Here is a 72,089-nt window from a genome sequence, read left to right on the forward strand (position 1 = left end):
CGGCCCAAGTAAGAAGTGAAGGTCTCGCTCCAAATTGACGCAAAGGGGGAGATTGTTGGGTTGAAGTTCTGTTTTGTATTGCGTCTTTTGGGCTCGTAGATTAGCCTTGTATTCTCCGGTTTGGGCCTGTCCAACCGAGAGCCTTTTATGTATTGTATATAAGTTATCGCTTGCATGCATATTAGGTTAAGATTCAAGATTTCAGTTTTAGCATTCCAGAGTTTACGATATTGCTTTCTTGTAATCTTCTAATCCTTTACAGTTGATGTTCTTAATCGAGCTCTTCTAAGGATTTTATTTAATCATTCGACACATTTGATTCAAGCTGTTTGTTCTTATTGTTTCGTTCTGCCTTGTTATTAATATTGCGTTCTTGAAGTTTCATATTCATATACTTGTTCAAGATCTAATCGATCTTTATAGATTAAAAGTTGATTTAATCTCATCACGGACCAAACATGGGGCCCCGCTCGATCAACAAATTGGTTGATAGCCTCATTAGCATAAGTTATGTCAACTTGCTTTAATAGATAAATTCCTTACAAATTCATGAAAATATAAGAAAAAAAGTTTAATTAAGAGAATATCAATAAGATCTCTCTCTCTTTCTCTCTCTCTATCTATCTATCTATCTCTCTTGTTCGCTCGTGGATGTAGCTCGATTTTTAAGATCGAGTGAACCAAGTATAATACTATGTTCTTGTTTTATTACATTATTACTCTATGTGTTTTTGCAAAATTATCTATTTCTTTTCGAAATGCCTAAAACTAACAACCATCCTCTTAGATAACTTGTGTCTGAGAATGACCATATAAGAAAGGAGGAATCATACGGAAAATGAAGCCTCATATTACCCTTTAGATATCAAAGATTCCAACGGGAGACTGTTATGGAAACATCGAGATATGCAACTTAAATTAGTGATCATAGTGACTGAACATATTGTTAGATGTATTCTATATGCATCTTTTAGCAGTTTTTGTTAGTGTTTTCTTATAAAAAGCTATCTATCTCCCCTGTTTTACTATGCATTGCGTATTTCTCATTATTTCCATAGAATGTCCGTACTACTCACTTATGTTATGTTTTTCAAGGAAAATTAGCATGGATTGAGAATATGACACCTTGAGGATGCGTTTAATGGAGCATTGGAGCCTAATTGGAGCTAGAAACTTATGAATGATGTTGATTAATGCTTGGAAGCTACTTTAATCAAGGAAAAACGAAAGTTATGCTCGAAATACGAAAATATTGATCGTGCAAAGCACGATCGTGTGAAAGCCTCACAGATGTGTTTCCTCGTTTTGAAGTCTCAAAAAGAAAACAAGAAAATTTTGATCATGCTTCCTCCAGAAACTCGATCATTTTGATGCTACGTAGTCCTGAAATCTTCGAAAAACATTTGGGTGCCTTCCATGAGCCTAGCACGATCGATTTCCAAAAATTCAATCGTGTTTTCCTTAGAAACAAGATAGTGTTTTTGTCAAGAGTGTCAGGAATGGAAGCACACTTCATTAAACCGGCTTTGGACGCGATTTGAAGAAAACATGATTGTGCCCATAAAAAACACAATCATGGATTGGGATGACAACTCTCTGGATGTATAAATAGAACCTTATAACACTTATGTCCCCCTAACTTTGACCAGAGGGTGCAGAGAAGCAATTTTCTGAAGATTCCAAGTGCAACACAAAGATCTGTAGAACATGATTCGATCTTATCATCAATTTAGTAAGATTAATCATTTAGGACTTAATTTTATCTTTTGTAATTTGTTTTTATCCATGTCAGGCTAAAAACCCTAGATTTTAGTTTTGCAAAAGATTTAATTTTTCATGCAAGTAATCATTAGGCATGATTTTTTTGTTGTGGTTATCGTTTAGTTTGATCAGTTTTATGCTTAACTGAATGATAGGTGCATTTTATGCACCTATTTTTCATGTTTATTTCGATCATTTCATAGCATTCAAATTCATAATTCTTACATTTAGTTAATTACTTGGGCAATTGCATATTTCATTAAGAATGTCTGGTACTTCACCATTTTTGATTTATTTTGCAGGCATCATGGAGCTTGGATCTTGGAAGAATGGAACTTGGAGCATGGAGCATGAAGAGAAGATAAACCGATCATTCCATGGAGGAAAGCATGAAGACATAAATTAAGTCATTGTTGCATTGTCATCATAGCAAAGGACTACGTTTGAAACGCGATTTTTGTCACACCAATATGGATCGTGTTTGTCCTTTATCATCTCATATTTGAGCAACATGACTCGTGGTGAAGCTAGACTGAAGATGGAGCCAACAATGAAGACTTATTTGATTTTTTGCAAAAAGCATGGACCATGCCAAAAACACATGGTCAAGACAAATGGCCATGCCAAAAACGTATGGGCAAAAGGCATGGCCATGCTAAAAACGCATTGCCTTATGGCAAGCACGTGAACTTTATTAAAACAAGGGGACTTCGCCATTTCATGGGGGAACGATTTATGGAGCAACTCTGGGCGATTCTAGGAGACTTCTTGGAGCTTTTGAGAAGACATAATCATTGCAAACACTTTTGATTTCATTTTTGTAAGCATTAAACATTCCAATTCCATCTTTATTCTTGTTTGATTTGTTCTTATCCATGTGTGGCTATGAAACCCTAGTTTCTAGTTCTTGTTCAAAACATGTTGATTGTTTGACTCGAATCATATGATTTGATGTTTGATTTGTGATTCTATTCTAGTGATTATGTTCTTGTTTAAACTAGAATCCTTAAATTTGATTTGTGTTTGATTGGCCACTATCTTTTATAAATTCGCACTTTTCAATCGAAAGTATAAAAATACATGAGTTATACAAGTGTTTGTGGACTCATATAGAAATATATTTTGTTCAAATCCAAATCTACAAAAGTTGACAAATACATATAAGTATGTCAGACTTATATCAAATTTTACTGTTCTCATGACAAAAATGCATTTTTATATTGGATTTCGAATACCAAGTTATATAAAAACAAGACGTGTCACTCTTTCTGAAAACATAAAACAACCAGCTTTGCTCTTGAAATTTCGTGAAAGAAATTTTAAATTTATATGTAAAACTAATAGATCTTGAGTTTATAAAACTTGTAAGGTCTTGTCATAGTACTTATTAAGTGTTATCTTACTTAATTCGGGAACCGACACTTAATCAGTGGGGTAAACTCTGTAAAACATCATTTTCGTTTTATAGTATAAATGACCATTCACGTAAATAGACGTATTTGATAGAAGATTCACGAAAGTTGTAGTAATCTCAAAACTATAACGCCCGCAGATTCGGGCTAGTCCATTTAGAGACAACGAGCGTCAAAAAGGACTTTTTGATGGAAGATTATTTAGAAGGAATAATCTTAACCAAGTTATAGTATATGTCATAAGGGTTCCATACATATAAAGAACGCCGAAATCCGAGTTATAATGAAGAAGGTATGACCCGTCGAAGTTTTACGGCAAAACCGGTACAGCACCGCGTAATGTAAAAAGTGAATTTTTGATAAATTACTTTTTAGACTTAGCGATCGAAATGAAAGTCATAGTATAAATTAAACCGAGAACGTGCATAAAAAGAAACGTCCAAATCTGACTTCGTATGAGAAAGTTATGATCCATTAATTTTTAGCATAACAGTGCACAACCCAGAATTCGGATTTTAAATCCATTAATTTTTAGCCAACACAACCTAAATGAGAATTGAAGATAAGAGCCTTTTTTAATTATATATTTTTATTTAAAAATAAAAAATTATAATAACGATAAGAGCCTTTTTTTTGCTCATCCTAGGCTTTTAAAGATATTTAATTTCTTAAAACCGGCTTTACGCTTGACCCTGAAATTTATATATATGTCCAAACATGTTTTGCACCCTTAAATTTGAAATTTCAGGGTAAAAACAATTTCTATTTTAAGTTTAAGTTGTTATGTTTTTTACTAGTTTGTAGTTAGAGAACAAAAGAAATGTCCATACATGTGAATGTATCACATTTATCTTCCTATCATTCACGACTGTGAACATAGTTCTCTGAAAGTAAATTATTTTATTATGGAAAAAACAAATAATGCCATGTTTATTGCAAAATGGTAATATAACTCGGTTTTGAAACTGTGTCGCAGAATCCTATATGAATGTCAAAGAGCTGTAAATTTAGTTCAGACGAGGGTTTTATTGAACATGTAAAGTATTAACTTAAAAATGTTGGGAGGGGATTGCCTAAACCAACAAGGTACATAACTTTATTTAATTATTTATCCTTCCTTTTGTGCCAGACTCTTAAATTTTTATTATAAATTTTTATTTAAAAATAAAAACGTATAATAACGATAAGAACCATTTTTTTTGCTCGTCCTAGGCTTTTAAAGATGTTTAATTCCTTAGAACCGGCTCTACGTTTGACCTTGAAATTTATATATATGTCCACACATGTTTTGCACTCTTAAATTTGAAATTTCAAGGTAAAAACAATTTTTATTTTAAGTTTAAGTTGTTATGTTTTTTACTAGTTTGTAGTTAGAGGACAAAAGAAATGCCCATACACGTGAATGTGTCACATTTATCTTCTTAGTAAATTATTTTATTATGGAAAAAGCAAATACTCTCGTCATAATGATAAGAGCCAATTTTTTTATTATAAGGCCTAACGAGAGGGGGGTTATTATATATTTTTATTTAAAAATAAAAACTTATAATAACGATAAGAGCTTTTTTTTGCTCATCCTAGGCTTTTAAAGATATTTAATTCTTTAGAACCAGCCTTATGCTTGACCCTGAAATTTATATATATGTCCACACTTGTTTTGCACCCTTAAATTTGAAATTTCAGGGTAAAAACAATTTCTATTTTAAGTTTAAGTTGTTATGTTTTTTACTAGTTTGTAGTTAGAGGACAAAAGAAATGTCGATACATGTGAATGTATCACATTTATCTTCCTATCATTCACGATTGTGAGCATAGTTCTCTGAAAGTAAATTATTTTATTGCGGAAAAAACAAATAATGTCATGTTTATTGCAAAATGGTAATATGTCGCAGAATTCTGTGTGAATGTTAAAGAGTTGGGTTATGCAACCGGGTCCGTTTAGGAACATAAAGCCCGGTTTGATGTTAAGCAGTTTGGTCTCTTAAGGTTTGTGAAATTTAACTAGCAGGTACAATTATTAAAATGATTAAATATGTAACTAATCCCTGGTTCTGATTAAGCAACTGGATCCATTTTTAAAAAATAATAATAAATTATCATTGATCAAGGTTTTCTGTTTACAAAATTACAATCCGGATAACAATGTACTTACAATTGTTACTCATAGTGGCAACATATATACTTATAACTGTTACCCATAGTAGTTATCACCAATATGTAGCCTAAAACTTATAAAATATGCTTTATTATTATACCTAATAACAATATACTTACATCTATTTTACAATAACAGTTTACCTACACTTTTTTACACATAATAACAACCGACCTACATATCTTTCCACATAATAGCTATGTACTTATATTTTTTATACACAATAACAACGTACATACAACTCCTTATCAATAGTAGAAATGCTCGTATATTTGTTTACCAATAATACCAATGTACTCGTAGTGGTATTTGTACATTTAGTCATCCAAAACCACACACAAACTTGATAAGAGAATTGTATACTTGCTATTCTTTAATGGGAAAGCTTAAATAAACCCCATGTATGTATGGGTGTGTATGGTTGGTTGACCCCCACATATGTCCCATCATGAGTTTATTTAGCAACATCATTCTTTAAGATATCCTATGTTGATACATATACCATTATAGAAATATACTTTGAATTTTTTTTTATCAGTTCGTTATACTAATTAAACAAAAAATCTGTTGATAAACCCTAGCATATTTGACTATTTTGACATGTAAATTTATATGGTTATAGTTCTCATATAATAAATTTTATGGTATAAAAAGATACGTTAATGGACACGAATGTTATAAAATCCTAAAGTAGATTGCTATTTTGGATAAAAGCGGGACAAAAATGAGAAATGCTAATAGTGTTAAATGTGCTTATATGTCAAAGTAGTTTAGTAACTGTGTGGGTACATGTCAATATATATGTTAGATTGATAGTGATGTAAAAAGACGTGAAGGGGAACAAAGAGGGAATGAATTCCAAAGTAGAATTTTATTGTGTTGCAAAATGGGACAAAAGTAGATTCACCAAGGTATTGGTATTTATCATGTTTTATAGGTTGTAAAATATGAGAATTTTGTTTATACATTCTACAACATGTATTTAGATAGGAATGGTACAAAGAACACAAATATTTGACAAAAAAAAAAATTCAAATTACGTCGCTATTAAGTGAAATTGCAAGACAAAATGTGAAATGAGTGTAAGACACTCCGTAACAAGATATAGAACTTGAGTACTAGTTTGAAACATCATACTAAGGTTGTGGGTAGTAGAAAAAAGCTTAGACTACTCAAAGATTGATAAGCCCCAAACTTTATTGATTCATAGCTTAAGGGCAAAATGGGTGACATTTTTCTGGTTGTGCTGGATAGAAAATGGTCCCAAGGGTATTTCAGTCTTTTATCTGTTTATTTTCCTGTTAGTGGGAACAACATCTGATTATGTTGGCTGATTATTCCCTTTTGTGTTGTCTCTAGTAGTAGTATATGTAGTCCTTTTTATTTTAGGGAGTCAGTAGCTAAGAATTAATATGTAAAATGAACTTTGTTCTTCTTGGAGAGTCCATTCCTCTCGAATGAATGGGAAAACCCTAATCTATCTTATCAGTTCGTAGTTTGATTATCAATGGAATTTGTATCTTGTTCAAGAATGTAGTTTGATTAGACTACTCAAGGATAAGAGCCATGAATAGCATGTTATTATATATAAGTTTAAATGTAAATTAGTGATTGGTTTACAAGGTACCCCTTGGAAACTAGTATGAAAACCAGGTATTGGTATACCAACGCTCATTCCAATCTCAAATCACATCAATCCTTCCCAACTTGGAGTTTCAAAAAAAAAAGGTATTTGTATAGTATGATGACTTGTAATGTCATTTACCCTTTCTAAGCCTAGGTATAAATAGTTTTATCTTTCCTCCATTTTAGGTTTAATGCATCTCTTATCGTTTACTCTTTAATATATATATAATCAAAGCTTCTGTTACTACATCACAATTAATTAATCAAATCAGTCCTAACATCTCTCTATTTTTGTGGGTGAATACAGATTTACTTTGTTGGAGGTGTTTTGGTGTCTGAAGCATCAGGACTCTGAGTAAAAATCGGGTTTAGTGTTTTTTATATATATATTTACACACTACGCAGCAAGGACAAGAACCTTGATTGTCCCTTGACTATTTGCTGTCAACATAGTTGGACTATCAGTTTTCCAACACACAGCACTAATGAAATATGATCCAGGGTCATCTCCCCCACCTTCATTTGTCTCAGAACTAAACCTATGCCATGCTGCAGGCCTCGAAATATCCTACAATTTATAATAAAAAAATATATATAATAAATTAAATCTCATGATGGAAAAGTACAAGTAAATCAAGCTTACCTTGTGGTACACAAAAACTTCATTAGTCTCACTGCCACAAGCTATGTAATCATTACTCACAGTTAGGCCAACAAAATTCTTCTCGTTCGTGTGTCCTCTAAACGTTCTTAACTGTGGAAACAAGTTAATAATTAAAATAATAAAAAAAGTATAAAAGTGAGATTGTTGTGTTTATATATATAACTACAAGTACAAGTACATACTGGGATGTTTTGTTTGACGTCCCATAAACGTAAAGTGTTGTCTGTAGAGGCAGAAGCGAGCTCGGTGTTGGAGACGAATTTTACGTATGAAACGGCTTTTCGGTGGCCACTGAATACGTGTAACGGTTGACTTATGTTTCTCAAGTCGTAATAGTGGATGTGGTGATCTGCTGAACCTACCTACAAGCCAAGGTATATCATGTTATCATATATATAATGAAAGTTTGATGATGGTGGTGAATAAAAGAGAGGAATGAATGTAAAGTGTAAACATACTGCGATATGAAAACTAGATCCGGGATTGTACTTGACTGAACAGATATTTGCTTTCATGTCAATGTTAAGGGCAGATGCTTCTTGTTTTGTACACCAAATCTTTACCTGTTGAAGAAAGGCCAATATAAGAATCAAACAGACTGCACTACACAGAACCAAAACTCAAAACTTGGTGTTTAAAATTGCAGTACCTTGCAGTCATCACTTCCGGAAACTAGCATTGTAGGTTCGGTGCGTGAGAAATCAACGCTCCATGCTCGTTTCTCATGCTCCTCATACTCCATAATACTCTGAGTCAAAGTTAAAGTCAACAGCCGAGTTTAGTTTATATTGTTATTTGTTAGTTAGAAAACAAACAAATAAATTACCTGGCGAGTATTTACATCCCATACAGTCACAATGCCCTCATAATCACTACTTGCTATATGGCTTTTAGTGTACTTATTCCAGCTCAAACAACTAAGTTTGGAACGCGTTGACATTTCCACTATAGGACACTGCATTTCTTCTTGTTCATTCACCACCTGTAAAAACACTTCTGTAAGTGAAATTATTTATAAACTTTTCTCATTTAACAAAACTTGTTGGTTCAAAATATCAACAAGGAAAAGTGAAGATCTTTACGACTTACAGAAGCAAAATCGAAAACCTTGATACGTCGTGAGACTCCAGCAGTAGCAAAAAATTCATCGTCTCGATCGAACTCTATACTGCAAGTGTCAAGTAAAAAAAATAATTAAAAAAATATGGGAATCAGTAAAATTAACATAAAATCTATGCTGAAGAGAAACCTTGATACGATATTGGCTGAATGGAAAAGATCCCCATGCCTAAGTTCAGCAACAACCCGTAACCGACTATGGAAAAAACAAACAAAACAAAATTCAGTGTATAGATTTTATGAATGGTATACGGAATCAAATAATAATAATTAATATTGTATCTGACCTGTATCGTGTAAAAGAAGAAAGCACAGATTGAAAATCCTTAAGTCCTGGATGATGATGATGATAACCTTCTCTTTGTACATGATTAGAATCCTTTTCTTCCTGCTTCTGACCATGTTTTGCCCAATATCTCCGTTTGTGCAAGTAACACTCTTGCAAGTCGTTGAACTGATGCAAGTAAAGCTTTTAACTACTTTAATGGTGATTTGAGATTATATCAGAACAATGTTTTCAATCCATTAAAGCTTTTGAAGTAAAGATTATAAAGTGAGGACTTCATATAAGTCTTTATCAAATGACTTGTGAGGTCCAAACCTTTTTCGATAACCTAGATATACTGTACATTAATTGAAGATTTGGATATCCAATTGTTGATGACGTAGCAATTTGTCTTGCGTGTCCTGGAGGGGGTCGTTGTTGGTTTGACTAATGAACAAGTGTATCATAGGTAGGCGCGACTAGAATTCCACAAGAGGAATACAAATCTTTCGTAAAGAATGGTGTTTTGTAAAGAAAAAACAGTTCGTTTACAATTTACGACATCAACCCTTTTATATAAAAAAAAATTTTATAAAAAAAAAAAAAAAAAAAAAAAAGGTAAGTCCAAATTCAATAAGTAAAAAGAGCACTAACCTGTGCATGAACACGCCTCTTTCTTGCTACAGCTACTCCTGGTTGAGTAGTATTCTGTGAATCTGCCCCACTGCCAGCATCCTTTCTTTGAAGTGGTTGAGAGGTTATAGGAGGAGCTTCCACATCAGCAGCAGCTGCCCTACTTTGTGAAGCACCTCCACCCAACCAAAATTGGCCTCCTTTAACACTCTTTCCAATAGACATATTGCTGCTGTTACGTTTGTCCATCAATGAAGGCCATGATGATCTTACATTAGGATCATCAGAAAGCATCCTTAGTTTTACTGAGTATCTTTCTCGTGCTCTATACAGCTCTACTCTTTGTCTCTCCACAGCATTTATGTCTTCTTTAATGTACTGAAGATCATTTTGTATCTACAATTTTAAAAATATTATAATATTAGGATCACTCATCACTTAGAAAGTTAGAATCACATGAATAAGCTAAAAGTGGTAAAAGAGTGAAGGACCTCGTTTAGCTCTTCAAGCTTTTGCTTTCGTAAGCAATGCAAAAATTCGCGCATAATTTGCAGATTTGTCTCGGCTTCTTCTTGCTCCATTTTTCTTTTCTTTTCAGCAAGAAGAACCAAGAGGATGTCCACCTCCTTGACTGAAACATTGCATCCCTGTCTAATAAAAAATATGAGTCATGTTTCTAGTTCTACACACAAAATGTCAAATTTATTTGATATTTTACACCACCAAATATGGACTTCATGAATAATTTTCTTCCTATATATGTATTATGTTGGTAGGTAGAAATGTAATCACTTCATTGATATAATCCATCCATCTCTAATTCAAAATGGAACAGATTTTACTAAGGATTACTTAATATTGAGTTGTGCATCGTGCATTTTTAACTAGGTTTAAGGTTAGGGAGTACGTGTTTTTTTCCTGTTTGGCCCAAAAACAAACTATATAAGACTATTTTTATTAACATATTGTTTGAATGCAAATATTTAACTAAATGCTATATATGCTGATGAAATTAGTACTTTACTTTCAAAGCAGCTTAAGACTACATTGAGTTGACTATTCTAATATTGGAACTTGCACAATCAAACTAAAAATGAAATGATTTGTATTTCTAATATTGGAACTTACATCAACATTCAACATAAAAAAAACATCTCAATTGGACAATAATTTCAATTAAGGTAATCAAAATAGCTGGTCGATAACTGACCTGTTGAAGTGCTTGACGAAGCTGTTCAGTAGGAGAAGCATGTTTGGCTATATGGCTTGCTGAAGCTTTGATTAATAGCTGCAGAAAATGCCAAAAATCCAGAGCATAAACAGTAATTATACTTTGATACTTACACAATCATGCTCATAAGTAAGATTTTCATATATGGAAAGTAGAATTTTCAACAAGGTCTTTATCAATGAATATTGATATTACTGTAGCTAGGCAAAGCCAATTGGAAGCTTTTACTCCCTAATTTAAGCGATTTGAGAAAACATTTCCATTTCCTAGAAATTGCATCCTCCATCTAGCAGTAAGAATACATATTAAGTGACAGTGATTCCTTACTGAGTTCAGAATTGACCTTAATTGATTTAATTATGGCGAGCCTTTAAAGACTACATGCTTAAAAGAAGCATTTGCAATCATAAAAGAGTTGGAACTTTAAAGACTAAAATCATTAAGTCATTTTATGCCATCTGGGAAACACTGGCTTTGGATTTCAAGTACCAAAGTAATAGTTAAATACACATGTTTTCTCCATAAAATAAAATGCATGAATCAACAAGTTAACAAGTATCATACTATCATTGGAACTTTATACACTAAAACACCGACGTCAATTTTGCCACTTGGAAAAAATTGTCTTCGGATTTCAAATTGAAGTGTGGATAGTGAGAATAACAATTCCATGTACTACAAATTACTTCGTTATTGCAACTTAAATGCATGAGAGTAGAAGTATCATTTATATAATCACCGTTCAATAGCACGCAAAACTGGGAATCTGAAGGACCACGGATTTCATATATCTTTGACTAAAGCTTCTAATTGGTTCCACAAAATCTACGAATTGTCAAGATCACAATCACGCCCTATGCAGATGCAAGTGCAAGTGATGGATACTGGACAACTGAACAATTCTAGCTCAGAATTTTTAAAAAGATAAACAAAATTACCTTATTAAGCAAAAAATTAGGAAAAATCTGATTAGTGGTGAGATAACTTGCGCAAGAAGGACAGTCGCTCTTGTTCTGAAGATGTGTCACAATGCACAAGTAACAGAAACTATGACCACATGATGTCAAAAAGGCATCCTTGATTATCTGCATGCATATCGGACACAGCAAATCTTTATCCGTTTCCTCCGCCTCTCGATCATCCTCCCTAACCTCCGCCTCCACCACCGCGCGATCAGACGCCGGAACTTGCGGCGGATGTAGCTGATATACCGGTGGTGGCGGAATCGGAGCAGGAGCTGGTAGTTCCGATGACGGTGCAGGCAGTCCGGACTTCACCGACGGCACAATCGCTCCTCCGATTGAACCGCCTCCACCTCCCATAACAATGTCAGTAGTTTCTCTCACTAAAAAAATGCAGTTTCTCTCTCTAAAACAATCTGATTTGTAAAGAATGATCCACGGGGTTTTGCTTTTACGCAGAGAGAGAGAATCCGTGTATGTGTTGCATTGTATGGGTGGAAACTGTCCACGTTAGTCGCGCGTTGTAACTTTCGTTTTCCTTCCTTTTCTTCCTGTATTTACTAAAACAACCCTTTTGGATTCGGACAAAGTGATACTTGGTCCTTCTTCTTCCGACTTGTGTCCAATTATATACTCTAAAACTTTTAATAAAAAAACAAATATACAAACTTATTAGAGTGAGCCATTCATTTTTTAATTGAAGAGTAGCATCATAAATTAAGAACCCAAGGATTCTTCTTTTATTAAATAAATATAACCGGTTTATTTTATTACCTTATGTAAAAATTTAGAGTATTATATACACATCATTTTTTCTCCGTACACAAGAAATTATGCTTTATAAGATTATATTGTACAACATTTTAAAGCATCAATTATTGCGTATGAAAAAATATTGTTATGTACGGATCAGCTCTTATTAAAAAACCACGATATCAATTCGTATATCAACACCCAATATACTAAGAAAAAAAAATATGTTTTTGACAATCCTAAAAGAATTAGACAGATTAGTCTGACCCATAATATAGTTTGCTTAGTTTTTGTTAAGTATTTTCATAAATAATTAATGTTAAAAGTACAAATACAAACTAAATCTTTACAATTATATTATAATTTTAATTATTTATAAATAGGTCAAAAGATGGAAAATGAACTTCTCTAACAAGGGTTTCCGGGTCAGCTTTCGCACACCGACTAATCTCCGCTTCAAACATAAGGCTATGTCTCATGTCCTAGAGTCACCATAGGGCAAACCTCCATGACCACCAGGCTGAGTAGTGTCAGGATTTAAACATGAGTCAATATGTTATCCACCATATTTTTCACAGGTCTTATCAAATCACCACAATCTAAGTTCAAAATATAATTTTTTTAAACATTAACGAAAGAGAAAAGGAGTTAGTTGAAAATCAACCAATCTACCAATTAAAAATCTATATTACTTTTTCAATGATATAATATTAATTATTTATTCATTTCAAATAAAAAATAACAACAAATTGATGGATCAACTCAATTTATTTCAATCCATGAAGAAAGATATTTTATTTTGATCCCTTATTCAGTATTGTAACACCACCAATTATGCTTAATAGTTGTACAATGAAAACTATTTTTGAATTTATTAATGTCTACTTGATCAAAATATACATTGGATAAAATGCTATTTCTGGTTTTTGATGTGGGGGAATGAAAATGAAAGATATTGGTTGGTGAAGTTGATGTTTTACAATGTAAGTCATGGGTAATGGGACCAAGACCCCACAGGCTATTAATTTTGTACTTAAAATGCTACTTGCCGTTGATTTTGGTTAATTTTAAATTCATCCCCTCTACCTAATAAATATACCTTTATTTCTTGATTTTATAATTATTATTATTATTATTATTATTATATATTAAAGTTCTCAAGAAAAAGAATAGTGAACTTGCTACTTTTTATTCATTTTGACACTTTTGGTCCTTGCAATCAATATTTTTACATTTTTTAGAAACATTTTAATATTTAAAGTTTGGCCACAAAACTTTAACGGTTTGATAACTTTGACCCCTTTTCTAAAAAGTTGTTAATTCCTACCCCTTTAATTCTTTATCCATTTTGACACTTCTGGTCCTTACAGTCAAAACTTTTACATTTTTTCATAAAAACATGAAAAAAAAAATGTCTGAGGCAAAGCCCGTGCTTTTCATCTTTGCACTTTCTACGTCTGTCATATTTATCGATTCGGAAACAACAATGAAAGTTTTTGGCCCCCGCATAGCTGGGGTAACCTTTCTAGTTATTATTAATCTTCTATTTTTGTATATTTAATTTATACTTTAATTAATAGAAGAATCACTTTTAAGTTTGATGTTACTTGTAGTGACTTTTAATTTTAATTATATATATATATATATATATATATATATATATATATATATATATATATATATATATATATATATATCAAGGTTGCAGAAAACGTTAGACGTTAGCTAGTCGGTGGACTGGGGTCTAAAGATTAATCGGCTAGGCGAGGATTAATCGGAGGATTAATCGGGGACCATTAATTATTAAGAAAATTATTCAAAATTTTATAAATCTAACTTTAATCGTAAGAATATAAATAAAAAAGCATAAAAGTTTAATAATAAGTTTAACAAGCACAACAATTTATTATCCAATTAATAAGAAAAGTTATTCAAATTTTAATATATGTTAAGAAAAATAAATTTGGGTATTTGTATATTTGAAAACATAGAAATTTTGAAAATTTTGGATAAAAACTTTAAATTTTAATTTTTTAATATATTAGTTGAACATTGAAATACTATGAACTTTTGAAATTTTGAGAATTCTGGTTTAATATTTAAAATTTTGAAAATTTAAAAATTTTGGCCGATTAGGTCGCCTAGGACCGATTAGAACCGTCTAGCTCCGACTTTGACCCCCTTTGACCAAAACCGATTAAGCCGACCGATTAGCCTTAATCATATTCGGTTGTAGACCGCCTAGCGATTAATCCCCGATTAATCGGCCGCCTAGACCGATTTTTACAACACTGATATATATATATATATATATATATATATATATATATATATATATATATATATATATATATATATATATATATATATATATATATTCTATGGAAAACAAAAAACCCTAAAAAAACCTTAAAAATTAAAAAAAATACATAAAAAAATACTTAGAGATCACAAAACTTTTTTTTTTGAATTTTTTTGTTTAAAAAATCGCAGCTTTTAGTATAAAATCGCTGAAAAAAAAACAATTTAAAAAAAATAATTTTTTATTTTTTTCAGCGATTTTATTAAAAAGGCTGTGATTTTTCTATAAAAAAAAATTTAAAAAAAAAAAAAAAGTTTTGTGATCTCTAAGTATTTTTTTATGTATTTTTATGATTTTTAGGGTTTTTTTTTTGTTTTCCAAATAACACTTCCCATATATATATATATATATATATATATATATATATATATATATATATATATATATATATATATATATATATATATATATATATATATATATAATTTAATACTTTAAATCCAATAACTACCTTAGTTATATAATAATTTCTTTAATACTACACATTATAAAAACTTATATTTAATATCTATCTAATTTATATATAATAAATTATTTACCGTAGTTCTTTATATTTAATTTTATATATATATCCAATTGTAAGTTTTTTTATGCTTGCTAAACAAGTAAATACTAAACCATAATTTATTTTTGTTAATTATATCAGACATAAATAAGTTCGAAAAATACGACAAAAAATGTCTATTAAAAGATAAAGGTATTTTATTGATGATCTATATAAAATAAATATAATAAGTGATGGATAGATCGATAGCACATAAAGTAAACGCTAGTTTTGTAGTTTGTAGGAGGAACCGGGATAAGGAACTAGCTCATTCTAATTGAAAGTGAAATATATATTATATTTTCATAAAGATAAGAAATGTTATTAAACCCAAAATTAGTTGCCCATGTATCAACTTCTACTTTTGGTTGTTATGTGTTTTATTATAAATTTATACTAAATTTATTGCATGTTCACAAACACGTTTTTTTTTCTGAATTAACTCTAAACAAGCTAATTTGTATGAATTTCATTTTTGAAGGTCAAAAGTTTGATTATATAAAAAAGTACAAAAGAGAAAAATAAGAATGCACAAATCTAAGTGAGAGCATGGACAAATGTAAGTGGGAGTAGAGAAAAACAGAAATTAAGATACTAGCTAGCATCTAGCTAGGGATAGGATGAAGATGAAAATGATGACATTAGGGAAATAGACTTGGTCTGATAACTAAATATTGTGTCTACATGATGATAGGATGGATGAAGAGTAAATTAAAGTGAAAAGATGATGCATTAAAGTTTATCAAGGATACAATAATGAGATGTTAACTCTGCAAAATGATACTACTTCATAATATCCATTGAAATGGCTAACAAGAATTAAATAATTTATTGATAATTTATTGGTTTGTCAATGTCAATGAAGAATTCCTTGAAGAAGTTAAGGAGTTCCAGTATATTTAACAAGAAACAACTTCATTTTACCAAAGTTAGAACTCATAGAAATTCTAATATGTACTTAATGATTTTTACTTTAATGGAAATTCAAGAATACAAAAATTACAAAAACATTGAAAATAGAAAAGGGAAAATATTTTAATGGGACAACATGTTTTTATTACTGTTTTCATCATCAAATTGGGCAGTTTGTTAGGCTACGAGGAGTTGTTCGCTACTAAGTCGCTAAGTTTGTTGTACACTGCACCCTAGCATACTATGAGGCTCGCCACCAGCAACTCGTTAGGATCTTAGCGAGAGGAGAGAGAAAGGGTTAGAGGGATTTGATTGGGCATTGAGTCTTTGAGACCATTGACTCTATATTAAAATACTATTGACCATCAAAGTATTTTAGTGTTTTTTCTTGTAAACAAATCAGAATAAATATACTTTCAATGTATATAAATAAAGGTTGTAAAATCTTCGTCGTTAGCTAGTCGGTGGACTGAAGTTAAAGGATTAATCGGCTAGGCGGAGATTAATCGGGAACCATTAATTGCTAATTTGTTAGATTTTAAAAAATTAAATATGAGTAATATTATATAAAAGTTCTTAAATACCATCAATATCATAACAAAATAGGTTAATATGATAAATATTACACTAATCATACCTCAAATAGTTTCTGCTGAGATATAACTTCTTCAAAGAGTTAAAATTTCATCGGGTTCTACTGTTTCTGTCATTATGTATGCAGAGATTAATCGTTAGGCGCCTTCTAATCGGTCAAGTAGCGCCAAAGGATTAATCGGGACCTAATCGGGATTTTTACAACACTGATATATAAATTGACCATTTTTTTAAACAAAACCTTTTATTTTTTTTTTAAAACAACTGCATTTAAAAAATATATATATTTATATAGCCTTTTTTGCTTTTAAAATTCAAATTTTAAACATCTCTTTTAACCAATATAAATAATCATTCACCTTTCGTAATCTATTTATCTATTTAAGTTTTAATTTATTATAACTTTTTTAATTTAATATGAAATATTTGTGTTTAAAAAAGAATAATTTATTTAATGTTAATTATTTGTGTTTTAAAAAAAATTACTTAATATGAAATGTTTGTTATTGAAAAAATACTCCTCCGTCTCATATTAATAGTTTATGTTCCCTTTTTGGTCTGTTTCAAATTACCAAAATACCCCTCATTATTAGTTGGGATAATGACTTAAAAGGGTAATATTTTTCGATTTGTACACATTTAGTCACTGAGTTTTTTTTTCGTCCACATTTACCCCTTCAAATTGTTAAACTGTACATATTTAGTACTTATGACCGGCTACTTCAGGTTAGCCGGTAAAAATAACTTAATAGGGTAATATATTTATCACTTTGTACACATTTAGGTCTTAATATTTTTGTACACATTTAGTCCTTAATATTTTTTTATTGCAAAATAAGTCATTTTTGTTTTTTTATTCATTCAATACTTATGAATGATTTCTTTAGATTTTTCTCACGACATCTTATGTGGGATAGCCATATGGTGGTGGGATAGTTTCAGGTGGTCTTGCTATATACTGTAGGCCAAGATACCTGGTGCGGACGGCTATAAGTTGTAGGCACGAAGACTCGAGAAGAGCGGTTGGATTAAGGCGTCATGCCAACAAACTCTGTGTATTCCAGTCCGATGACTAATTAAACCTGTTGCATGTTGGCATTCCAGTCCGATGACTGATTGGGCCAAGGTATACCAATGTAATGAGTGTGGGTCTGTTATGCATGATAATATGTTTGTTGTGTTGAGTATTATGGGAGAAACTCACTAAACTTTGTGCTTACCCAGTTGTTTATGTTTTCAGGTTCTATTGTTGGTCGTGGGAAGACGAATGCATGACTGTACACACTCATCAACATTATTGAGGATTTCACATTTCTTATATTACTCTGATTTTCAATAAATGTATTTTGGAATAAACGTTTTTTCTTAATAATAAATTTATAATTATGAAGTTTTTACTTATTTAAAAATGAAACTTTTTGGTTGTGAAAATGAGACATTACACATAAACATCAACAGCCTCACATATTTCATCAATGATTATCCCACGTAAGATGTCGTGAGAAAAACATAAAGAAAACATTCATAAGTATTGAATGTGTACAAAAACAAAAATAACTTATTTTGAAACAAAAAAAATATTAAGAACTAAATGTATACAAAAATATTAAGGACTAAATGTGTATAAAATGAAAAATATATTACCCTATTAAATCATTTTTCTCGGTTAACCTAGAGTAACCGGTCATAAGGACTTAATGTGTACAGTTCAACAAGTTGAAGGGGTAAATGTGAACGAAAAAAAAAACTCAGTGAGCAAATGTGTACAAATCGAAAAATATATTACCCTTTTAAGTCATTATCCCTTATTAGTTAACCTACCATAAAATTAAATGCATCAAAATGATAGAATTAAATGCAACAGAAGGATATAATTGTCATTTCATTTAATAAAGTTAGTGGTAACTAATACTTTTTTAATTCGTATGTTTTTTTATCTGTAGACAATAATTTTAAAACAGATGGAATATAATTTATTTAAGTTTGAAAAAGAAAAAAAAATCAAAGGGTCCTAGGGGTGCTATCACTCTCTATAAAATGCTAAGAATAAGTTGTTATGCAAGGTGGCAGGCAAAAAAAATCACATGACAATCAAAAAATGATCGGTGCTAGGAGTGCTATCATTCCCTCTAGACTTCGTCCCAAAGTATGTTTCATGATTTGATTTATGACAATTTGTAATAATTGTCCTTACGTAAAAATTAGTACCTTATAAGTCTAGCAAAATATGTGCCAATATCATATTCTGTGACAACCAGTTTTAGGACTTAGATGTATTTTTCTAAGTGTATTAAAATATAACATAGCTTGTCCATTTGATCGTGGACAGTTCCGTATAAGTCAAGGACTAGCATAGAAACTACACATTGAAGATTTGAAGCAAAGGGTTATGTTGATCAAGAAGCAACAACACTAGTAGTCTAGTATATGAAAGAATACATATGAATAATATAACACATGAGGAAACAAAAATGTTGATCAGTTTATTGTAAGCCATACACTTGCACCACTTCTTGTTAAACAAAGGTTGGGACATTTTATTGGAAGTCAAAACTGTTACTAGATTCAAGGCAATGCTTGTGTACGATCATATATTTAATGCATCACAATTTTCATATAACTTGATGCACACAAAGAGCATGAGACAAACAATACATACAGCAAAAGAGTTGACTATTTCAACTATAGTAGACATATATTACCTACTAAAGACAAGTAACACTTTTAATAACTCTAAAATTATTTTTCATAAAAAATGTATGGTTTTCATGTTATTGATCCCCACTTCGATCTTCTTTTTTAAGGTACAAATACTCAAGTAAGCTCATATGTTGGAGCATCGAGCTTCATAGAATATTTTGCATTTTGTGTGTTCATTTGCATAGTATACGAGAGAAAAAGAGTATATTCTTTGAGGACTTATTTTTTAGATAAAATACCCAAAGGCAAATCCGTAACATGACCCGAAAAAATATGATGATATATTGCATAATCTAGTAAAAAAAGTAATCTACAAAGTAACAACAAAACCAAAATTGATATATAACTATTACAACCAACAAACACCTAAAATGAAACACCCTTCCATGTTTCATATAAAAAAGTTATTTCACCTTTTTTAATATTTAAGCTTGTATCAAATCTCTCTCTACATATGTATCATGTATAAATCAGATACTACTCTCGTTACCTTTATTTACACGTTTATGTATGCTTATGGCTTAATATGGTTAACGGGAGGATTTGTGATGGATTTTTTTATACAATCTACAATACCTTCGCATTCTGCGCCAGGCAGAATGCACCCCAGATCATCTTCAGAAGAAACAGTTGAAACAGGTGTAACTGTTTCTTCTGAAGAATGAGGGGAACGAAGGTTCCCATGTGTTTGGCATGCTTTCATTGTCTTGCAATGTTCTGCTTCATCGTCTCTTATGTTCAGAAACACATCATACATATTTTCTGAACATAATAATAATAAATAAATTAATATATATATATATATATATATATATATATATATATATATATATATATATAAAATTAAGTACGTTGCTATTTTTTTTTGTAATTTGATTGGAATTATTAGAAAGAATTAGATTTTGTTACCTATTTTTGGCCTTCGAGTATTGGGAATTCGTGCAGTTTGAAATTCATCTGTATATAGATGCTAAAATGATTAGATACAAGAAATAGCAATGTACTTTCATTAATTTTAAAGTACAATGCCTTTATAAGAAAATAGAATTAAAATAACTTACCAAACAAATACAGATCTTCTTCTGTGTAGTATTTCACAGCAACTTTAGATGGAGGAATCTTTTTCAATTCATCTGTTTACCAATTATTATTAAGGGTATTTTAGACATTTTATACTGAACTAAATGTAATCAAAATAAAATAAAATTAAGAGGCATACCTTCTTTTTCCTTGATAAATTTATCATATGTTTCAAATGCATGCCCCTCCACACATTCTGAAAAATGATCTGCAGAATAAATCAATGAACATATAAATATCAGAAAATTAACTGTAAACAAGAAGTTATTATATATATATATATATATATATATATATATATATATATATATATATATATATATTTTTCAAACTCACATGCCATTCTTGGGCTCAACATGTACATAAAAACAGTCATGAAATAATAGAAGGTAGCAATATGCTGAGCAAGAAACCGGTCAAACCACCATGCATTTCCTCCCAATTCCTGCAAAAAAAAATAGCAGATGAAAAGAAAATTAGTTTAAATCAATTATTGTTTTAAAAATATATAAAGATAACAAATACAAACGTTTTATTAGTAATTTAGTATATACTGTTTGCTAAAACACGAAAGCCAATATTGGTATTAATATAGTGTAAATCTTAAAATTAGGGATTTGGGTATCTTATTAAGTTTCAAATAACAGTATCTTATGAATTATTACAAGTGTTATCTTATATATGAAATATTACCTCCATAATAAGCAGATGATGCATCTCATTCCAGCTTTCAGCAAAGTGGACTTTCAAATACTCTGATCTTCTCCACCAACCAAAAGTCTCATACATGTGAAGAACAGACATAAAAGCTACATTTCCAAAAAAAAAAAAAAAAAAAAAAAAAAAAAAAAACATCATTATATGCCTAACATACATGTTATGTATACATCTCTTTCACTTTAGGCATACGTATTCAATGTTCATGTAGTTCTTGGTCCACTAAAAACAAAATAAGAAAAACAAACTGATAAATTGGAAAAGAAATTATTAACACTTACCAAAATATGGGACTCTTGCAATAGTTTCAAGAACAAAAAAACGTGGATAGTCTCTATCATGATACAATGTGTCGAGTACTTTGATTACTGAATCCTGACATGAGAAAACCAGTATTATGTTTAAAGTGAGAAAACAAATTCTAAAGTCTAAAGGGAGCAATTTATGCATAAAGCATAATAATTTAATAAGAAAAGATGTTTACTGTAAGAAAGATGTTTATAGATTGTTCAATCTTTATGACCAATTTCTCCATAGAACTTGAAGGGGGCTCACTTGGACTTCTATTCTCTTCATCAGGAGAAGTTTTGGGTTGAAATGTTTCTTCTACAATCACTTTCTCCTCATTCTCTTTTAAGACACTTGCTTGGACCTTACATGACCTCCTATGTATGTGAAATTGCAGAGATGATCAAGAAATTGCATGAAAATGAATTATAAACAAGTAACCATAATACTTGTAACATAATTATAAACAAAGAGACCATGAAATATTCTTACATAAAGATTCAGATTATCGATTATTTTCTCAGAAAATTCAAATTCCTTTCATCCTCTAATATCAAGGTGGATTATTGATTATTAATCTTTGTGAGAATGTTTGGGAACTCAAATCCATGGCTTAGAAATGTAATTGGAGCATATCTGGGTACCAATTTCTGATACAATTGCAAATCCAAATTCCTTGCTCATAAACACTACACTAACATAAACAGGGAGGTTGTCTTCTATTTCCCTCAATCAACCAAAAAATTGAGTAAATTGACTGGCCTAAACCTGAGTTTTGATCAAAGGTACTAGTCTTAGAATTCAATTTTAGCAGGATCTCAGTTTCTACGAGCTGAGTTTTAGAAGAAAAATAAATCATCAATCATCACAATCAACAATTCAACACGTCAATCACTTGTCTCATTCGAATTCAAGATCGCAGGATCTCAATTTTTCGAAAATCAATAAAATCATTGTTACAAGTAGCTTTCCGGTATTCATCACTACAAAATACCTTGTTTTCCTCTAATTTAAAACAATTACATCATTTCTCCATCTTAAAACGAATAGACTTCTCAGCTACAAAATAAAAAATTCATCTCTAAAATTTGAACAGAATCCGAACTATTCACGAAACCAATAGAAAGCAAAACAATAAAAAAGGAAATTTACCTCAAATGGAGCCGATGAGGAGAACCTATTGAAGCACGAGATAAAGAACACGAACTAGCGTAAAATTTAAAACTACTTCTTGACATCGTAGATGAAGAAAATGAAACTGCGATCGAGGAACACGTCGAAGAAGGAAAAAAAGATACCGCCATAGCTACTCTCTCCCAACTCCGGGGCTAGAAATCAAAGAATTTCTGGGTTTCGAAGACCGAAGAGTGAAATAACGTAACGTATAAGGACCAGTTTTGGTTATGTTATATAATTAAGGGTCCGAAAATGGAAATTTTAATTAAAAAAGATCTTTATGGTGTTGTCGTTTTGGATGGCCGTTGATTCGTAGTTTAGGAAGGCGCATATTCCAATCCCATGGGCGGCTCATTGGGCCAAGCCCATTCGTATTATAAACGCGAACTACAAAAGCACACAGTATTCAATAATTAAACTGCAAGATAAAAAATTAATATTAATATGGTTTCATAATTTTGACTATTTATTTAAAATTTAGGAAAATATGTTAAAAGCTAATATAAATATGTAATGGTTAATATATTACAAAAAAAAATGGTAAAAATAGATTGTAATCTTGTTACAGTTAATATAAAATATATATTAATTTTATATCCTAAAATGATAAAATGAAAAGATAAGACGACAAATTAGTTTAATATAAAGGAATAAGTGTAATCGATTTACATAAAAATGACTATTTTTAAGGTGCTTTTATTAATAAATTGTGAAATGAGTATGCTAGAAAAATATATCGGTATGGTAATAATGTGTTCAAATCTATTCTAATAAATAAATATTTTTTGTCATATGTCATACTTTGATTCAATTTGTCAAATGTCATTTTATGGTTATATTGATTTTTTAATTTCTTTTCCACATCACTTTATGAGTTTTTTTATTTTAATAAATTTCACATAATACTTTAATGTAATAATTACAATAAATATAGTAATAAATGAATATCAGTTTCATTAATGACATCTTCTTATTTCAAAATAACCAAATTAAAGTTTATTAGTTTATTTTGTTTATTTATTTAAATTTAGAAGATAAAAAATCAATTTTAATAGTTCATTATTTTTCTTATTTTCTTATAAATCCAAAGTTCTTAAATATTTAGATCTTTATATTTAATTTTTTTAATTAACTCATGTATTACATGAGTCTTACACCTAGTATTTAATATCTTATAAGTTTTTTATTTAAAAAAATATTCATGTTATTTAAAAAAATGAGAGAAATTAAATATTTTCTTACTTTTTTTAGAAAGAATAAGTAGAAGAATATTTAATTTCTCTTAAAAAAACTTATTGTAGTATAAGACCTTTTATAAAATAGCTCAAATTTTTTATTTTTCACAAAATAATTATCAATTTCATAGAGACAACCTCAAACTTACTCTCATAACGGGCAACCTCAAACACACTACATGAAGTTGGTTTTTTACATGGCCCCCAAATTGCGTATATAATGAAATTTCCTGATGCCAATTTGTTTAAACACTTCAAAAATAAGATTGAAGCGGTGGGAATCTTCAAAAACCAAATCACTGGATAAAATTTTCATCCCGTTTAAAAGAGACGGTTTTGTATCTAGTCCAAATAAGATTTAACAGTTATTTATTTATATCTGAGAAATTTAAATATCATTTTATTTTTTCTTCCTATTTATCCTTAAAATGGTGATAATTGTCATATTTTGATAAAATTAATAACAAATTTAAGGCACACCATTTCACATGAATAGGAATATAAATAAGAATATTAATATCTCAGGCTATCTAATATTGGTTTTCAGATCGAATATTTGTTTTTTATGCACCCCTAAACCTGAGTTGAATTCCATCATGTTTGAATTTTGACTTTATTTTAGTTTTCAACCTGGATATTAAATTAAAATATTTAATAATTAAAAGAGAAAAAGCAAAAGCGAAATGGACGTAAGCTTGTAAAGACGTAAACCACATTACCACAGAAAGATTGAATGGTAACACGTACTCGTGCAACTCACCACCTACCAACAATCCTTTATGTCACGAGCTTGATTACAACTCATCGTACCGGTTTCCATCTCTCTCACCACTTTTGTTTTCAATATTTCAAATGTTGGATTAATAATCATAGTATTATTTTAAGGGTGTTTATTTAAAATAAACATTTTTCTAACTTATAAATTTTGTTAGCTTACAACGGCATGAAAATAAAGTTTTTTTAAAAATATGTTTGAATTAGTTTATCTGGTGTCAAAACCTTATAAATTTATAAATATTTTTTTAGTGTTTGTCAAAATGATTAAAAAAACTTTCTAAGGATATAAACAACTATAAGTTATAAATAGTTTTTGATAAGTTAAAAGGTATAGCTTATCAAAAATATTTTTTAAAAGCTATGAGTTATTTTTAAAAAAATATTTTTACATCCTCTTACTAGACTATATATATTAAATTATTATAGATCTTAAGATAATTATAATATTATCAGTTAAATATGATGAATACAATACAATCATTTTTGTCTACTATTATATACAAAATATCCATGTATTTTATGTTGTTTTCATAAATATCTAACAAGTGTATTATTAGAAAGTATTTCATTTAGATTGTTTTAGTCTAAATTTTTCAAGTGTTAATATTAAATCTTGTATACTTTATGTTAGTCAAAACCAATAAATATAAATTATGTTAAATTACCTGATAATATATACCTGTTGAAATCAATAAATATGTAGGGATGAATTTTTGATTTTTTTTTTTAATTTTCAACACTAACTTTATTTACAACTACCATCAATATGATATTGTGGTAATTACCTAAAAATTAAACAACAGACAAATAAAAATGTCTCACGTGAGACAACTATTGTTCAAAAAGAAACTAAAGATAATTCACAACTAATTTGGTATTTTTATATTAATACATAATGTTGATAATGTAACTAAAACTATATTAAATTGCTTTTAACAAATAATGGAAAAAACAATAATATGAAGAAATTAAATTATATAATATATTATTATTATATGATATGATTATATATTGAGAAATCAAATATTATTTATTTTCTTATTTAATATATCAATGTAAATGTCAAAATAATAATAATAATAATAATAATAATAATATATGTAAAATGTTATTATTTTATTTTAGTAGAAAGATAGATAAACATCAAATATAGAAAGATATTTTATTTTTCTTACAAATTAGATGCATACATTTTTTAAAAGTTAGTTAGATATGACGTGATATATGTAATCCTCAATATATACATTATACAACCACCCTTCATCATTAACACAATCTCCCTGTTCGCGGATTCTTTTCAAATTTGGAAACAATTTGATCCAAATTCAATGGCGGATTCACGAGAGACATTGTTAACAGCAGTAAACAACAAAATCAACATAAAATCAAATTACTGGATTATCGATGCTCTCGAATCCAGGGGTTTTTCCTGGATTTTTTTCGACCAATCAAGTCTATGGAAAGCTGGTCTCTCATGGTCAATTTTCTTCCTCTTGGCGATCTGCGTCCCGATTCTATCACACTTGGTGTTTCAGTGTTCCACCTGCGATTACAACCACCGCCGGCCGTTTGATTTGATTGTACAGTCGTCGCTCTCTGTATTCTCGGCTATTTCGTTCGTCAGTCTCTCGTCCTTCTCTCGGAAATACGGTCTCCGGCGATTTTTGTTCCTTGATAAAATGTCTGATGTTAGCGATAAAGTCCGCCATGGATATTCCGATCAGCTTCATGTATGTTTCCTGGAATACTTCCCAATTACACTTAATTTTTTATCGATTATAGAAATTCCTGTATAAATATGCATCGATCATCACATTTTAACTACAATTGCCAAAAACATTAGGGTTTAAACCTCACATCTAGGTATTTGTGTTCGATTACAGATTTTGGTTCCTAAAATGTTCAAATTGACAACATGAGTGTTCATTTATGCAGAAAGCAATGAAATTTTACTGTGCATTCGTGGTTCCTTGTTTCCTAGCTGACGCTATATACAAGATATGGTGGTTTATTTCTGGAGCACATCAAATACCTTTCATCTCCAACATCTACTTAAGCCACACCATAGCCTGTGTCCTGCTTTTGGGGTCTTGGTTATACCGTACATCACTGTTCTTTCTTGTCTGCATGCTCTTCAAGCTCACTTGTTCTCTGCAAATATTCAGACTTGACGATTTTGCTAAAGTGTTTGAAAGACAAGGAGATGTAGGTTTGATACTGATGGAACATCTTGCAATCAGAAGAACTCTTCGTATCATAAGCCATAGATTTCGTGGATTTGTGTTATCGACTCTCATACTTGTTACAGCTAGCCAGTTTGCTTCCTTGCTTGTGTTGACTCGGACAGGCTCACTCGTCAATGTTTCTACTGCTGGAGAACTCGCGGTAATCCTTCACTCACTAACTTTTTTTTTTGTCCCTTTTGAAATTTATAAAAAAATCTATTTAATTAATTTTGATTAGAAAGTTATACTATCATAATATGAGGTTGTGAACGAATTTTATTCTCTTTGACCTGTTTTTATTTATCTGTCAAAATTTAAAATTTTACCCATTTGACCATTACTACACAAACCCAAATCGACTCATTTTAGGTAGACATATTGATTGCTATTTTTTTGACATATTGAACCAAAACGAAAACCATCAAATTATTCGACAACACAATTATATTGACATCTTGTAATGATTGTAGTTGTGCTCGGCTACTCTTGTGAGCGGGCTGCTCATATGCTTGCGCTATGCGGCAAAGATCACACACAAAGCTCAATCTGTGACAAGCTTGGCAGCCAAATGGCACACATGCGCCACCGTAGACTCATTTGATGACATTGATCCTATCGACGAGACTCTATCTACTAACATTACTTCCGAGAGACAGAATTACAATTTTAACCCTCAGTCACATTCGGATAGTGAAGAAGGAGATGAAGACGAATTGGACAATACAAAGTTAGTTCCAGTCTATCGGCATACAGTCTCATTCCAGAAGAGACAAGCGTTAGGTGAGTTTCATTATTTGATACCCATGACTAAGCAAAATAGTTTAAAGCTTAAACTGGTCGATAAAAAGAGTGGACGAATTATAAAATCAGACCGAAATAATTCTAAATTGAAATTTGTTTTAGTCATAAACCCATTAAAAAACATATATAAAACTATATATAAATAACTTTTTATATCACATGTTTATTCAATCATTTTGTAATTAAGTGAAAATAAATATTTAAAAATTTCTACGAAAATATTATTAACTTTTTACATAACTTACCATGACTTCTTAGAATATTAAGTCATGCTTTTAGTTTGTAATTATAAATTATATAAAAAACTAATATATTTTCTAGGAGGTTAACTTATTGCCAAACTAATTACTAGCCTATTGTAAAACAATTCTATTTAAATTAAATAATCCAAGACGGTCCTAATATTTTTTCCCACCCAAAAATGTAAAAGAAGGAAGGACATGGTTGTAAGTTCAAAAGACAATGATGTCTTTCTTATCCTCATTTGAAAACAACCTTAAAAAGCTTGTACATTCTTGTCTAGTGTAACAATATAATCTTAATCCCTAAATTTTTATAAGACTCTTAATTATGGTTGCTTTCATATCATATTCGTATTCGATTAATATGATTGGATTGTACATGTTGCAGTGACATACTTTGAGAACAACAAAGCGGGGATTACAGTATTCGGTTTCATATTAGACAGGTCATATCTACACACAATATTCGCGCTTGAAATGACTCTAACACTTTGGTTACTCAACAAAACAATAGGTTTCACATAAACCCTATATTCACTATGTACAATGATCACTCAAATGAATTGCATAACCAATACAAGGCTAGCTTTACTTGTGTCATTTTTTTTAATTTGGGCAGTTTACGAAATAATTTGTTGTTATACATATCTAACTTGTTAATCTACTTATTTGTTCAATTTATGATAGTATAGGCATAAAACACAGTTTATATGCGCAAAGAAATATGTAACGTGTTTTGATTTATTTAATATGTAGGAATTTGTAATATTTTAATTAAGCTCAAAATATAGCAACAATAAACATGATTCTTGAAGGTGTTTGTGAAGGTATCAAATATACACATTGGCGTGTCAATTCTTTTCTTATATGTCTTTTTAGTATTATAAATAAAAGGTAATGTGATTGTGTTTGTTTTGATCTCATTTGTTCATCTATTTCGATTTTTAATTATTTTTGTATTTTACGGCCTACATTCAAATTTTACGTCATTAAAACCATTTTACGAGATTTGAAGCGGTTAGTTTGTTACGACATTTATGTGGCATGTCACGTGTCATTTTAGTGACCATAACATGTTTAAGGTGTTGTTTGTTTTTTCTAAAAAATCACTTCTGACCATTTATTGTTGCGTCGCGTAGCACACGCGCAACAATTGGCTCTTTGCAGCTGTTTGTTTTTTAGAAGACTTCTGACTTAAAAATTGTTGCACGTGTGTTGCGTGGATCAGCACTTGACCATCTGCCTCAAACTTCTTCACACCTTACTTTAACTTATTGCAGCAGTCTGCAGAGGTTAAAAAAGAAACAAATTTTTTATTACATGTTGCATCCGTTTCGTCCCCCTCTTCTGTTACAGAGGGTTGCAGAGGTGGTCCGCATACTTCAGTCATTTTTGTTTCGAAAAAACAAATGACATCTAAATGACGCTAACAATAACAGTGCATCCGTGATTAAAATTTTCTTAAATTGAAATTTAAAATTTTATTATTAGTATCTAAGTTTTTATAAATGTAAAACTAAACATATATGTGCATATCATAATAAAGAGCATGAAGAAATGTTTGTAGTTCTTTGAAGCATGTTAAAGTTAAACGCAACCATCGGTTATCATCTACCACCACCACCCATCGGTCGTGTACCCTCGACCACCATTGTATTCTACCATAGTAATGATGGTTGGAGATTGATGATTACCAGCTCCGAAATTAGTTTGAGAGATAGAGAAGGGGTGAGATGAATTAAAAGGTGATAAGAATTTACAAAGAATATAATTATTGTAATAGATTTTCTTACTACTTTAGAGGTGATATTATGGAGGTTTTAGTTATAGACTTATAGTTACTGTGTTTTGATGATTATCGTATGTATGTGAGTATATAAAGAATAAGTATGTTCTTGTATGTTTAACCCTATTTGATTTACTTATATGTTCTTGTGTTAAAACTTGTATCATCATTAATGAAATTTTAAACTTGTCTCTATGCGTGTTGACCGAGTTATTTTTAAAACAACTTTCAAACATATTTATATTTATCTATCTATATATATATATATATATATATATATATATATATATATATATATATATATATATATATATATATATATATATATATATATATATATATATATATATATATATATATATATATAGAGGTTATTCTATTCAAAATAATTATTGTGTTATTGTATGCATAAATGTGGGCAAATCAATTTTACTTATTTTAAGAAAGTGATTAATATATAGAGTAAATTACACGAATGGTCCCTATGGGTTGGGGTAATTTGCACGTTTGGTCCCTAACTTATTTTTTTAAATTGGAATGTCCTTACAGTTTGTTTTTGTTACGTGTTTGGTCCCTACTGTTTGTTTTTGTTATGTGTTTGGTCCTTGTCTTACCTAAACAAACTATTATTTAAATATGGGAAAATGGTAAGATATGTAAGGTAAGATGAGGGGTGAGGTTGGGGGTCTGTTTATTTAAATAAATTAAAAAATCAAGGGCAAAATAGTCTTTTTAGGTAATACAGGGACCAAACGCGTAACAAAAACAAACTGTAGGGACCTTCCGGTTAAAAAAATAAGTTAGGGACCAAACGCGCAAATTACCTCAAACCATAGGGACCATTCGTGTAATTTACTCTAATATATATTATTGAATTAAATATAATTGAAAAATATAATCTAATTTAACTACAAGGGTATTTTAGCCAATTAATATAAATTTAATAAAAGAAAATTGCATATTTTAAGGGATCATAGATTTTATTAATTTTAAAAATCCGATTTTACGAATTATAATTTTTTTAATTCGGACATTCTGACAGAATGTGTTTTTGAGTATATTCAAAAATAAAAATATTCTTGAACCATAAATAATAAAAATATTCGTGAACCTATTTCTTGATCATGACTTTAAAAAACTTCTTGTAGAATAATAAATTCTTGAACAATTAATTGAAGAATAAAAACAAAAAATACATTATTTCTTATAGAATACGGGTAACAATTGTTAAGAATTATATTTATTGTTAAAGAATAAAACCAAAAAACTTTCAAAACGGGAAAGAAAACATCAAAATTTAACGACACTAATACATTTTAAAAGAATAATATTGTTTATAATCACTTTCAATTTTGCGGTTCGTTCTTCAAGCATTTGTGAAAACAAAACCAAATTGTAGTTTAGATTCCAACAGAATTGGAATTCATGATTCCATTCCAACAGAACTGGAATTCATGATTCATTTTATCTTCTTCATGTCAATCTCAAGAATTGTACCACATGTTTATGTTTTCTTTCCTTTAGATCACAATGTACTCCATATCTATCAAAATTCACAACTATACAATAAGATCATCAAGAGAATTGATTTTTTTTATCTATTTAACTAGTAAAACCCAATCAAAAGAAACATACCCAATCAATGAAGAGATCATCACCATTGTTCTTCCTTCTCTTTTTTGTCAAATGAAGCAACCAAAGTCTTCCTTGTTCTTCTCCTTTGTTTTCCTGCCAAAGAACACCACTAGAGATGGGTAAATTCCCAGTAATCAAGAGAGCAACAACCCTCTCTTGGTCATCCTTGCTCATCACCGATTCCACAAGCAAAAGCCACTGATTTCTTGCTTCCATTACCATTAAAAATTAAACAAAAAAAGATGAAGAACGAAGGGGCTGCAAAAATAGCCCCCTGCTCACCTGTTTCACTGCAACTCCCCCTTCCCCTTTCTGTTTCAATGTTCACTAGCCCCATTTTCATGTTCTCTTCCTTGTAAAAACAACAAACCCAAACACCCATCTTTTCCCTCTATTGATTTCTGTCTAAAACAAGCAAAAAAAAAAAAACCAGAAAAAAACCTCAAAAAAGCAGACGAAAATGCCGACTGCCACCACCCTAGACGACCCACTGCCGCCCTACAACTCCCATCTGCACCCACCGAAGGCCACCGCAGCTTCGTTGCTTCTTCCTTCGGTCTAGCCAAACCCCAAAGATCCTCCCTTTTCCCCTCATTTTCTTCCTTCTCTATTGTTCCCATCGACCACAAAGCCTGGAGACCACATCGACTTGCGAAGCCGACCGACGAAACTTCTTTGCTTCGGCCATTACTGTTTGCGTCGCTTCTTCAGACCCTTTTCATCTTCATTCCTTGACACCTAGTAGCCGACCGAGAAGAGTGCATTGTCGCTCACCGTCGAAGGAAACCCACCGCTCGTCGATCACCGACGTCCGTCGTCGCTACTACAGTGCCTCCGTCGCTGTTACTACTGCTACCGGCCGGTTACAAATCCAAGCCACCGTTCTTCTTCTATTTCGTGAGGGTTGCGTTATCATGATCAGATGAAGATGAAGAGGTTTTCCCCCATCGATTATTTTCGGATGATCAGTGAGGGGTTTCCGAACACTGAAAGCGTCGATGCTAGGGTTTTATCGGGTGGGAGATTGAAGTCACGCTTATTTATTTAGGTTATAAGTCAATACCATGATTATAGAGATTATTTTTGGAACTTACTAAACAAATTACTAAATTACCCTGATTTATTTATTTAGTTTTTTAATTTTTTATTAAATTTTGATTGCCTATATTTATGCATACAAATAACACAATAGTTATTTTAAACACATGAACCTATCTCTCTCTCTCTCTCTCTCTCTCTCTCTCTATATATATATATATATATATATATATATATATATATATATATATATATATATATATATATTAAATCTGACTTGAGGGGTCAAGTAGGCCGGTTTAACTGGTTTTTAAGCCGTTCAACCGGTTTGTTTGAAGCTGTATTTTTCAAATTGGCTGGTTTTTATTGGTTCGATCCAACCCAAACCGCCAAAAGTATGGTTGGATTTTTTTTTTTTTTTTATTGAATCACTTAATAAGGGAACACCATATTACTATATTTCATATTCGCCGCTATGGTACCCAACGGTGAAGCTTCTTCAATCGTCAAATACAAAAACATGGATATAATTGTGTTATTATGCCCTAAAAGTTGAGAGACAAAGAATTTTATCGTTGATGAAAAACGTGATTACAAAAATTAAAAAAGAAACTATAAATAAGAAATGACTACGACAATGTCACAAACCTAACTAAAAAGAATTAACATATAAAAAAAGATACAAAATAGAAGAACGATGTAAATATATTCTCATATATTCTCACATAATATGATGTCACAAAACAAAAAACCCAACAAAAAAACCAAAAAAAAAAAAAAAAAGAAGTTATGTTATTGTTATTGGGTGAGCGTGGATTTCACCGTGTTGGATGTGGTTTTACTCGTCATTCAGAAATCACCGAAAAAAAATAAACAAAATAAATGTAATTTTTTTTTGACTTTTTGCTTGTGGCTTTTTTAATGGCTAATCCTTTTTAAAAGTTCTCTTTAAATTAAGAAATGTATTATCATTTTTGTAAAATGTTTTATATAGTTCCCTGTATGTTTTTTGAAAAACAAAATTATATTGAATCGTTAGCAAACAGATGGAAAAAATACATTACAAAACTCAATTAGCCAAATTGGGTTTCATAACAATCCAACTAAATTAACTTTAAGTTTTTAACTTTTATTAACCAAAACTAAAGTTCTTACTTCTAATTTTTAACTTTTAAGTGTATGTTATTTATTTATTTTTTTGAAAATAACATTTATTGACATTTTTTTCACATAAGTTGTCACACAAAGCAAAAGTATTAAAAAAAACTATATTAGGTATTTTTTTAAATATAAAATAAAAGAGCGACAAAAATAACATAATTGTAAAGAATTTAATATTTGATATTAACGACTAAAATAAATTAAATTAATTTGTTGAAAAGTTATATATATATATATATATATATATATATATATATATATATATATATATATATATATATATATGTATGTATACTCTGAAATTTAAATTTTAATAAATAATAAGCAAAAATATTATTAAATAAAAAATCAATGATATAAAACAAAAAATATAAAATGCTATAAATAATAAAATTGAGAAAGTTGACTAAAAAATTACGGTCTCTATAGAAATATTATGACAAATTAATGGAAGTGATTCATATATATTTTTTTCATACACTTTATAAGATTATATAATTAATATTTTAAAACATAAAATATTACATATAAAAAAATATTTTGTACAAATCAGCTCCTAAAATAAATAAAAAATATCTAAAAAGACTTTCATTAAGGGTGCTATTTTTGAAAAAAAAAATCCCTAATCCTAATTATTGTTATACAAAGTACAAACATATGCTGATTTGCATTTCTACCATAGAAAAAATCTTTTTAAACGATTCAAAATAATATAAAAAGAGGTTACATTATGTCAATAATAATAATAATAATAATAATATATTACAATCTACATGGTAACATCTATATATAGAGGTGTCTTTCTCTTCTTGACATGCCACACCAAACACATACTCACACACATAAGCTACAACTGTCTCTCTCTTTTGGCGCGAAACGCCATGAAAGTTGAAAGCTCGCCACCCGTGTTGTTCCATGTCATCGGAGTTGATGGAGAATCCTCTGGTGAAAACAGGATGACTATCGAACGGAAGCTGGAAAATAGCTCCGATGGCCTGCACATTCCGCCTTTTAATTTTGGTGTGGTTGACGACGGAATCTTCCGCTCAGGATTTCCAGATACAACTAACTTATCCTTCTTGAAAACTCTCGGGCTTCGCTCAATCATGTATATCCAGCTAATTCACAAATTTTTTGAGCTAATTATTTTGCTTTTTGATAAAATTGTTTGTGGGGATATGAAATCATGGTGATTTTGTGTGTTATGAAGATATCTATGCCCTGAACCTTATCCTGAGGAGAATTTAGAGTTTCTCAATGCAAATGCGATTCAGCTCCATCAATTCGGAATCCAGAAATCTAAGGTATGTGCATATATAATTACCTCAATTTGCATTAATCATGATTCATTTAATTTATCAATTTTTCAACCAAAGGTTCTACTTGAAGAATTAAATCATGAATCAAATTTAAGTATCTCAAGTGCATTATTCGAAATTGTTAGCGAACTACATTTGTTTGTTTAATTAATTTGAACATTTGGCTTCTGATTTTGTTTCCATTTCAAGAATGATGTTCTATAAATTGTCAACTTCACTTAATTTTTGGGAAAGTTAGGATATCGGTTAGTGTTTATCAAAAAAAACCATAGCATCAATAACAATTACATCCCTCATTGTCCACATAAGCTCATTATTTCACAACGATTTATTCATTTTATAAATTACAATATACAAAATGACGTAACACTACGAATTAGTCGGTGGTCTTCTTTTTCGCGCAAAGAAAATTGGCACAAAACAACACGTTTTGCTAACGTATAGTAACCGACTAGCACCGTTTGATCATAGATATGATAAAGTTTGCCAAAACCACCAATATAAAAAAGAATAAAATTATAAAAACGATATACAATTTTACATCATAAAAACAACCATTATGATCAACAACTAAGGGGTTGTTTGATAAAAATGAACCATTTAGAGTTTGGAATGATTCCAAACTCTAAATCATACAGATGTCGTATCAAACATGTTGAATGATGACTGCTGACTGATTCAAAGATTATTAAACAACTCCCAGTTAAATAGAAATGATTTAATTGCTACTTAATTGGTAATGTTCTATGAATTCAACCTATGTTTGTGTTAATAAACACATAATATTTGTTCAATGTCTCAACTTGTTACATATGTACATTAATTGCATGATACATTGTAAAAAACTCCTAAATTTGCGAATGTGTAATGTACTGCCTTTTTTTTTATTCTTCTTTGTAATTATACTCATATCTTTATATATGTATAGGACCAGAATCCTATAATGGAGATCCAAGAGATAAAAATTTGTGATGCTTTAAAGGTTCTTATGGGTAAGGGAATTTATGTACTTTTTGTTTATAATCGTTTATGTTATATTAGTCATAATGTCAACATATTTACTTTGAGAATTTTCATGACACTCACTCTATATATCTTATCCAGATCCAAAAAACCGTCCGGTGCTCATCCATTGCAAACGTGGAAAGGTTTCTTTAATTCATCTTCAAACAATAATCTAGTGGTTGATGTCTAAATTTAAGTTAAAAAAACGCACAAATAAAATATACTTTTGTTTATATGTTTATTATAGCATCATGTTACAATAATGTCATCCAAATATAAAACAGTTTTCACATAGTTATAATACTGTTATTGAAAGAAATAAAAGTAAGATGCTATAATAAACAAATAAAGAAATGAAAGTACATTGCTTTATCTTGCATTTAGCTCTAGAGTTTTCAAGGCAGTGATTAATATTTTTGGTTAATTTGTGGGATTCAGCATCGAACTGGTTGTGTTGTGGGGTGCTTTAGAAAGTTGAAAAATTGGGGCATGAGTGCAATTCATGAAGAGTACAAACACTTCGCTGGTGACAAGTCAAGAGTTTCTGATCAAAAGTTTCTTGAGACGTTTGACATTTCTAGCTTCATCAAATCTTGATCATGTTATCCATCTTGTGTGTGCGTTTTTTTTATATATAGTTATCTAAAAGTATAGTATAAAAATGGAGTTTATGATTATGATGATTCAATCTAGAAAGATTGGCTCATTGTGTTCTTTCTATGTTATGTAAAACATGTTTCTGTGTAGATTCTTAGTTTACTTTCTACCATTATATATGTGTGTTTCTAAACGATAACAACAAACATGATCAAATGTGATGGTTTTTAAAACCATAGAAATGAACCATGTTAAAGTTTTAAAAATTGAACAACAATTGTGACAATGTGCCAACCAGGACCAATCTTTAATTTACTATAGATTTAAAAATGCTATTGCTACCAAAATCGGAACTCGAGCTCGAAACTAGACTTGAGCTTGACATTGATTCGAGCCTTACTTTCAAGCTAATGCTCGAGCTTGATAAAGTACTCGACATTTTCGATATCGACTCTATTAGTTATTAAAAAAAATTACATTAAATTGTAATAAGAAATATAATTAAGCTCGTGAGCTTGACTAAACTCAACTAAATTTTGTATACATAAATAAAATAAAGGTCAAAAGTGTAAATATAACTTAACTCGATTAAGCTCATCAGCTAAGTATTCGAAATTCTAATATCCGTGCCCGACTCGATAATCTATTCGAATAATTGGAATGTAGATTTATCAGGTCCACATCAATGATTACTACGAAATCTTATCAGAAAGATGCAAACTTTGTCCATATGTAAGTACGTGCAATTCTCATTTCTTCAGATGGACGGATTTCGATTTCGTTAATAGATTTATGTCGATCACATTGAAGATTAGACAATTCTCATAGTTTATCTCATACTACATTAAAGATTTTCCCATTTTAGGGTCAAGTAAGAATCAATTTTCGAAACATTGAGGTAAGAATCAATTTTAGAAAACCATGCATCAATGATTCCCAATGGTGGTGACATTCATATGTACTTGTCAATTTTGTGAGTTTTTACCAAAAAACAAAGTATTTTTTTGGAAAAAATATATTTAGTAGATGGGTATGGTTTTAAAAATATTTATCATATAGATATAGTTTCAAAATTAATAGTTTTCTAAAATTTTTATTTTTTAATTATTTTATTGTTTTTTTTTCTAATATACTTTTTGATTTTTTCAAAACTTTTTACAATATTTTTTTTGATGAGATATGGCCTTGTATACATAAATACGAAAACTTTTATATATATATATATATATATATATATATATATATATATAAAAGGTTCAATAGAGAACCATAATTAACCAATGAACCATGAAACCAATCTTTTTTTTCAACTTTTAAAACTTATTTTTTATTAAAAAAACTAAAAATATAGAAATTCATAACCTTTTATCATTTTTTCCAATGATATCAAATTCGATTTTTTACATCAAATTCACAATGTGAATCCGAAAAACATTTTTCACATTCACAATGTTAAAATATGAATTTAGATATTTTTAGATTTTTTTTTGATAAAAAATAAGCTCTAGAAATTAAAAAAAAGATGTGGTTCCTTGAAAAACCAATAATTGTGGTTCTCTCTCTCTCTCTCTCTCTATATATATATATATATATATATATATATATATATATAGAGAGAGAGAGAGAGAGAGAGAGATAGGTTCAAGTGTTTAAAGTAATTATTGTGTTATTGTATGCATAAATGTGGGTCAATCAAAATTAAATAAATAAATAAATAAATAAGGGTAATTTAGTAATTGGTTTAATAACTTCCAAAAATAATCCTTATAATCATGGTATTAACTTTTAACCTAATCTCTCTGGTTTAAATATCGTTCCCCTCTTTATTTAAAAACCAAATCTTTGTCGATCTGTAGGATTGGAATCGACTACAAAATCGTTCTTGAGTTCTACAAAAATCGATTGTCATCGCCATAAAATCGAGCATAGGAACAGAAGAGAGAGCGAATCTTCGAAGGCTTCGCTCGATAGGAACAGAAGAGAGAGCGAGGGGTGAGACCAGAAGAGGGTCCGACGACAGGTGGAGCTTCGGTGGCATTGGCTCGACGGAAGAAGAAGAGGTGGGTGCGACGGGTCTTTGTGGTCGATGGGAATAGCAGATACGAAAGAAGACGAGGGGAAAAGGGGTTCATCACCTTCTACGGGCATTTCTTCCTTTGTCGTCACATTCCACTAACCAATCTCGAAATCTGCTTGTCATTGAGGTTTGTATTCATCATCGTCTACAGGCATTTCTTCCTTTGCCCTCTTATTGTTGGTTCATTGATGAAGTTGGAATATGAAATATAGGAATGGAGTGATTGTATGTATCAAGGTTTCAACGATGCAATGTTTGTGGTTCTTTTCCTCCCTTTCTTTTTCAAAATTAGGGTTTAATAGTTGGGAACAACGAGTGTTTTTGTTCGACTGTAGATCTGCATCGAGAACAGTTTACTCTCTACATCTTTTTTTCAATTTGAAGATACACACATTGACTTCTAAAATCAAAACCTAGAAGTTTTACTATAAAAAATCGCTACGGGTTTTGTGACTTCTTCCACAAATTTACCAACACTTTTCTTTTTAATATCTATGATGAAACTAATGCAACTAGATTTTCTTCAAGTTTCAGTAATTTATATAACTCTTGAAGTTAAAAGGAACCCACTTTAGTATTAGCTCAATGTTGTATTGTTGTTCACTTCACAATAATACTAATGATTTATGAAGGCAACTTTTATCAAGAAAAGTTCTTATGTGATTGTGGTACGAACATTTGTGTATCAACTTATGGGTTATCTTTCACGGAAGGGCGTCAAACTATTTTCTTGAAACCAATATGTATTTTAGATCATAGGTTGCATAAATACTGATTCAGATAGATATGAACTTATATTTACTTGGATCTTCATCTGAATATTGTATCATGATAATTTATTTGCTAAAATGTATTAGGATATTGTATCTTAACTTCAAGGTCCAAGATTCATATATACATTATCTTCTTGTGTTAATTTTCATTAAATCCGATAGTAACCAGTATTTATTACCATTTTATGACATGGGAACCTCACAAAAGGACGCAAAAAGCAACAGATTGATGGACCTTTTGTGATGCCACTTATATCAATTCTAATTTTAAGTTGGATTATTAGTTTGATATTTCTTTTTGATTATCAGAAAATGATCCGGAGGTTGGAACTTGTAAAGGAGAAAAGCAAAAGCAGGGACTGCAAATTTTCGTATATTAGATAAGCAGGGACTGCAAGTTTTCTGTTGGAATGGAATCATGAAATCTAATTTTGTAGGAATGGAGTTATGAATTCTAATTATGTTGGAATCTAAACTACAATTTGGTTTTGTTTTCACATAAATTGATGCTTGAAGAACGGACCACAAAATTGAAAGTGATTCTAAGCAACATTATTCTTTTAGAATGTATTAGTGTCGTTGTTAGACTTTGATATTTTCTTTCCCGTTTTGAAAGTTTATTTAGTTTTATTCTTTGACAATAAATGTAATTCTTAACAATTGTTACCCGTATTCTATAAGAAATAATGTATTTTTTGTTTTTGTTCTTCAATCGATTGTTCAAGAATTTGTTATTCTACAAGAAGTTTTTAAATTCATGATCAAGAAATAGGTTCAAGAATATTTTTATTATTTATGGTTCAAGAATATTTTTATTTTTTGAATATACTCATAAACATATTCTGTCAAAATGTGTGAATTAAAAGAATTATAATTCGTAAAATTGGATTTTTAAAATTAATAGAATATATGACCCCTTAAAATATGCAATTTTCCTTTATTAAATCTATATTAATTGACTAAAATACCCTTATAATCAAATTAGACGATATTTTCAATTATATTTAATTTAATAATATATATTAATAACTTTTTTAAAATAAACAAAATTGATTGGCCCACATTTATGGATACAATAACACAATAATTACTTTGAATAAAATAACCTAAGCTTATATATATATATATATATATATATATATATATATATATATATATATATATATATATATATATATATATATATATATATATATATATATATATATATTAAAATATGTTTTTTGCATGTTCATCAAAGTGGAAGTATAAGAAAGAAAGAGTTGTTTTTGTTTTTTTGTTCTCTTTCACGTCAACAATATTTTTTTTTCACATATCAAACGGGCAAAAGAGGAAAATAAGAAAAAAACAATTTGATTTATACACTTGGACAAGAACATAAAAACAAAAGAGAATTTTTTGAGTTACACTACCTGGAGAGATAAAGAAACAAAAAAAAAAGTTTTTTTTTAATTGCTTAGTATTAATTGTTGCAAATCAAGAAGGGAAAAGAAAAAGGATAATTTTTTTTTTGTTGTTGTCTAAAAACACAAAAATAAAGAAGCGGGCCGATTTCCATATAAAACCATAACTGAATCGTTATATATAATATTAATTAACCTTTTGTGATTTGGTATTCTACTAGGTAAGTATTTGGATTCACAATTTCACCACCAAAGTTTTACAATTTAACCACCAAACTTTTACACTTTCTCTTTTCATCCCTATGACATCGTCTTCTTTAGCCAATCAAAACGCCACCGCCATTCACCTACGTCCTCTTTTTCAACAAAAAAACCTCTGATGTTACATTCTTCCACTTTCTCTGATAGCACATGCCTCCTCCGCTGCTTCTCAAGCGGTTGTCATCTCCGGTAGAATTGGAATTCCAGTCCTCCTCCGGTTAGGTCGGCTTCTTCGTCTCCTAAGAACCGACAGAGCGAAGATCTGCTTCAAAGACCGACTACAAGTCGGATACTACATCTTCATGGGCTGACAAATTCGAGAACGATGCGGTTTTGTGCTTCGTTTTTATTGTTCGATTTCTTCCATGGCCGATGCTTCTTCTAACCTCAGCCGTATACTCTTTCAGCCGATCCTTCTATTCTTCAAGGTAGGTATTTCATATGTGTTATTAGTTAGAATTGCTTTAACATCTTCAATAAACACAATTTATATTTCCGGGTCACTATTGAGTGTTGAAATCTTTAGCTCTAACTCCAAGATCGTGTTCTCTTATTTCCATATTTAACTGTTTGTTTATCTACTTGTTTAAACATTTAATCAATTTCATTATTCTGATACATTTCGTTATATCTTCCAAATGGAAAGTCTCAACAAGGTTATTGCTTTTCTATGACAAACCTGCCTACAAGGTATTCGATGAAATGCCTGGGCCAATTAAGCTGCTCATTTCAGCTTATTTTACATGATTCTTTACTTTATTATGTTTGTTTGATCATCGTTTTTTAATAAGTTGTACTTGTTCCATGTCGCTAAAAGTTATGAATCAATCTTGGCTCATGACTATATGTCCCTCATATTTTGAAGCATCAGTTCCCAAATGGAACTGGAGATCCCCGTTCCGTTGCCTTCCAAATTTTGATCTCCATATTGTTGGTGATTTTAGTGTCACCATGTCATTTTAAATAACTGGAACAACCATGTAAGTTAAGGGGTTTCATGATTTGTACTCTAATATATGTATGGGGGTTGTGCGGAGTGCACACATGTATAAGAGCGAATCAGAAGCCGGTTCGACGACTAGTCGGGGGTCCGGGGGCAGCGCCCCCGGGTCCGGGGTTTCCAAAGGGACATCATCCCTTTAGCCGGGTCTAGGGGCAGCGCCCCTAGCGGGGTCCAAGGGGCAACTCGTTAGTTTTGGTAACCCTAAATCCTCATTAAATCCGGATTAACATTACTTGATTCCAAAGCAACTAATGACGGCCCAAACCTAATGAAACCCTAATCGTGTTTAATATATAAACAACTCTTCCTCTACAAAAGTGGGTTACGATCTTAAGCTCTCGTTTTGATCATACTTTCACAGAATCCTCTAGCATATTGGCTTACGTCTTCTGTGCGTAAAAACGTAAGTGTCCACTTGGATTATCCTAGGCTGAATTTCTTGTAACCCAGGCATAGGGTAGAAATACCAGTTCAGAAAGTGATATCACGATCCAAGTTGGTATCCAGATCTCCACCACAAATCCTATATTTTCCAAACACATATGTGGCTAGAAGTCATCGGCCTCAGGTAAGGTCCATATTCTATTATTGATTTAAACCCTAGATCGATTGAAGCCTTAAATCAAAGTTTTTCTCCATATATGATTGTTACATCAAGTCCGACTTTGTTTTGCTGCTTAAGATGGACCATTTGTTTCTCTATTTACATTTCAGTTAATAAAAATCTTTTCTTATTTGGAATCAGCTTCAACTTTACATTATCCAACTTTTTAGATCCTACATATTTGCAAAAAGTTAGATCTATTATGCTTATCATATTTTTTTTTTGAAGATGTTGATGATGTTGATTTCCTTGGTGAGAGACAGAAGTGGAAAAGATGGCAATTGAAGATAGGAATAAAAAAATTTATAAAGAAGAAAGATACAAGTATATTTGTACCGTGTTTGCAAAATTTGAACTACACCTGGAAAGAGATAGATATGTTGTTGGTGTGGGAGATTGACCTAATATTGGATTTGGAATAGTAGTGGATACATCTGATGGTAAAACTTCAAGCTACCAATACCATTTGTGCTTTGCTTCTTGAACTAATGGTATCTTTAAAGTTTGTTAGTCTTTGGCTGGGGATGCTTATAATGAAATCGTTTTTTGCTTTGAGTGGGGAGTATGCAAATAGGATAATCGAACCATAGGTAAATCCTATTTTTTTAAATATATTTTCTGAGATGTGTGCATATTCATTGCCTTATAGATATTGATGCGACCTTGCTCTTTCTCTATCCGTAAACTTCACTCGAACGTCTAGCTATCACTGCAAGATCACAAAGAACAGAGGCCGTCAGCCGCTTTCTGGGAGGAGCTCCCGGAAGAACGCTCTGACGGTCAAGTTAGAGGGTGTTTTAGGGTTTGTGTGTATTCTCTCTAGAAAGCCCAGAGAACTTACCTCACAGGTCTGAGAGCACATCCTTTTATACCTAGCGCTCCTGCCTGAGCCGTACAAGACAGGATCGCCTTTGGGGAGACAGGATCAGAGGCGCTGATTGGAGGGTCGTGCGCCTTCAACCACTAGAGCGCTCTCATTGGCTCCGACGGTAATGCTCTGATCCTTTTGTTTGTCTCCTGACCGTATCTTTTGTCTTGGAGCAAGGAGCGCCTCTTGGCGGGCGCAAGCCTTCTGCCTGCGCGCTTCGCTCTCGGGGACGCCAGCAGGCACTAAGCCTGCTGGGCTGAGCCTAGTTTGCGTGCCGGAATCTTGGGCTAGACGCGGTTCTGCTGTGCTGCCCTAGGCACGCCATCAAGTCCCCCAGTCCAGTAGCCGTAGTGTTGCAGTGCTAGTTACGGCGTTCTGGGCTTAATTAACTGACGCGTGTCGGTTTTTCTTTATCCGCCACTCCATCCTTAATGGCGACATGACTGGGCATGATGACTGGCAGTTATGTCATTGTGCCAGACATTTTAATGTCCCGCCTCCTCCACTTCTATATAAGGGTATTTGCACGGTTTCTCTTGCCTCATCTGTTTCTCCTCCTCTTTGTGTTTATCTTCCATTTTTCTTTCTGGCAAACCTTCCCGGAGTCATTCCATCCGCCGCCGAGTATCGTCAGTTGGAAATCACTTATGGCTTGTCTTCCTTAGAGGGTGTGGAGTTTCCCTCTCCTGGCTCTAGCATCTCTTCCCCCTGGTAAGACTGGGGTTTACTTGAAAACCCTAGACGCTGGTATACGCTTTCCTCTAACGGATTTTCAGGAGGAGGTCCTCCAGAAAGATGGTTGCAGCCTTCAGATGTTGACTCCCAATGCAGTTAACAAAGTGGTCGCATTTGAAATGATCTGCAGGGCCAACGGGTATCTTCCGGATTACTTCGTCTTCAAGTTTTTCTTCTGATTTTTTGTTACCGGAGATAAATGCACCTTCTCGTTCCGGCGAGGGGGACACGCCTTAGTTCCCGAGAGGCGTACCCCCAAAAATTGGCAGGATAAATGGTTGTGGGTGAATCAGGAGCTGGTTGGGAGTGGTCGCTATCGTGCCCGTGCTTTCGCCGATACCATCCCTAAGCTCTTCCCCCACAACCAGGGTGTCGCCGACTACTTGAAGAGTGTGCAGGTATCCGCTGAATAGTACTCCGAGGCGCTTCTTTCTGGGGTAGGGATGAGCCCCTCTTGGAGGCGGCGTGGCAAAATGGCGGTGTTCTTCTCCGTTGTTGATGGTGAGTGTTGTATCCCTCTTTTCCTTTTCGTCCCCTTATTACTCCTGTGTTATTTATATTTCTGTTCTGCTTTCCCTAGGTGTTGGGTCTTCTCTGTCCATGGATGAGGTGCTGCGAAAACGTTATCGGGGCAAGTTGGAGTTTTGCGAGGTGGATCTGGTCGATCGGCTTCCTCCACCTCACCGGATAGATCAGCTTGCTCTAACCGTTGCCCATCCCGTTCCTCCGACAAGTTCATCGGCGTCCGAGGAGAATCCACTGCATGCTCGCCCCATTTCTGTTGTCATTCCCCTCGGTGACGTTCCTTCTTCCTCCATGGAGGATAGTGAGGACAAAAAGGAGGGAATCATCGCTGATGTCCGGTGGATGCAGGCGAAACAAAAAGCTGTACAAGCCATGCATGAGCCAGTTACTGGCGCGCCCACTACTACCAAGAGGGTACATACTAGGCGCAACTTTTCTCGCCTGCTGAGTTATATGAATTCCACACCAACTGGTGTGGTAGTGATCCCTGATGACGACATGCAACAGTCTGAAGGGATCAACAGGGCGACTGAACAGCCCGCTATTTCAGACTTCTCTTATATTCCTTCTCCAAGTGTTCCGTTTGTTCCTTCAAAGTTTTCTCCAGCAAAAGGTTTTGGTGTCCCTGGACAAGCTGCAGTCTCCAAGGATGGTGGTTCTGGAGATGATGCTTCTGAGTCTATTGTTTTTGTTCCATCCTGGGATCTTCACAATGACTCTCGACTCTCTGTGCGCGCCAATGCTTTGGAATTTTCGCGTCACGCCTTTCCTCCGACTACAGTTGGAGATATGGAGGCGATGGGTAACCCTGCCCTTGCTCACAATATGGACTACGCTGCCGCGCAGGCCATGTTTTATCTTGTTGCAGATTCCTGGCGCGTCCATACCCTTGGCGAGATGGAGACCACGCATGCTGCCTGTGGATCACATGTGGCAAGTGTAACAACGCAAATTTTCAAACAAATTTTTCATTTTAAAAATAAAGTATTTTCATTCAAAACAAGGCATAAATAATTTAAATGTCATGTCAAATACAAATTGTCTAAATCCCAAGATCATAAAAACATCCTTCAGTGTGTACAGATCATGCCGGCGCCTTCCCACGGTCCTCGCTAGTACCTGAAACACATACATAACAACCGTAAGCATAAATGCTTAGTGAGTTCCCCAATATACAACTTACGCACATACGCCTTTCCAGGCCCTGACCTTCCGGTCCATGTGTCTCAGGGGACTTCCGTCCCTGCTGGGTAAACCTTCCGGTCCTACCCACGCCGACCTTCCGGCCCATAGCACAACGCCTTCCGGCCCATAACATAATCGCCTTCCGGCCCATAACATAATGCCTTCCGGCCCATAATATAATCGCCTTCCGGCCCATAACATACATAACACATATAACATATAACTTACCACATATAGCACACATATCACATATCATATCTGACCTTCCGGTCACACAGTCAAACCCTTCCGGGTACAGTATAGTGAGAAGACTCACCTCGTGAATACTGAAAGCTAGCAAATCCTGAAATCAATCGTGCTCGATCCGCCGAGCTACAATCTCCCTATAACATCATATGTCTCTTATTAACACTTTTATCTTCAAAGTTTAACTGTCCTTAAGAAGTCACACGTAGGTCAACTCCGGTCAACGGTCAACAGTCAACGGTCAACTTGACCGGACTCGGCGAGTGCTAGAGCGACTCGGCGAGTCTAGACGTCCTCACCAATTTTCTAAGATTCCCCTTCTACTCGTCGAGTATCCTCCTTGACTCGACGAGTTACTCCTGGAAGAATCGCGGGGCCACCCCGACTCAACTCGCCGAGTCTGAAGAACAACTCGAAGAGTCCCAGTTAATCTTCAAGCTACTCGCCGAGTCTGTTCATCGAACTCGGCGAGTCCATGCCATGCAACCGCTCAAACTGCTTCCTAAGGTCAGAACTGCTCCGACCATTCATAGGTTTGGCCTTCCTAGACTGATCCATCACGTAAGGTCCTCATTTCGGTGCTCATGATACACCCCATGACTAATAATTTACATTTTGACCTAAGGCATAAGGATTCCAATCCAAAACCTCCATCAATTCCCGAAATGCTCAGGCATGGGACATTCTGGACCTCCAAAGGTCCCAATACAGGGTTCCAATCGTTTGGGGGACTAGGGTAACATTCAATCTAGTCACAAAAGGGTTCCATAAACCCTAAATCCATATACACATCAACATAGCAGAGTATACTCGAATTCTTACCTGGATGATGTACTCTCTGTGTCCCCAATCCTCAGAACGTGACTCCCCTTGTTGTTCCCTTAGCCAAGCCTTTCTCTTCCTTGCACAACAACTCTTCCAAAATCAACAATGGCCTTTAACCTTGCTCCAGACGCTCACAATCAATTTAGGGTTTCTCTCAGAAGGCTAGAGTGAACAATGACGGCCAATAAGTCCCTCATATACGTCCCAAACCTGAACGGTTAGGGTTTTCGCTAAACAGCGCAAACTCGCCGAGTCCATATCTGGACTCGTCGAGTCTAGTCGCGAACCCGCGACCAGGTCCGCGATCCTACTCGGCGAGTCTAGGCTCCAACTCGCCGAGTCCCCTTTAAAACACCCCAAAAACATAATTATAACAATACCTGAAATTCCAGGCTGTTACAACTCTCCCCCACTAGGACTAGACTTCGCCCTCGAAGTCTCACTCTGAAAATAGCTCCGGATGCTGCTCCCGCATCTCACGCTCCGGCTCCCAAGTCATTTCCGATCCCTTCCGGTGTTGCCACTAAACCAACACCAGAGGTACCTCCTTGTTCCTCAGAACCTTGATCTTCCGATCCCTGATGGCCACTGGTCTCTCGGCATAATTCAGGCTCGCATCCACCTGAATATCCTCTAATGGAACCACTGCCGACTCATCGGCTATGCACTTCCTCAATTGCGACACATGAAAAGTGTCGTGGATCTGCCCCAACTCTGCTGGCAACTCCAAACGATAGGCTACCCGGCCTATCCTTGCAATCACACGAAATGGCCCAATAAACCGGGGTCCCAACTTGCCCCTCTTCCTGAATCGAATCACTCCTTTCCAAGGAGAGACCTTCAGGAGAACGAAGTCGCCGACTTGAAACTCAAGTTCGGATCGGCGTCTGTCCGCATAACTCTTCTGTCGGCTCTGGGCGATCAATAACCTCTGTCTAACTTGCTGAATCTGCTCTGTCGTCTGAAGCACGATCTCTGTATTGTCCATCACTCTCTGTCCCACCTCTCCCCAGCAAATGGGGGTCCGACACCTCCTACCATACAACAGCTCAAAAGGTGGCATACCAATGCTCGAATGATGGCTGTTGTTGTAGGAGAACTCTGCCAAGGGTAAATACGCATCCCAGCTACCCCCGAAGTCTAACACACACGCTCGAAGCATGTCCTCCAGCGTCTGAATCGTTCGCTCGCTCTAACCGTCTGTCTGGGGATGGTATGCGGTACTAAAATGCAATTTAGTACCCAGCTCCTCATGGAATTTCTTCCAAAACCTGGAAGTGAAGCGCACATCACGGTCTGAAACAATCGAGATCGGCACCCCATGCCGAGATACCACTTCTCTCACATATATCTCCGCCAACTTCTCCGCAGAAGAACTCTCACTGATGGCAAGGAAGTGTGCACTCTTCGTCAACCTATCCACAATCACCCAAATTGCATCGACTCCTCTGGCAGTCCTCGGCAATTTGGTGATAAAATCCATAGTGATCTGTTCCCACTTCCACTCGGGAACTTCCAATGGCTGTAACTTGCCATGCGGTCTCTGGTGCTCGGCCTTAACCCTACGGCAGGTTAAGCACCTCTCGACAAACCATGCGACGTCCCTCTTCATACAGGGCCACCAATACTCTTTCCTCAAATCCAGATACATCTTCATAGCCCCGGGATGGATCGAAAATTTCGATCGATGAGCCTCTTCCATCAAAGTAATATGCGTACCGCCCACGAACGGTACCCAAATCCGACCCTGAAACGTCAGAAGCCCTCGTCCATCCTTAACGAACTCTGAAATCAACCCAACGACCCGCTCTCTCTTCTGCATCTCTGGTCGCACAGCCTCGGCCTGTGCCCCACGAATAGCATCCAATACTGGAGCCATCACAGTCAATCTCAAACATACATCTCGCAATGGAGTGCTCTCCGCCCTGCGGCTCAATGCATCGGCTACCACATTAGCCTTGCCTGGGTGGTACAGGATCTCGCAATCATAATCCTTGACCACATCCAACCACCTCCTCTGACGCATATTTAGGTTGGGCTGATCCATCAAATACTTCAAGCTCTTATGGTCCATGTATATCGTACATCGAACCCCATACAGGTAGTGACGCCAAATCTTGAGAGCGAACACTACTGCCCCCAACTCTAAATCATGCGTGGGATATCTCGCCTCATGAGGCTTCAGCTGCCTCGACGCATAAGCTATCACATGACCCCTCTGCATCAACACTGCACCCAGTCCCGAAATCGATGCATCGCAATATACTACAAAATCCTCCATCCCTTCCGGGAGAGCTAATACCGGGGCTTCGCACAACCTTTGGCGAAGTGTCTCAAAGGAGGTCTGCTGCTCGGGTCCCCATGAGAATGCAACACCCTTCCGGGTCAATCTGGTGAGCGGCACTGCGATCTTGGAGAAATCCTTAATGAATCTCCGATAATACCCTGCCAACCCAAGGAAGCTCCTGATCTCAGAGGGTGACTTCGGCACCTCCCAACTCATCACCGCCTCAACCTTGGCCGGATAGACCAATATCCCTTCTTGATTAACAACATGTCCTAGAAATTGGACCTCTCGCAACCAGAAGTCACATTTGGAGAACTTTGCATAAAGCTTCTCCGACCTCAATACCTCAAGGACCTCCCTCAAATGCTCCTCATGCTGCTCTCTAGATCTCGAATACACTAGAATGTCGTCGATAAATACAATCACTGACCGATCCAACATCGGCCTGCATACCCTGTTCATGAGATCCATGAACACAGCCGGGGCATTGGTGAGCCCGAAAGGCATCACCACAAACTCATAATGCCCATATCGCGTCCTAAACGCTGTCTTCTGGACGTCCTCATCCCGCACTCTCACCTGATGGTACCCTGACCTCAGATCGATCTTGGAAAACCAAGATGCTCCCTGCAACTGATCGAATAAATCATCGATCCTCGGTAACGGGTAACGGTTCTTGACCGTCAACTTGTTCAACTCCCGGTAATCAATGCACATCCGGTGTGAACCATCCTTCTTCTTGACGAACAGAATAGGCGCTCCCCACGACGAGCTGCTCGGCCGAATGAATCCCTTCCCCAGCAACTCCTGAAGCTGCGAGGACAACTCTTGCATCTCTGGAGGTGCAAGACGATAAGGCACCTTAGCAATAGGCGTGGCCCCCGGAACCAGATCGATACCAAACTCTACTTGCCTCACAGGAGGTACTCCCGGCAGCTCCTCGGGGAAAACATCTGGAAACTCACGCACCACTGGGACCTCCTCAACTGACATCGGTCTCTCGGAAACCTCCCGCGTATCCATCACATACGCCACGAATCCCTTACAGCCCTGCTGTAGACACTGCCTCGCCCTAGCGGCCGAACAAAAAGCTGATCCCGAACGGGTACCCTCGCCGTAGACCGAAAGAACTCCCCCACTATGGTCTCGTATAGTCACCAGCTGACGCTCACAGTCGATGACAGCGCCGAATCGGCTCAACCAGTCCATGCCCACAATGACACAGACATCACCCATCGCAATAGGAATCAGGTCAATCGGGAACTCAACCCCAAAAATCTCTAGCACGCATCCCCGGAGAACCTCCGTGGCACAAATCACTCTCTCGTCAGCTATAGAAACTCTCAGAGGCCGACTCAACGACTCACGACTAACGCTGATATGCTGACTAAAAGCTAAAGATACAAAGGACCTACTCGCACCCGAGTCAAATAACACTAGGGCAGGCACAGAGTTCACAAGGAAAGTACCTACGCATATAATAACATAAGCATAACATCTCGACATTAAAATAAATACATGAATTACAGCATACCTGCCACAACATCGGGCGCAGCGCGGACCTCCTCCGCAGTCAGCTGAAAGGCTCTCCCACGAGCCCTCGGGGCTTCGGCCTTCACCGGTCGAGTCGCAGTAGCTCTGGCAGCAGGTGCAGATCCCTGAAGAAGCTGAGGGCACTCGGCCTTCCGATGGCCTGTCTGGTTGCAATGAAAGCAAACCGTAAACCCCTTGGGGCACTCCCTAGCAATGTGCCCCTCCTTGCCACACTTGTAGCAAGCACCAGATCGACATGCCCCATCATGACCCTTGCCGCACTTTCCGCAAGTGTGGCCCTTCGGACCTCCTGTCCTCGAATCGGAGGACTTTATCCGCTTGGCTGTCGGCTGAGACTGAGCCGGCCGCCGGTCCACCCGCTGAGACTCGGCCTCTTCCTTGGCCTGGGTCTCCAACTCAATCTCGCGCTTCCTGGAGTTTGCCTGAAGCTCAGCAAAAGTATGATAGGTGGAGTTCGACACAAACTCCCGGATATCCCTCCTCAAAACACCCAAGTACCGGCTCATCCGAGCCTGCTCAGTGGACACCAGCTCGGGGCAGAACATCGCCCTCTCATGAAACTTCCGCGTGATCACCGCAACAGAATCAGTACCCTGCTTGAGGGTTAAGAACTCCTGAACCAATCGTTCCCTCTCCACCGGGGGAACGTACTCGTCCCTGAACATAGAAGTAAACCCCTCCCATGTCACTGCTGTAATCACTGCCAAAGTGAAGTTCGCCGTCACGAACTTCCACCAATCCTTCGCTCCCAGACGGAGCTGGTTCAAAGCAAACCGTACCCTTAGGTGCTCCGGGCATGAACAAGTGTAGAAGCACCCCTCTATATCAGCGATCCACCTCATCGCAGCAATCGGATCCTGCGTCCCATCGAACTCAGGTGGCTTCGTGTTGCTGAACTCCCGGAACAGCAACGAGTCACCCCCCTGTGGCCTGGCAGCGGCCACAGCTGCGGTAGCTGCAGCGGCTGCAGCTTCAGTCAATACGGCGTACCGCTCCTCAAACGTCTCCATCATGGTGGTCTTAATAGACCCAAACATCTCCGGGATCTCAGCCCGGATCGCTGCAGCTACCTCCTCGTGAATCATCTGACGAATCTCCTCGTCACTCACACCGCTCGAACTCGCTCCGTGGCGTGGTCTAACCATAATGTCTCTGAAATACAACATAAAACTATCAGAGACTCCATCGAGTTTAATCACACTCGATAACGCAACCCTACTCAGTCTCCGATATCCAGGGATTCTTACTTGGGTCTCCCACTGACCCGGTGTCTTCGGTAGTACGGCCCCAATACTACCGACCCCACCGCATCAGCATTCATCCCAAATCTTCCTCCCCAAACCCCGGATAGTGAGTACTCTACTTCTGTTATGCACTATCTACCCGTACACTAGCAAAGCATCTCGTATCGGCAAACTTCCCTAGACTAAGGCATCACAAATCAGGCCACTCTAGTCCTATCATGAATACCTAGTCTTCTAGCATGCATAACAATTCATATCATATAATATTGTAAGGTATTTTGGGGATCTTTACCGTTCGGGCGCTGACTGATCGTACACACTGCTTCTTTCTTGCTTACCACAAAACCATTTACAAGAGTTTATGCCTTTATTTAAAAAGTTTTCCTCAAATCCTCGGTTTGAGTTCAGTTACTCCCGAAGGTGCACCCGAATCCCTCAAACCAAGGCTCTGATACCAATTGTAACCACGCAAATTTTCAAACAAATTTTTCATTTTAAAAATAAAGTATTTTCATTCAAAACAAGGCATAAATAATTTAAATGTCATGTCAAATACAAATTGTCTAAATCCCAAGATCATAAAAACATCCTTCAGTGTGTACAGATCACGCCGGCGCCTTCCCACGGTCCTCGCTAGTACCTGAAACACATACATAACAACCGTAAGCATAAATGCTTAGTGAGTTCCCCAATATACAACTTACGCACATACGCCTTTCCAGGCCCTGACCTTCCGGTCCATGTGTCTCAGGGGACTTCCGTCCCTGCTGGGTAAACCTTCCGGTCCTACCCACGCCGACCTTCCGGCCCATAGCACAACGCCTTCCGGCCCATAACATAATCGCCTTCCGGCCCATAACATAATGCCTTCCGGCCCATAATATAATCGCCTTCCGGCCCATAACATACATAACACATATAACATATAACTTACCACATATAGCACACATATCACATATCATATCTGACCTTCCGGTCACACAGTCAAACCCTTCCGGGTACAGTATAGTGAGAAGACTCACCTCGTGAATACTGAAAGCTAGCAAATCCTGAAATCAATCGTGCTCGATCCGCCGAGCTACAATCTCCCTATAACATCATATGTCTCTTATTAACACTTTTATCTTCAAAGTTTAACTGTCCCTAAGAAGTCACACGTAGGTCAACTCCGGTCAACGGTCAACGGTCAACGGTCAACTTGACCGGACTCGGCGAGTGCTAGAGCGACTCGGCGAGTCTAGACGTCCTCACCAATTTTCTAAGATTCCCCTTCTACTCGTCGAGTATCCTCCTTGACTCGACGAGTTACTCCTGGAAGAATCGCGGGGCCACCCCGACTCAACTCGCCGAGTCTGAAGAACAACTCGAAGAGTCCCAGTTAATCTTCAAGCTACTCGCCGAGTCTGTTCATCGAACTCGGCGAGTCCATGCCATGCAACCGCTCAAACTGCTTCCTAAGGTCAGAACTGCTCCGACCATTCATAGGTTTGGCCTTCCTAGACTGATCCATCACGTAAGGTCCTCATTTCGGTGCTCATGATACACCCCATGACTAATAATTTACATTTTGACCTAAGGCATAAGGATTCCAATCCAAAACCTCCATCAATTCCCGAAATGCTCAGGCATGGGACATTCTGGACCTCCAAAGGTCCCAATACAGGGTTCCAATCGTTTGGGGGACTAGGGTAACATTCAATCTAGTCACAAAAGGGTTCCATAAACCCTAAATCCATATACACATCAACATAGCAGAGTATACTCGAATTCTTACCTGGATGATGTACTCTCTGTGTCCCCAATCCTCAGAACGTGACTCCCCTTGTTGTTCCCTTAGCCAAGCCTTTCTCTTCCTTGCACAACAACTCTTCCAAAATCAACAATGGCCTTTAACCTTGCTCCAGACGCTCACAATCAATTTAGGGTTTCTCTCAGAAGGCTAGAGTGAACAATGACGGCCAATAAGTCCCTCATATACGTCCCAAACCTGAACGGTTAGGGTTTTCGCTAAACAGCGCAAACTCGCCGAGTCCATATCTGGACTCGTCGAGTCCAGTCGCGAACCCGCGTCCAGGTCCGCGATCCTACTCGGCGAGTCTAGGCTCCAACTCGCCGAGTCCCCTCTAAAACACCCCAAAAACATAATTATAACAATACCTGAAATTCCGGGCTGTTACAGCAAGTCTGGAGTGCCGTCTTAACGAGCTTGGTGATGATCTTTGTTTATCTGAGAAGAAGTGTGAGTTGCTAGCGTCTGAGAAAAACGTCCTTGATGAAGCCAGAGCCGTGTTGGAGGCCAAGGTTGACTCCCTCACACAGATGAATGAGGGTTTGATGATTCAGGTGGAGAGTCTTGAGCGTGATGCCACTGATCGTGACAAGCTTGTGTCGTCGCTACAGTCGGATATGAACGCTTCTCGTCGAGACCTGGATTGGTTGGTGCGTGTTGGTGTTGTTCGTATTGTTGATAAGTTGATTGAGCATCCCGATTTTACCAATGTCATAAGCCTCATCCGCCATGTTGCGTTTGTGGCTGGGGCCGAGTCCCTTCAGAAGACTTCTGCTGGTGTTGGTGGTGGGGAGGTAGTTGCTGGTGCTTCTTCGGTTGGTCCTGCGGTTAGTGTAAACGATGCTCTTTTGTCTTTTGTCAGTATGGATCATGCATCTCTGTTGGGTTTGAGGGAGTTAGGTATTGAAGGTCTTCGGGAGTTATGTTCTTTTGGTGGTTCTGAGGGTACTCCAGAAAGTGTGATGGGTCAGGAAATTGTGCCGATAGTTGAGATTGATGCGGGGGGGAATGGTAAGGATGGTGAGGCTGGTGGTGAAGGTGATCGTGGTGTTGGATCAGGTATTGGTAATGGTAATGTTGGTGAGGTGGTCGTGGGTGATGGAGAGGATGTTGGGGAGGGTGCCCCGACATCGTATGCTACCCCTCCTGGGGTGTAAAAATTTCTCTGTTTAGTTGGTTTAGGTTTTGATGCTTTTGACTTGTGTAATGTTTGGAATTTTAAAAACAATGTTTTATTTTCCTGGATGCGTATTTTGTATGCTCTAAGCATTGTCTCTAGGCATTTCGTTTTTCCCATGCTATCGTTGACACACTAAGTGTTGGTATTGGGCGCTCTTAGCACCCAACGATCGAGTTTTGCATGTGAACATTCAATCGTTATAAACTAATACACTAAGTATCAAAGATCAGCAATTGCATTATCATTCTACATTGACCGCAGACTTTTAAATACACTAAGTATTAAACTCATGTCACTAAGCATGGACATATGTACTCTAATTACTTGGGATGTGCTACACTAAGCAGCACATCGATCAGCTGGGATTGCGTCTCTTTCCCTCTTTCTTGTTTAAAAGAAATACTTCTTCAAGTTCCTAGCGTTCCACGTTCTTGGAATCTGCCTTCCTTCCATTGTTTCTAACACATATGTGCCATTCTTGTTTGCTTCTGTGACTCTACAAGGGCCTTCCCATGTTGGGCCCAACTTGCCTTGGGGCTGGGCTCGACTTGCTTCATTTTTCCTCAAAACGTATTCACCAACTCTGAACGCTTTTTCCTTTATTCTTTGATTGTAGTACCTTTCTGTTGCATGCTTGTATGCAACTTGGCCCATTCCAAATTTTTCACGCTTTTCCTCTAGGATATCCAGGTTTATCCTTAGGTCTTGTGCGTTTCTTTCCTCATCCTTGTTGGCCACCCTCAGTGTGTTCACTGCCACCTCCATGGGAAGCATGGCCTCTGTCCCATACGTCAGGCTGAAAGGGGTTTCCTTCATGCTTGTTCGTGGTGTACTTTTGTACGACCGCAGCATTATCGGTATCTCCTCCGCCCAATTCCCTTTTGCTTTGCCCAGCCTCTTCTTGATTCAATTCACAATGGTTCGATTGGATACCTCCGTCTATCCGTTCGCTTGCGAGTGTGCTACTGATGTGAAACGTTGGCTTATCCCTTTGGTGGTGCACCATTCTCTGAACGGGTTCTCAGCAAACTGTAGGCCGTTATCGCTGACAAGAACTTTAGGTGTCCCAAATCTTGTCATGATATTCTTCCACCCCGATATGCACGCCAATGACTCCGCTTCGATCCATTTTGTGAAGTAGTCCACGGCCACCACCATATACTTTAGTTTTCCTGGCGCTTCTGGGAATGGACCTACTATATCTATGCCCCATTGGTAGAATGGCCACGTGTTATGCAGTGGCACCAGGGGGTTCGCTTGGACTGGGGCGTAAGACTGACACTCCCCACATTTCCTGGTCATTTCTATCGCATCTTGCTGTATCGTCGGCCAGTATACCCCCATTCGCAACACCTTGCCCGTTAAATCTCGTGCCCCTTCGTGTGCACCTACCTAGCATGAGTGTGCTTCATGTAACATCTCTCCCCCTTTGGCTTGGTCCACACACTTTAGCCATGGGGTCGTGAACCCTTTCTTGTATAATTCTCCGTTAACCATTGCGTACGAAGGCGCTTTTATACGTATCTTCCTAGCCTCACCATGATCGTCTGGAAACACCCCCCTCTGTAGGTATTCCCGGAACGATGTCATCTACGTGGGCCTGGCTGGGGCTAGGGCGTTCACCTACTGCTCGTCTATACTTCTTTCACGGAGTACCTTTATTAGGACCTTCTTTGACAGGTGGTTGAAGCACGTGGATGCCAACTTACTTAAAGCATCTGCCCTCTTGTTTTCACTCCTGGGTATCTGCTTGATTGTAAACTACCTGAATGATCCTACCAATTGTTTCACCATCTTTACATACTTTCCCATCCTCTGATCTCTTACCTCGAAACTCCCATTAACCTGGTTTGCTGCTAGCCTCGAGTCGGTTAGGGCCGTTACAGCTTTCGCACCCATCTACTTGGCTAGACGGAATCCTACGAGCAGCGCTTCGTACTCCGCTTCATTGTTTGACGTGTGGAAATCGAAACGGAGGGTGTAGGTTACCTCTTCTCCTTCCGAGCTGGTCAGGATCAGCCCCGCCCCTGAGCCTTCCCTGCTGGATGCCCCATCCGTATATAAAGTCCATGAACTGTTATCATCCGGGGCCCTTTCAACTGCCCACACTTTCTCTTTGGTCGGGTCCCCTCCGTCCGAAATTTCTAGTAAGAAATCGGCTAGCGCTTGGCCCTTGATACTTGTTCTTGGGTGGTAATTTATGTCGTGCTCTCCCAGTTCGATCGCCCACTTCGCCAGCCGGCCCAACGTCTCCAGCTTGAGCAGTATCTGTTTGATGGGGTAACTCGTGAGCACCTCGATCTGGTGTGCTTGAAAGTACCGTCTTAGTCGTCGCGCCACATAGATGAGCGCCAGGACCTGCCTCTCTAGCGTGAGATAGTTGAGTTCCGGTCCTTGCAGCGCTCTACTAACAAAGTATACCGGTCTCTGTTCCCCTTCCCTTTCTACAGTCAATACTGAAGATATCGTTTCGCCTGAGTCGAGAGGTACACTTGTAACGTCTCTCCAGGGACAGGGCTGGCCAACGTGGGTAATTCATGTAGTGCTTCCTTGATTCTTTGGAGCGCTTTTTCTGCTTCATTCGTCCATTGGAAATTGCCCTTCTCAATGCATCCATTCAATGTGTGGAATAACGGCATGACCTTGTCAGCAGATTTCGAAATGAACCTGCTTAGAGCTGTAAGTTTCACATTCAAACCCTGTGCTGTTTATTTATTTTTACAACTCTACTGACCTGCTTTATGATGAAATTTGAAAGTGAGTTTGATGTTGCACACCAAGTGCTCGATGAAATGAAACAACCAAATCTTATTTTTACTTTCTTATTCGAAAAATCTCAAAAACAATCTCACTGGAGCTGTTTTGCTGTTGCATTTTTTAAATAGGGAATTTTATTTTGAGATGAAAAGCTTTATAAAAAGAAAAGGCTCCAAGAGTATAAAAGATTATATGTTTATCTATATTCTTTGTTCCTTTCCTTTTGGTGAAATATTCCTCATATTGTAAAGATTTTAAAGGTACTATTCCACTAGGGTTAATGATCATTTCAATAGACATTGATCTGAATTGAGTCCATAGTATAACCACGCAGTAGCAAAACTGCATCAATAGAAAAAGAAATGCTTTTGTGTCTTTGCGTTTTTTTTTTTCTATTTTCGTTATTGCTTTGTTCATTTTGACCTGAGACATTTTAGAATGTAACGTTTGCATCTATTATTCACGTGAACATTATAAAATTTGTGGAAGTACATACCCTAAATCTGATTAATTTGTTTGAAAATTAACAGGTGTCAGTTACTCCCAAATTTGTATCTCATATGATTGAGGCGGATGTTGAAAAGGTTGCATATGAATGGATTACTGTTGCACTTCAAACCGATAACTAAGGTATATCATACAACCTGAAAGAAGAAAAAATAAAGTGATAAAGCGCCAACGGCGCACATGATTCTCATCTAGTTACTTATCGGTTAACAAAAAATAAAAACAGAACCATCGGTTTTAAAAATAGTTTGATTATTATGGTTTGGTTTTGGTTCCGTGTTTTTCCGGAAATACTTTTTCATTTTTATTGTTTGTGTCTACATTTCATTGCATATAATTATACGATCGCTTTTACATATCGGCTTTAATTGTTTTGTCTCAAGATTGGTTTTTTGATCTTTTTAAATCACATATTGTTTGATTTCATTACTAGTCGCAGATCGATGGAATTTGAAATTTGGATTTCAATGATCATATTAAAAAGTTGTTTGTGTACATAAAACCATCTCATCAAAAAATATAACAAAAGAAAAAAAAAGTAAGTTAAAAGGTTGAAAATTTTAGATAAAATTTTCAAATTACACCTACTTAATAAATATTTTTTAATTTATACCTATCTGATAATATTTTTTTAAAAACACCGTTTTGATAAAAATAGAAATAAAAAATAACCCTCCGATTTTGTTGAAGAGAGCTCACCATTTAATTATAATCTTAAAGAAGAAGGAAATAAGAGATTAAAGAAGAAGGAAATAAGAGATTTCAAAGTCAAATGATGTAGGTGCACTTAAACAATAAGAAACTTCATTTTTCATTTTGTTTTCGTTAAGGACATCTCCAATCTATGCAACCTAGGGCCGGCAATTCTCGACACGACACGTGATATGACCCGCGACACGACACGAAATAAATGGGTTTGGGTTGAGTTTTTCAACCCGCCAACCCGTTTATTAAACCGGTCATATATGGGTTTCTCAAAAAATAAACGGGTTGACCCGCCAACCCGTTTATATTCTTAATAAAAAAATTATTATATTTTTAAATGTATTTATGTATCAAGTATTAATATTTAATAAGTATTATAAAATATATACCATTTATTCATGGACCATTCGATTGCTTTGACATTATTACTCGTGGTGGATGGTCTAAGGTCATAAGTCGTAACCTATAAGGCTAAGTCTGTAACATGTTTCTACGAATGTTTTTAATTTTCATTTTGATGTTTAAGACTTAAATATCTAAAATTTAGACCCACGAACCCGCCAACTTGTGAACCCGTATAAATAAATGGGTTGGTGGGTCATATATGGGTTTATGTTCCAAACCCACCAACCCGTGACCCGCTAACCCGTGACCTGTATATTTAAATGGGTCGTGTTTGGGTTGGCATATTTTGACCCGCCAACCTGCCAATCCGCGACACGCCAACCCGAACACGACACGATTGTCAGGCCTAATGCAACCCTCTCATATCAATGTACTTCATCTTTTATTTCTATACAACTTACCTTTTAAACATCTCCCTTACATACAATACATACAACCCTCATACCACTCCATCTCACCTATATATTTATCTCAATCTTTATAAATTTATCATCAAAAAAATCCATACAACCATTGAATAATCATACAACCCCAAAACAATATCATTATACGTCACCACCCTCCAATTTATATAACATCCATACCCATACAACCCTCATTAAAGATGCTCTAGGAAAGAAGATTTATTAAGTGAGATCAACCACAAACGATTCATCTTTTCGATAGTGTTGAAGAGAAGATGAAATACACAACTAAAATATGAAATATATATATATATATATATATATATATATATATATATATATATATATATATATATATATATATATATATATATATATATATATATATATATATATAAAAAAGATCAAAGATGTCAATAACTTAAAGATTTGGGAAAAACATAATAAAAGACCATTCCATACCATTGCAATGTAAATAGAGCATCAACAATATGAATTTTTTCAAGAGTTTAGGTTCGAACAAACCCTTGATAGTTAAAAACAAATAGCATGGACACTTTTTGTAGTTTTTTTTCATATTTTTTTCGTATTTTTTGTATTTGTTTTCGTACTATTTGTTTTAAATTTTTTTTTTTGTATTCTTAACTTTTTTCTTGAACTTTTCAAAAAATATAAAATGTATTAATATACTAGAGTATATTACAATTTTAGTATTTATAGTTTTTGTATTTTTTTAATTTTATTCAAGTAAATAAAATAGTTATATTTATATTTGTAATTTCGGTCCAACTTATTTTCTTTTTATTTTTTTGTTCCTTAGTGTTATTATATTTATGTTACGAAAAAAATGAAACTTAAAAAAAATAGTTTCTTTATTGAGAATTAATGTTTCAATGTGTGATATAACTTGCAAATTAAATCATATTTCTATATATGATATCAATCAATAGTTTAAATTCAAGATAATATTTTTGAATTTGATAATAGGCTAAAACAAAGAACAAAAGAAATAATAATAACCGGTCTTTATAAAAAACATGTTATAGTATTTATATTGAATTCAAGTTCATTTACTCGAGTCAAAATAAATAAAAACATTAGAAAAATCATAAATAACTAAATTAGAAAAAAATAGATAACAAAAGGTTAAAAAGGTAAAAAAAATCAAATTGTTGAAAAATAAAGTTAAAAAATGAAAACAAATAAAGTGTGTGTGTGTGTGTATATATATATATATATATATATATATATATATATATATATATATATATATATATATATATATATATATATATATATAAAGTATACAAAAAACGAAAGGTAAAGTTAAAAAACCATGTAGTTTAATTTTTGTAAATTACACGGACCAAGTTTGAACTTTAAACCCAATTTTAGGACTAATTTTGTAAAAAAAATTAACAATGTTAACCATGAAACCCGTTAAATAGGCTAGAATGATAATTATGCGAGAAAATTATGGCCAAAACAATAATAAAAAATATGTTAGAGTTTTTTTTTTTCAATCACGTGTTAAAAACTTAGGACTTTTATAATATTAGTCCAACATACATAATCTAATTCATAATATTTAACGAATATTTTAATTATTTATAATAGTAAATAGTAATTAATTATATATACGTATAAGTAATCTGTAATAGAAAAAACATCATAAATGGTTCCTGTGGTTTTCCAAAATCTAAAGTTTAATCCCCGTGGTTTAAAAACGTCATAGATGGTCCCTGTGGTTTTAAAACTTTTGACGATTGGTCCTTATTGCTAACTCTGTTAAGTTTTATCCGTTAACTGAAGGGTATTTTCGTCATTTCACTACCACATGGACCATTTATGATGTTTTTGGTTATTAAAAAAAAACTAAATATAATTATTTAATATATAAATGCCTCTCTCTCTCTCTCTCTCGCTCTCTCGCTCTCTCTCTCTCTCTCTCCCTCTCTCTCTCTCTGCAACTCGATTCCTTCCCCAAACCATGTTGCTGCCATTTCCGATAAACCATTTCTTTTCGTCAATGGCAAATTGAAATTTCAGTGGTCATTAGATGAACACCTTGCTCTTTAATCACCATTGACCCTGATTTCTCCTCCTCCCATGTACCAAGAAAGTTCCAAATCTAAAGTTTATTGATTACAATCAACCCAGAACCAGATACGAGAATTAAAGAGAAGAAAATGAGCAAAAAATCGACTTTCTTTAATGCCTGCTTGTACCAGTCTTGCTTGCAATCGAACACGTAATGGGAACGAGACTCAACCTCTTCACCAACGAAGATGGATGCGAAGCAACATGGGAAATCCGTCAGAGATGTAATATCAATTTGAGTTTTGATTTTAGGGTTTTAGATTCGATTTGAGTTCTGATTTTAGAGTTCTAGAATCGACTTCAACCTCATAACACACATAGATATAGCGTTAGATATGGAGGTCTTCATACTAAAAAAACCCTTTTGTACATGTTCGTTTATGGTCGCCGGAATCCAATCGAAACCCTAGCAGCTTCTCGCACCAGAGATAGGGGTTTAAAGGGTACGGTGAAAATGGTTTTTGGACTATTTTCTGTTGGTATATAAACAAGCTACATGATGATGATGAAGATGGTGACATGTAACCGAAGAAGTCGGAGATGAATACGATTTTGAAGATGCAACAACATATAGTTATGTTCTTGATTTTTTGGGACAAACAAACAACAGGAGGTGGGGGATTTCATAGGAAAAGATGAAATGGTCGACATTCCTGGTTACACACACATACACACATAGAGGGGACATTTATATATTAAATAATTATATTTAGTTTTTTTTTTAAATAACCAAAAACATCATAAATGGTCCCTGTGGTAGTGAAATGACAAAAATACCCTTCAATTAGCGGACAAAACTTAACGGAGTTAGCAATAAGGATCAATCGTCAAAAGTTTTGAAACCACAGGGACCATCTATGATGTTTTTAAACCATGGGGATTAAACTTCAGATTTTAGGAAACCACAGGGACCATTTATGATGTTTTTTCTTTGTAATATAATGAATACATCATTATCAAATATCAAGTATATAATAATATGGAATTTATTTAGCATATTTATAAATAATTGATATAATTAATTTAATTTTAATATTCTAATATACATGATTGGATATTCTAATAAATTACTATTAAAAAAGGCTTTTACTTAATTGGCACTACAAGCAAGATTTTAGAATTTGAAAGACAACTTAGGCCCCGTTTGATACGCATCTTTCCAGGTCCAAACAGATCTTTCTGGTTGAATGGACCGGAAAGACTGTTTGATTTGCACAAAAAAAGGGGTCTTTCCCGGTAAGATATGTATTTCTCAGAAAGCCCCAAAATCATATCTTTTTAGCTGAATGGGCTGGAAAGACAATTATGCACCAAACCCTGCCTCTTTCTTTCTTTCTTTCTTTCTTTCTTTCTTTCTTGGATTAGTAATTTTTTTAAATAGCTTTTTTTATATTTTTTTATTTTATGTTTTATTACTTTTTTTCATCATTCAGCACAATCAATCAGATGTACAATTAAACATCATGGTTTCTTTCCCGGTCAGGAAACTTTCCCAGACAGAAACTATCAAACAGGACCTTAGTAGTATTCGTGACACGATAGTGCCATATGTCCATATCACTTGCTAGTGAAAGTCGTGAATGACTTGAAAATGGTTCGTGATGTGTCTGCCAACGAGGCAGCGAGTTGGCAGTGGTTATGAGACCTCAAATACATATCTTTTGCGGTGATAATATATGCTTTTGAGAAGTCACAAATTAAGGGTAAGCTCGGTTTTGATTAATAAGAGAGCAATTTAGAAACATATGTTGAACAATTTAAGCTTGGTGGGACTTTAGAGGTTGACATATCTAAAGTGTTAGAATGAATATTCAAATCTACTCTAATAAATAAAAATCTTTTTGTTACATGTCACGTTTTTATTAATTTTGTCAGATGTCATTTTAAGGTTTTTCTCAATTAACTTTTTTCTTCAAAATGACATTTTATGGGTTTTTACATTTTATTAAATTTCACATAATATTTAAATGTAATAATTATAATAAATGTAATAATAAATAATATCAATATCATTAACTGATATTTCTTCTAATTTCAAAAAATTTAAATTAAAGCCTTATTCTTTTGCTATGTTTATTTATCTAAATTATTAATTTAAATTTAAAAAAGAAAAACGCTTTAATTTTAATAATTCATTATTTTTCTAAATTTTCTTATAAATTCAAATTTATCAAAATGTTAAGAATTTCATAATTAATTTTTTTTAAATGAACTCATGTAATATATGAATTATATACCTAGTATGACGAATAAAGCAATCATGATAACAAAAAGTTCCAACAATCTTAAATATTTGATGTTCTTCTAATTAAACAATTTGCGTTTTTTCTTTTAATTTTGGAAAAAGGGTATAGTTTACTTTTAAAAATGTCTCATAATCAAGGTCTTTTTTTTTTTTTTTTTTTTTTTTTTTTTTTTTTTTGTCATGAGTCGGATAATTTTAAATAAATACAAACAATAAAATTGAAAGTAGAAAAATATCAAAGGATAATAACATACGAAAAACACTACCATTACTGTAAAGAAAAAAACCCGATTTATACCGCTCAACCATTCTGACTTGGTTAAAGTTCCAATGATTATCATTAGGATATTTAATGATTTGACATTCTTGTGCCACTGACAACTTTAAAATGTAAATATAAAAAAATAATACAAAATTATGTCATCCGGGCATTTCCAAAGATTTGGTGTTCTTATACAAACATTCAAAGTTAGATGTATGCAAGAGGAAGACATCAAAAACACAACTATGAATATACTCCCAACACATTTAATTATTATTATTATTATTATTATTATTATTATTATTATTATTATTATTATTATTATTATTATTATTATTATTATTAATAGCCTTTTACTTTACTAAATCCATACACAGACCATCCATGTTGATGACAATCGAATGCTGCAAAGGTGGCACATCAACCCATTTTCATATTTAAAGGTAGTTTGTCACATTTCTTTAGCAAACTCTTTCATCGTCTTCATCTATTCATTAATAAAATACAAGAGTTTGTTTGGTATAAATAATGGAATGAAATCACAAAAAAGTAAAATGAAGAAGGTATTTGAATTGATCACTAAGTTTGTTGACTTGAATAGACGGAATTATCATTTAAACATGTTATTTGTTATATACAACTAAAAAACTAAATAAAACTAAATTGATATATAATAACATGTAGATAAATAAAAAAACTTTAATCTAATAAGTATATTGCTAAATAATTTATATATAAATATAAAACATGGTTTATTTTAAACGTCAAAAAGGTTTTTGAAAAATTTAGAGACATTTTTTTACAAAATTGTCTATCATAAAAACTTAAAATACAATTGCAATAAACAATTCCAGTCACTGTTGGACCGAGTGTGATATGAGTCATATGACACTAGGAGGTGGGCTGAGGCTTGGCCACCGACCATTCTCGCAGAGTGTTAACTTGAAGGTGGCCCATTAATGTTTAGGCCCGATCTAGTAGTCTGTATGGAACATGTTGGTATGGGAGCCCAATATTAGACGATGATTTCCTCATGAATGATGTAAGTTAAAATATATACAAAATAATAGGGGTATAGTTATAGTATATGCTAAAACAAATCATGCCTAAACTGACTCAAAAGCTTGTCCTTCGAAGAAAGACTGCAACTATTTACGTTGGCATAATAAAATATAGTGGCTTTTATTTAGCAATTATCCAAATAATTGTCTTTCACTTTAATTGAAATATACCTTTTCCTTAGATGATAAACCCTAGCTCTATTCCCTTTTATTTTGTTATCAGTTTACATTTACGTCCATTTCAAGTTTTGAAGATCAAGGATATGTCGCGCGTGATTACATGGTTATGGTGGTCCTCCTCCCATTAACTTGGGATGTTTCCACATTTTCATACTTAATTATATAGAATTGACATACTGAGGCCCATTAAGTTGGGTCCTCAATTCCTCATACCAACTGTGGGTGTATTAGGTTCATGCATTGGATTCTAGTGCTCTCATCTTTGGAATTGACGATACATATCCGTTCATTTCGGTGTTTTCACCTAACTTTTCTTTCTTGTCATGGAGTTGTTGGATTCATTAATCTCAATCTTAATCTCTCTCAAATTAATGGCTACATACCCATTTTTTTTTTTTTTATTTTTTTTTGTCAATTTTATCGGGTTTAGAGGTATTGAGCCCATTTCTGTGGGTCGTAATGTCTACTTAGACATGAACAAAAAGATTGGTCCCGAAAAAGACAGAGACTGAACTAGTGTGAAAATAGACTAGTCCCAGAAAACTAGACGAAAAAAAGACTTGCACAAGATCTTTTGGGACCAATCCAAAATAATAATAATAATAACAACGGACTCCTTCAATATTGGTCTAAAAAAAAGACAAGATTGATCCGAGACCGGTCTAAAAAACATAAGCCCTAAGTTTATATACATATCATTTTAGTGTTAATTATACATTTATTAATCACACATTAACCAACTTTTTTCCCTTATTATTTTTATTAAATTTTAGTGTATCATTTTTTTGTAAATTTTAATGTTAACAGAAACACTCAAAACTAAAAGTACTAAAAGAACAAAAACCATCGAAAAAGAACTGAAACATGTGCACAAAAAGACTGCGATACTAGATTGAAAAGACAAAGACCAGTCTAAATAGAACGGTGTGAAACCGTTTGTAAAGAGTCTCCAAAAAACTAGACTGTTGCGAAACTGACCCGATACTGGTACCGTCAATGTGCATCTCTATCTTCTTATAATCATATTTGGCACTGAAGATCTCACCAATGTCCATTTATACGTACTTTGTTCATATGCCAAATAGTTCTAAGCTGATGCTAATTTTGTTTATGTGTTGTGGGTTATTTCGCATAACTAATATGATAAGCATACTCTTGATTTGCATTGGTTTTGCTACAAAAGTTAATGGATAATCTGATAATCATAAATATGGGCATATGTAACATTTTCTAATTTGATAAACTATTTGACCAATATCACCAAATGACCACCCATTTGCAATGGGTCAATTAGGAAACTGCAAAATTACTTTTCTTTTATTTTCTTTCGAAATGACATTATCATTTTTAAAGACGAACATGTTCCCAATATAATTGCAAAAGATGTTTATTTTTTTTCCATTTTTTTTTTGAATTTCATTTCGCAATGTTTGTCATTGTTCACATGCAGGAGCTGGATTATTGAGTTTCTATTAAGCAAACATTGATATTGGAAAAACACAGAAATTATGTCATTATGTTATTAGGGCATTTCCAAGATTTGGTGTTCTTATACAAACATTCATACATAGATGCCTGCAAGACACTAGAAACACAACACCTATGAATATACTCCCAACACATTAATTTAATTTCCTTTTTTTTTATGTATAAACCTTTTATTTTATTAAATCCGCAGACACACAAACACCATTACTGAAGGTTTTTGATCTTAAACAGTTGCAATTGGGTCGACCCTGATGGTGTCTTCCATAGCTGTCTTAAAAGCTTCAAATCGGGGCTCTTTTGCCTGAAACTTCACTTGTGCATAGAGCTTCATGTAATCCTCAAACACAAATTTCGGGTAGATATTGTTTTTCTCTTCTGCTTTGTTTACTAGTTCTGGGGCAGGGTAGATCACAGCATCACTGCCCGGATTGTAAAATGATGCAATCGACATGCGGGTCCCATCTGTTTGAGCAATCACTCTATGCATCACACTCTTGTACCTTCCATTTGTAATCACCTGAAAAAGAAAGATAATGTTTTTAGTACACCCTTTATTGTTTCAAGAAACGGGTATGATTCTTTAAACATGAAGTACAACATTTTATTGCAATACTCTATACTTGGGCTAAATGCAAGAAGTTGCAATATATTTGTGTATTATAAAATCATATTTTCATTTCTTTTGATTACAACAATGTACATACTTTAAAAATGTACCCAAACTATAGCATTGTAGCATAACATCCTATTTTAATTTTTTTTGTTATATTATTGTACTTTTGGTTTTTTATTAAGGCCCTTGTACTTTGAAAAATCTACTAAATTATTGCATTGCACTTTCAATTTATTTCTCATTAAGACATTATATTTTGAAAGTTCTATCAAGCTATACCTTTCTATTTGGATGACATTGCTACATTTAGATCAATTTTTCAAAAAACAATGTTGTGATAGGAACAAATAGAAGTAGATTGTTATAAAAAAAAAACAAATCAATGATAGTATGTTGCTATTTTTTGCATATGTTTAAATGGAGTTTGGTTTAAATTGTTGTAATATATACCTCAAGTTGATCACCCAAGTTGATGACAATCGAATGATGCATAGGTGGCACATCAATCCATTCTCCATCTTTAAGTAACTGGAGCCCACTGACCTTATCGTCCTGAAAGAGCAATATAACACCGCCAGCATCGGTGTGGGCCCGCAGACCCTTGATAAGATCGGGCTTGGGGCAAGGAGGATAGTTGCTCACCTTGGTCCCAAAGGTGGGGCCCTTGGAGCCATAGAAAGCTTTCTTGAGATAACCCTTCTCTAATCCCAAATTCTCACATAATATGTCTAAGATATTTTCAGCTAGTTTCTCAATTTCTTTAGCAAACTCCTTCATCACCTTCCTGTAATCACACATAAACCATAAGGGTCTCTTTGTTATAATGGAATAGAATTTGAAAGAGTGGAATGAACAAAGTAATTAATGGAATGGATCATTAGCTTTGTTAGCATATCTAGTTGGCTTGTAATAACAAAATAATGTACAATAAAACGCTAGATAAAACGAAAATGATAAATAAACCAATTTATTATTTCATAAAAATAAACTTTAAGCAAACTAGATATCGTTAAATAAATCGTATATGAACACATATTGATGTCGGTTGAATATAAATCCTATAATATAACTTTAAATAATAAAAAGAATTGTCATCTAAAACAATTGTTTACAAAAGTAAATACCATGATATTTTGAAATAGAATCATAGTAGAAAAAATATTTAGTTATAACACTAAAAAAGTCATTTGGTTTTAGTTTTTAATTTATTTAATTTTAAAAACACTAGTAGTTATTGAAGATCATATAAATAAAATAAAATAAAAGTTATATATGATTTTAATCTATCAACATGAACGAACGGAATCGCATTCCAGATTTCCGGAATAAATTCTTTATTCCACTCTTACGTGGCGAACAAACTGTATCGATTTTTACATTTATCTCAATGATCAACAATCTATAAATAAAAAAATCATCATAATAAATTAATAATCATTATGTATTGTATATACTATATACCTGTATTCATCTTCAAGATCAGGGATCTCAGAGATGTTGGATTCAGGAAGATGACGGAGATAAAAAGTACTCTCCCAATCCAAATCTTCAATTTCACTTTGAACTGCTTCTAAGCCTTTACTAGCCACCATTTCTTTAAACCTTTCTTCCATGCATTTCTTGTAATGCCCTTTTGTCATCTTCTCCACAGTGTCCAAAAGCTCAGTCGATATCCCGTGATGCACAATCTTCAGTATAAATCATACATACAACAAAACAATAATAAGTTACAAGTTACAACAAATGATAGCATAGAGTACAAGTGATGATTGCATACCTCAAAGAAACCCCAGTTTTCACAAGCATCATTGATCAAGTTCATTGTTGCAGACCTTTCTTCTCCATTCAGCTTCTCCATGTTCACAATCGGGAATGTCGCCATTTTTTTCTTCAGAGTGTTTAAGTTGTGTGTGTGTGTAGGGAAAGGTGATGTTAGTGTGTGTGGAATGAAGGTGGGGGTGGTTGCAATTTATAGTGGAATTGAAGAAGGTGGGGGGAAGTAGGAAAATTAGAAACAAGGAAAAAATGGAACAGGACTCATGCAAATTTTGCATGTAGCATTCTTTGTGGGACCCTTTTGAAAAGTTATGGTCAGCCTATGACCATGGGTCTAAATCATCTCTTTAGTTATGTCATTATCATTTTGGTTTATTGTAACTTATTGTTAAAATAACATTTCTATAAAAGAAAACTTATTACTTGGTTCATAAATCATGTTCTAAAAAATGTATTTGTTCATTGAACTTATTATCGATACAAAGATATTGGACCAGAGATTGGGACCATAGATTGGAGACCTGAGATATTGATCAAAATTTTGGATCAAACCAATAAAAACTTAGTCCCGTTTGATAGTTTTTGTCTGAGAAAGTGTTGTCTGGTAAAGTGCTGTCTGGGAAAGTTTTCTGACTGGGAAAGATACAATGCTGTTTGATTGTACATCTGATTGACTGTGCTGGATGATGAAAAAAAGTAATAAAAAATAAATTTAAAAAAAAATTATTTAAAAAAAAAATTAATAATCCAAGAAAGAAAGAAAGAGGTGGGGTTTGGTGCATAATTGTCTTTCCAGCCCATTCGGCCAGAAAGATATGATTTTGGGGCTTTCTAGGAAAGACATATCTTACCGGGAAAAACATTTTTTTTTGTGCAAATTAAACAATCTTTCCGGTCCATTCAGCCAGAAAAATTTGTTTGGACATGAAAAGATGCGTATCAAACGGGATCTTAGTAGATACAGATCCCGTGTATCTAATTATTTCGATCATGTAAACTATGTTAACCCTTGCTTGTTTTATTTTTCTTTGTATTTTTATATCGAGTTTGTATTTTTTTAGGCCACAATTTTATTATTTTATTTGGGAAAATGTTGATTTTAAACATGTATTTTAAGCTCTTCTTAGAATTAAAAGAGTTATTCCATGTTTGAATTCTAACAAGATTTAATTTTAAGATTGCATTTTGAGCAATTTTTGCGTGCTTTTTGTAGTTGGATTAAGTGCAATTATTACTTATAATGTATTTCTTTTGTGTAAAATTTATCTTTATTTGTAAGGATGTTTTAGAACATACCTTTTACGTGCTTTTTGCATACTTTTTATACAAGTGCACATGCTTTTTATTGTTGTATATATTTTTAAATGAAAAATGATTAGCTTTTTTTGAAATGATGTTGTAAATCATGTATTTTACGTGCTTTTAGTATTTGGATTAAGTGTAATTATTACTATAATGTATTTCTTTTGTGTAAAATTTATCTTTATTTGTAATGATGTTTTAGAACATACATTTTACATGTTATTTTGCAAATTTTTTATACAAGTGCACATGCTTTCTATTGTTGCATATCTTTTTAAATGAAAAATGATTAGCTATTTTTGAAATGATGTTGTAAATCATGTATTTTATGTGGTCCTCATATGCTTTTTGTACTTTGAGACGTGCATTTTGGGGTGCGGTGACTATTTTTAAGTTGTAAAGAGTGCATTGAAGTTGTACATTGATATGATTTGTCATTTTGTAGATTTCAGTCAATAATAGGTCTTTATTGAGTTGAATGAGTCTAATATACCATTGCTATTGCATAAAATACAAGTGCATGAAGAATTATTGGTATGGAAAAATGATTTAATAACTTTTCCCTACTTTTGTGCCCCATGACGTAAAGATTTAATTGCTATTTATGTTTTATGTTAAATATTTTGATTAAAGGGTGTTTGATAATTTTCATTTTGAGTCGGATATAACTTTAAATTGGACGGATTAAGGTCTCGTTTGATAGTTTCTGTCTGAGAAAAATTTTCTGATTGGGAAAGTGTAACAACGCGAATTTTCAAAATAAATTTTTGATTTTTAAAACATTCATTCATTCATAAATATTGTCAAACACATTGTATCAATGTTATTATCACAAAACATTTCCCCAGAATCTCCACAAAAACTCCAATGCGTGTGTGTACGAATCATGTCGGCGCCTTCTTGCGCTCATCACTAGTACCTGAAACACATAACACAACAACTGTAAGCAT

The 72,089-nt window shown here is 34.1% G+C and overlaps 5 protein-coding genes across 6 annotated transcripts; 2 read left to right on the plus strand and 3 right to left on the minus strand.

Annotated features, from left to right (window-relative positions):
* Nucleotides 1-7,154: 7,154 nt before the first annotated feature.
* LOC111890907 (E3 ubiquitin-protein ligase COP1) lies at nucleotides 7,155-12,300 on the minus strand. 2 transcript variants are annotated; one of them, XM_023886974.3, is made up of 13 exons: nucleotides 11,805-12,300; nucleotides 10,846-10,923; nucleotides 10,127-10,282; nucleotides 9,657-10,031; nucleotides 9,025-9,191; nucleotides 8,868-8,933; nucleotides 8,708-8,786; nucleotides 8,445-8,600; nucleotides 8,268-8,366; nucleotides 8,077-8,181; nucleotides 7,801-7,980; nucleotides 7,598-7,708; nucleotides 7,155-7,522 (listed from the first exon to the last, which is right to left on the minus strand). In XM_023886974.3, the coding sequence occupies exons 1-13, from the start codon at nucleotides 12,186-12,188 to the stop codon at nucleotides 7,352-7,354; spliced, it is 2,127 nt and encodes a 708-aa protein (XP_023742742.1). In that variant the 5' UTR covers nucleotides 12,189-12,300; the 3' UTR covers nucleotides 7,155-7,351. The 2 variants fall into 2 exon arrangements, with proteins under 2 accessions (XP_023742742.1, XP_023742743.1); XM_023886975.3 differs by having other exon boundaries at nucleotides 10,127-10,286; nucleotides 11,805-11,946.
* A 7,711-nt stretch (nucleotides 12,301-20,011) lies between these two features.
* On the minus strand, nucleotides 20,012-23,136 carry LOC111890961 (ubiquinol oxidase 4, chloroplastic/chromoplastic). The gene is made up of 9 exons (XM_023887038.3): nucleotides 22,931-23,136; nucleotides 21,975-22,155; nucleotides 21,772-21,865; nucleotides 21,467-21,582; nucleotides 21,110-21,218; nucleotides 20,913-20,981; nucleotides 20,755-20,826; nucleotides 20,603-20,650; nucleotides 20,012-20,455 (listed from the first exon to the last, which is right to left on the minus strand). The coding sequence occupies exons 1-9, from the start codon at nucleotides 23,080-23,082 to the stop codon at nucleotides 20,208-20,210; spliced, it is 1,089 nt and encodes a 362-aa protein (XP_023742806.1). The 5' UTR covers nucleotides 23,083-23,136; the 3' UTR covers nucleotides 20,012-20,207.
* A 3,081-nt stretch (nucleotides 23,137-26,217) lies between these two features.
* LOC111890981 (uncharacterized) lies at nucleotides 26,218-29,102 on the plus strand. Its single transcript, XM_023887069.3, has 4 exons — nucleotides 26,218-26,696; nucleotides 26,902-27,351; nucleotides 27,662-27,971; nucleotides 28,623-29,102. Exons 1-4 carry the CDS (start codon nucleotides 26,295-26,297, stop codon nucleotides 28,757-28,759), a joined length of 1,299 nt encoding a protein of 432 aa, XP_023742837.1. The 5' UTR covers nucleotides 26,218-26,294; the 3' UTR covers nucleotides 28,760-29,102.
* Nucleotides 29,103-34,702: 5,600 nt separating this feature from the next.
* On the plus strand, nucleotides 34,703-36,939 carry LOC111890982 (tyrosine-protein phosphatase DSP1). The gene is made up of 5 exons (XM_023887070.3): nucleotides 34,703-34,962; nucleotides 35,065-35,158; nucleotides 36,108-36,165; nucleotides 36,278-36,321; nucleotides 36,617-36,939. The coding sequence occupies exons 1-5, from the start codon at nucleotides 34,736-34,738 to the stop codon at nucleotides 36,773-36,775; spliced, it is 582 nt and encodes a 193-aa protein (XP_023742838.1). The 5' UTR covers nucleotides 34,703-34,735; the 3' UTR covers nucleotides 36,776-36,939.
* A 30,510-nt stretch (nucleotides 36,940-67,449) lies between these two features.
* LOC111890969 (1-aminocyclopropane-1-carboxylate oxidase 3) lies at nucleotides 67,450-70,011 on the minus strand. The gene is made up of 4 exons (XM_023887049.2): nucleotides 69,839-70,011; nucleotides 69,523-69,749; nucleotides 68,512-68,845; nucleotides 67,450-67,965 (listed from the first exon to the last, which is right to left on the minus strand). Exons 1-4 carry the CDS (start codon nucleotides 69,941-69,943, stop codon nucleotides 67,672-67,674), a joined length of 960 nt encoding a protein of 319 aa, XP_023742817.1. The 5' UTR covers nucleotides 69,944-70,011; the 3' UTR covers nucleotides 67,450-67,671.
* Nucleotides 70,012-72,089: the final 2,078 nt, after the last annotated feature.

The sequence above is a fragment of the Lactuca sativa genome, chromosome 7, assembly GCF_002870075.4.
Source record: "Lactuca sativa cultivar Salinas chromosome 7, Lsat_Salinas_v11, whole genome shotgun sequence".
Lineage (NCBI taxonomy): Eukaryota > Viridiplantae > Streptophyta > Magnoliopsida > Asterales > Asteraceae > Lactuca > Lactuca sativa.

What these genes read in the sequence shown, in the direction of transcription:
- LOC111890907 (XM_023886974.3), bottom strand. Translation starts at nt 12,188, where the DNA reads ATGGGAGGTGGAGGCGGTTCAATCGGAGGAGCGATTGTGCCGTCGGTG. An exon ending in TCAGCCAATATCGTATCAAG is followed by an intron (nt 8,787 to 8,867) that starts GTTTCTCTTCAG and finishes TGACACTTGCAG; the next exon opens with TATAGAGTTCGATCGAGACG. An exon ending in AAGTTTTTGTGTACCACAAG is followed by an intron (nt 7,523 to 7,597) that starts GTAAGCTTGATT and finishes TATAAATTGTAG; the next exon opens with GATATTTCGAGGCCTGCAGC.
- LOC111890961 (XM_023887038.3), bottom strand. Translation starts at nt 23,082, where the DNA reads ATGGCGGTATCTTTTTTTCCTTCTTCGACGTGTTCCTCGATCGCAGTT. An exon ending in CCTCATCGGCTCCATTTGAG is followed by an intron (nt 22,156 to 22,930) that starts GTAAATTTCCTT and finishes TCACATACATAG; the next exon opens with GAGGTCATGTAAGGTCCAAG. An exon ending in ATTTATCAAGGAAAAAGAAG is followed by an intron (nt 20,827 to 20,912) that starts GTATGCCTCTTA and finishes ATTGGTAAACAG; the next exon opens with ATGAATTGAAAAAGATTCCT.
- LOC111890981 (XM_023887069.3), top strand. Translation starts at nt 26,295, where the DNA reads ATGGCGGATTCACGAGAGACATTGTTAACAGCAGTAAACAACAAAATC. An exon ending in GATATTCCGATCAGCTTCAT is followed by an intron (nt 26,697 to 26,901) that starts GTATGTTTCCTG and finishes TCATTTATGCAG; the next exon opens with AAAGCAATGAAATTTTACTG. An exon ending in CCAGAAGAGACAAGCGTTAG is followed by an intron (nt 27,972 to 28,622) that starts GTGAGTTTCATT and finishes TACATGTTGCAG; the next exon opens with TGACATACTTTGAGAACAAC.
- LOC111890982 (XM_023887070.3), top strand. Translation starts at nt 34,736, where the DNA reads ATGAAAGTTGAAAGCTCGCCACCCGTGTTGTTCCATGTCATCGGAGTT. An exon ending in CTCGGGCTTCGCTCAATCAT is followed by an intron (nt 34,963 to 35,064) that starts GTATATCCAGCT and finishes TGTGTTATGAAG; the next exon opens with ATATCTATGCCCTGAACCTT. An exon ending in TCCATTGCAAACGTGGAAAG is followed by an intron (nt 36,322 to 36,616) that starts GTTTCTTTAATT and finishes TGTGGGATTCAG; the next exon opens with CATCGAACTGGTTGTGTTGT.
- LOC111890969 (XM_023887049.2), bottom strand. Translation starts at nt 69,943, where the DNA reads ATGGCGACATTCCCGATTGTGAACATGGAGAAGCTGAATGGAGAAGAA. An exon ending in AAAACTGGGGTTTCTTTGAG is followed by an intron (nt 69,750 to 69,838) that starts GTATGCAATCAT and finishes TTTATACTGAAG; the next exon opens with ATTGTGCATCACGGGATATC. An exon ending in GATCTTGAAGATGAATACAG is followed by an intron (nt 68,846 to 69,522) that starts GTATATAGTATA and finishes GTGTGATTACAG; the next exon opens with GAAGGTGATGAAGGAGTTTG.